Source organism: Stomoxys calcitrans, chromosome 1, assembly GCF_963082655.1.
Source record: "Stomoxys calcitrans chromosome 1, idStoCalc2.1, whole genome shotgun sequence".
NCBI classification, from domain to species: Eukaryota; Metazoa; Arthropoda; class Insecta; order Diptera; family Muscidae; genus Stomoxys; species Stomoxys calcitrans.
The window spans coordinates 145,537,397-145,609,485 of record NC_081552.1 but is presented as its reverse complement, the minus strand read 5'-3'; the positions used below and the strand labels follow the sequence as shown (position 1 = coordinate 145,609,485).

General features: G+C 31.5%; 2 protein-coding genes and 6 pseudogenes across 3 annotated transcripts; 7 read left to right on the top strand and 1 right to left on the bottom strand.

The window, feature by feature from the left end:
- The first annotated feature begins 12,709 nt into the window (after positions 1-12,709).
- On the top strand, positions 12,710-38,227 carry LOC131997110 (NADH-ubiquinone oxidoreductase chain 2-like; annotated as a pseudogene).
- On the top strand, positions 38,029-40,317 carry LOC131997109 (cytochrome c oxidase subunit 1-like; annotated as a pseudogene). Its single transcript, XR_009398056.1, has one exon. The product of XR_009398056.1 is annotated as a cytochrome c oxidase subunit 1-like (transcript).
- LOC131997107 (cytochrome c oxidase subunit 2-like) lies at positions 39,716-42,089 on the top strand (annotated as a pseudogene).
- A 380-nt stretch (positions 42,090-42,469) lies between these two features.
- LOC131997104 (cytochrome c oxidase subunit 2-like) lies at positions 42,470-48,601 on the top strand. The gene is given in 3 exon segments (XM_059367436.1): positions 42,470-42,484; positions 42,615-42,737; positions 47,198-48,601. Coding segments are annotated over 3 exon segments (546 nt in total). The 3' UTR covers positions 47,606-48,601.
- Positions 48,602-50,241: 1,640 nt separating this feature from the next.
- LOC131997103 (NADH-ubiquinone oxidoreductase chain 5-like) lies at positions 50,242-52,164 on the bottom strand. The gene is given in 2 exon segments (XM_059367425.1): positions 50,242-51,849; positions 52,113-52,164. Coding segments are annotated over 2 exon segments (1,095 nt in total). The 3' UTR covers positions 50,242-50,806.
- A 1,644-nt stretch (positions 52,165-53,808) lies between these two features.
- Positions 53,809-55,470, top strand: LOC131997101 (NADH-ubiquinone oxidoreductase chain 6-like; annotated as a pseudogene).
- On the top strand, positions 54,239-55,470 carry LOC131998546 (cytochrome b-like; annotated as a pseudogene).
- An 820-nt stretch (positions 55,471-56,290) lies between these two features.
- Positions 56,291-62,650, top strand: LOC131997100 (NADH-ubiquinone oxidoreductase chain 2-like; annotated as a pseudogene).
- Positions 62,651-72,089: the final 9,439 nt, after the last annotated feature.

The window sequence follows — 72,089 nt, the reverse complement described above, 5'->3', positions numbered from 1 at the left end:
TGCGCCCATTGGGGCTCACGAAGTAAAATAGAGAGAACGATTTATATGGGATCTGTATCGGGCTATAGACCGATTCAGACCATAATAAACACGTTTGTTGATGGTCATGAGAGGATCGAATAATATTTGCGACCTCTAAGGGTCAAGAAGTCAAGATCCCAGATCTGTTTATATGGCAGCTATATCAGGTTATGAACCGATTTGAACCTTATTTGACACAGTTGTTAAAAGTAAAAATAAAATACGTCATGCAAAATTTCAGCCAAATCGGATAGGAATTGCGCCCTCTAGTAGCTCAAGAAGTCAAATCCCCAGATCTGTTTATATGACAGCTATATCATGTTATGGACCGATTTCATCCATACTTGGCACAGTTGTTGGATATCATAACGAAATACTTCGTGCAAAAATTCATTCAAATCGGATAAGAATTGTGTCCTCTAGAGGCTCAAGAAGTCAAGACCCAAGATCGGTTTATATGGCAGCTATATCAGGTTATGGACCGATTTAAACCATACTTGGCACAGTTGTTGGGTATCATAACAAAACACGTCGTGCGAAATTCCATTCCAATCGGATAAGAATGGTGCCCTCTAGAGGCTCAAGAAGTCAAGACCCAAGATCGGTTTATATGGCACCTATATCAGGTTATGAACCGATTTGAACCATACTTGACACAGTTGTTGGATATCATAACAAAACACGTTGTGCAAAATTTCATTCTGATCGGATAAGAATTGCGCACGCTAGAGGCTCAAGAGGTCAAGACCCAAGATCGGTTTATATGGCAGCTATATCAGGTTATGGACCGATTTGAACTATACTTGGCACAGTTGTTGGATATCATAGCAAAACACGTCGTGCAAAATTTCATTCTGATCGGATAAGAATTGCGCACGCTAGAGGCTCAAGAGGTCAAGACCCAAGATCGGTTTATATGGCAGCTACATCAGGTTATGGACCGATTTGAACTATACTTGGCACAGTTGTTGGATATCATAGCAAAACACGTCGTGCAAAATTTCATTCCAATCGGAGAAGAATTGCGCACTCTAGAGGCTCAAGAAGTCAAGACCCAAGATCGGTTTATATGGCAGCTATATCAGGTTATGGACCGATATGGCCCATTTACAATACCAACCGACCTACACTAATTAGAAGTATTTGTGCAAAATTTCAAGCGGCTAGCTTTACTCCTTCGGAAGTTAGCGTGCTTTCGACAGACAGACGGACGGTCGCACGGACATGGCTAGATCGACATAAAATGTCGAGACGATCAAGAATATATATACTTTATGGGGTCTCAGACGAATATTTCGAGTAATTACAAACAGAATGACGAAATTAGTATACCCCCCATCTTATGGTGGAGGGTATAAAAACGTCTTGCGAAATTTCAGCCAAATCGGATAGGAATTGCGCCCTCTAGAAGCTCAAGAAGTCAAGTCCCCAGATCTGTTTATATGACAGCTATATCAGGTTATAAACCGATTTGAACAATATTTGGCACAGTTGTTGGATATCATAACAAAATACTACGTGCCAAAATTCATTCAAATTAGATAAGAATTGCGCCCTCCAGAGGCTCAAGAAGTCAAGACCCAAGATCGGTTTATATGACAGCTATATAAGGTTATGGACCGATTTTAACCATACCTGGCACAGTTGTTGGATGTCATAACAAAACACGTCGTGCAAAATTTCATTCCAATCGGATAAGAATTGCGCACTCTAGAGGCTCAAGAAGTCAAGACCCCAGATCGGTTTATATGACAGCTATATCAGGTTATAAACCGATTTGAATCATACTTGGCACAGTTGTTGGATATAATAACGAAACACGTCGTGCAAAATTTCATTCAAATCGGATAAGAATTGCGCACTCTAGGGGCTCAAGAATTCAAGACTCAAGATCGGTTTACATGCCAGCTATATCAAAACATGAACCGATATGGCCCATTTACAATACCAACCGACCTACACTAATAGGAAGTATTTGTGGAAAATTTCAAGCGGCTAGCTTTACTCCTTCGGAAGTTATCGTGCTTTCGACAGACAGACGGACGGACATGGCTAGATCGACATAAAATTTCACGACGATCAAGAATATATATACTTTATGGGGTCTCAGACGAATATTTCGAGTAGTTACAATCAGAATGACGAAATTAGTATACCCCCATCCTATGGTGGAGGGTATAAAAAGGATAGTTTAGAGATTAAAGAAAAAATTAAATCGGGACAGGACAAAATGAGTAACAAAAGAGGTAGAAGCAGAATATGGCATTGCATTGTAATAATAAAAGACGAGAATGGTGCGGATATAACCAATTTTGTTGCATGCAAATTTGTTAAAATGTATACAAATGCAATAATTTTATTCTACATACCAAACTTCTGCCAAACCAGCCAAAATTAAAGGTTCTAGGATACGAACAAGAATGATCGAGAGACCAGTTTACATGTTTACACTACATGCAAAATTTAACCAAATCGGGTAAAAATTGCGGCTTGTAAGGGCTCAAGAAATCAAATCGGGCGATAGGTTTATATGGAAGCTATATCAGGTTATAGACCGATTTTATCCGCCCCATACCACTATGGACATACACCTAAGCAATAGGCTTGTTGTGCGCTCTAAAAACTATAAAGTAACCTCTAAACAGAAAAGTTTAGGTTAGGAATTCAAAATCCTTAATTCTTTTCAATGCCACTCCTCTAAGATGGTTCATGTCTGATATTGTGTCTCCACCTAAGTACCGATATCTGTTGTACGCGAAAGCCGGGCATGCTATCACTTGCCGTACCGATTTTACATAAGTGAGCTCGTAGTCCTATGTGTCCCGCTATGATACCAATAGCTATACTGACCTCCTTCTTGCTTCCTTTCAGTAATAGCCTCGTCTTCTCTCGATTTGGATCCCCCATAGAATTTTCGCCGTCCTACCGACCGTTTTGCTGTTCCACAATGTTGCATGCGCATTCGTCACCCACTCCCTTAACTCGGACTGCGTCGACCCGAAATGCTTCGGGCTAACCAAGTTTATTGACGGCAGTCCTCTGGCCTTCACCGCAAAATCGTCTGCCCTTACTTCGTTATGGCCCGGCACCCAAACGATGCGGATTTTCCCATCCTCAGAGAAGCCATTAAACTCCTTCTTACACTGCAAGACTGTTCGTGACCTTACCGTCCTGGTTGCTATTGCCCTTATAGCAATTTTACTGTCGGTAAAGATGTTCACACTCGACGTCCTCGCGTTAGCACCACACCACTTCACGCATTCCGTGATCGCCCGGATCTCCGCCTGCAGGACCGTATTATGGTCAGGCAGTCTAAAACAGATCTCAGTCCCTGGGTTTTCAATGTAAATCCCCAGGCCCACTCTGTCCTCTAGCTTTGATCCATCCGTGTAACATGATCTTCCAGATGGCAATACTAGGGTTCTGTCAATCCAAGACTGTGCTGACCAAGATGGCAGCAGTGCCTCGCACTCGACTTCAAGGTTAATCTCAGGTATCCGATCGGAAACCTCTCCACTTCCTTCCAGGTTTCCTATCGTCGCCTCGTTTATACCGCAATGGTATGAGCTGCTCCCATCCTCAATCCATTCTCCCATCGCCTTAAGTCTCATAGCCGTAGTGGCTGCCTCACACTTAACCTGTATGTCAATGGGTCGGATATCTAGAATAGTCTGCAGTGCCCTAGTGGGGCGTAAGTAAGTATTGGTCTAATCACGCTCCTGAAGAGCCAGTGGACTATCCTAGGATTCAGGCCCCATTTCGAGCCTACGGCCCGTCTACATAGTGCCCAACATCTGTGAGCCTTCTCAGTACGCTCCTGAATGTGACACTTCTAATTCAGTTTCCTGTCCAAGATCACACCTAAATATTTAACCTTGTCAGATATCGAAATCGTCTTATTGAGAAAACGTGGTGCGTTAAATTGGCCCCACCTCGTGAACACGCATATTTCCGTCTTCTCTGGGTTAACATTGAGACCTCTGGATCTAGCCCAGTCATATGCCATATGCAAGACCCTTTCGGCCCTCCTGCATAGCTCGTTCAGATCCTTACCCATTAAAAGTATTATAGCATCGTCTGCATAGCAGACGGGTTCAAATCCCTCCTCAGTCAGCACCCGTTATAGGTCATTTATGGTGGTCACCCATAGTGGCCCCTGTGCCACTTTCTCCTTATATTTATGCCATTGGACACACAATTTATCCACTTATTCCTTAGCATATGCTAAGGAATATGTGGTCTCTAAGGACCGGGTCCACCCGGTACTTTTCTAAGTATTGGATCAGTGTGTCGCTCCGCACATTGTTAAAAGCTCCGTCGATGTCAATGCATACCGCCAGTGTGTACGTTTTGGCAATGAAGGATTCTTCTTCTTGACATAGGCAGGCTCTTTGTATTTGAGCAGTTAGCTGGATGTCATACTATTTATCATGGTGTCCACAATTCGTTCCATGGGTTTAAGTAGAAAGGACGTAAGGCTAATGGGTCTGTGAGCCTTTGGTGTCACATAACTTGCCTTGCCGGGCTTAGGTATAAACACCACCCATGCCTCCTGCCAGGCTTTCGGAGTATATGAAATACCTAGGCACGCTGTGAAAATTTTGGCCAGATGAGGGCCAGATAGTCTGCCTCTTTCTGTAGTAACGCCGGAAATATTCCATCAGGTCCGGGTGACTTAAATGGTTTGAAGCTCCTCAAGGATTCCTTCACCATAAATTCCGTTATTATAAACCTTCGATCAAGGTCATTATTCCAAGATTCCTGTGTCTCCGTGATTCGCGTCGTATCCTGTGGAAAATGGGTTTTCATCAAAAGCCTCAACATGCCCTCCGTTTTCTCTGCTCTCACACCCATGTCGTCTACTAAAGTTTCAGTTTGGACATGGGTTTTTGAGAGAAACTTTTTTTTATCTTGGCGGCGTCATTAATTCTGTGGACCTGTTCGCAGAAAAGTTCCAGGGGGCACGTTTTGCTTTTTAATTTTGTAATTTTATTGTATTCCTTGAGCCATGTGTAATACTGTAGTGTCACTCCAATTAAATGAATCGAATCAGTTCAAAGATAAATGCAGACTAACTTTATTTGTTAAAGAAGTGAATCACGCATGTAATATAAATAGATAGAGAGATAAGCTTATTGAACACATCTATTGGTACCAATGACAGTTGTGACAATTATGTTTAGAAAATACAGAGATGGCACTATACCTCCCTGTTTTTAGAAATCTTAACCTAAATATTTAAAGTTAAACAAGTAAAAAGGCGTTAAGTTCGGGCGGGCCGAACTTTGGATACCCACCACCTCGGGTATATATGTAAACCACCTTTCCTCAAAATTCGGTGAAAATTTCATACCTTATACTAATATACCTCATACCGATCTAAACTATATACGACACGGATGTCGAAAAGCCGAAGATAAGTCACTGTGTCAAATTTCAGTGAAATCGGATTATAAATGCGCCTTTTATGGGGCCAAGACTTTAAATCGAGATATCGGTCTGCATGGCAGCTATATCCAAATCTGGACCGATTTGGGCCAAGTTGCATAAACATGTCGAAGAGCCTAATACTAAGCACTGTCCCAAATTTCGGCGAAATCGGACAATAAATGCCTCTTTTATGGGCCCTAAACCTTAAATCCAGAGATCGGTCTATATGGCAGCTATATTCAAATCTGGACTGATCTGGGCAAAATTGAAGAAGAACGTCGAAGAGCCTAACCAAACTCACTGTCTCAAATTTCAGCGACTTCGGACAATAAATGCGTCTTTTATGGCCCCAAAACCTAAAACCTAGATATCGGTCTATATGGCAGCTATATCCAAATCTGGACCGATATGTGCGATATTGCAGAAGTATGTCAAGGGGCTTAACTAAACCCACTGTTCCAAATTTCGGGGACATCGGGCAATAAATAAGCATTTTATGGGCTCAAAACCATAAATCAAGAAATTGGTCTATATGGCAGCTATATCCAAATTTCAACCGATCTGGACCAAATTGCAGAAATATGTCAAAGGGCCTAACACATCTCACTCTCCCCCATTTCAGCAAAATCGGATAATGAATGTGGCTATTATGGGCCTTACACCATAAATCGGAGGATCGATCTATATGGCAGCTATATCCAAATCTGGACCGATCTGAGCCAAATTAACGAAGGATATCGATGGTCCTTAAGCAATTCACTGCCCCGAATTTCGTCAAAATCGGATAATAAATGTGGCTTTTGTGGGCATAAGACCCTAAACCGGACGATCGGTCTATATGGCAGCTATATCCAAATCTGAACCGATGTGGACCAAATGAAAGAAACGTGTCAAAGGGCCTAAGACAACTCACTGTCCCAAATTTCAGCGAAATCGGACCATAAATGTGGCTTTTATGGGCCTTAGACCCTAAACCGGAGGATCGGTCTATATGGCAGCTATATCCAACTCTGGACCGATCTGGGCCAAATTGACAAAGGATGTCGAAGGGCTTAACACAACTCACTGCCCCAAATTTCAACAAAATCGGATAATAAATGTGGCTTTTATGGGCCTAAGACCCTAAATCGGCGGATCGGTCTATATGGGGGCTATATCAAGATATAGTCCGATATAGCCCATCTTCGAACTTAACCTGCTTATGGACAAAAAAAAGAATCTGTGAAAAAGTTCAGCTCAATATCTCTATTTTTAAAGACTGTAGCGTGATTTCAACAGACAGACGGACAGACGGACGGACATGGCTAGATCGTCTTAGATTTTTACGCTGATCAAGAATATATATACTTTATAGGGTCGGAAATGGATATTTCGATGTGTTGCAAACGAAATGACAAAATGAATATACCCCCATCCTTCGGTGGTGGGTATAAAAAGTATGGACAATATAAAATAATACTATGAAAACCTCCCATTTAAAGGAAAAACAAGTAAAAGTGTGCTAAGTTCGGCCGGGCCGAATCTTATATACCCTCCACCATGGATCGCATTTGTCGAGTTCTTTTCCCGGCATCTCTTCTTAGGCAAAAAAAAGGATATAAGAAAAGATTTGTTCTGCTATTAGAGCGATATTAAGATATGGTCCGGTTTGGACCACAATTAAATAATATATATGTTGGAGACCTGTGTAAAATGTCAGCCAATTCGAATAAGAATTGCGCTCTTTGTGGGCTCAAGAAGTAAAATAGAGAGATCGATTTATATGGGAGCTGTATCGGGCTATAGACCGATTCAGACCATAATAAACACGTATGTTAATGGTCATGAGAGAATACGTCGTACAAAATTTCAGGCAAATCGGATAATAATTGCGAACTCTAGAGGCTCAAGAATTCAAGATCCCAGATCGGTTTATATGGCAGCTAAATCAGGTTATGAACCGACTTGTACTTTATTTGACATAGTTGTTGAAAGTAACAAAAAAAAAACGTCTTGCGAAATTTCAGCAAAATCGGATAGGAATTGCGCCCTCTAGAAGCTCAAGAAGTCAAGTCCCCAGATCTGTTTATATGACAGCTATATCAGGTTATGAACCGATTTGAACCATATTTGGCACAGTTGTTGGATATCATAACAAAATACTACGTGCCAAAATTCATTCAAATTGCGTAAGAATTGCGCCCTCTAGAGGCTCAAGAAGTCAAGACCCACGATCGGTTTATATGACAGCTACATCAGGTTATGGACCGATTTGAACCATACTTGGCACAGTTGTTGGATATCGTAACAAAACACGTGGTGCAAAATTTCATTCCAATCGGATAAGAATTGCGCACTCTAGAGGCTCAAGAAGTCAAGACCCAAGATCGGTTTATATGGCAGCTATATCAGGTTACGGACCGATTCGAACCATACTTGTCACAGTTGTTGCATATCATAACAAAACACGTCGTGCAAAATTTCATTACAATCGGATAAGAATTGCGCACTCTAGAGGCTCAAGAAGTCAAGACCCAAGATCGGTTTATATGGGAGCTATATCAGGTTATAAACCGATTTGAATCATACTTTGCACAGTTGTTGGATATCATAACAAAACACGTCGTGCAAAATTTCATTCCAATCGGATAAGAATTGCGCACTCTAGAGGCTCAAGAAGTCAAGACCCAAGATCGGTTTATAAGGCAGCTATATCAGGTTATGGACCGATATGGCCCATTTACAATACCAACTGACCTACACTAATAAGAAGTATTTGTGCAAAATTTCAAGCGGCTAGCTCTACTCCTTCGGAAGTTAGCGTGCTTTTGACAGACAGACGGACGGACGGACGGACAGACGGACGGACATGGCTAGATCGACATAAAATGTCGCGACGATCAAGAATATATATATTTTATGGGGTCTCAGACGAATATTTCGAGTAGTTACAAACAGAATGACGAAATTAGTATACCCCCCATCTTATGGTGGAGGGTATAAAAATAAAATACGTCATGCAAAATTTCAGCCAAATCGGATAGGAATATCGCCCTCTAGTAGCTCAAGAAGTCAAATCCCCAGATCTGTTTATATGACAGCTATATCATGTTATGAACCGATTTCAACCATACTTGGCACAGTTGTTGGATATCGTAACGAAATACTTCGTGCAAAAATTCATTCAAATCGGATAAGAATTGTGCCCTCTAGAGGCTCAAGAAGTCAAGACCCAAGATCGGTTTATATGGCAGCTATATCAGGTCATGAACCGAATTGAACCATACTTGGCACAGTTGTTGGATATAATAACAAAACACGTCGTTAAAAATTCATTTCAATCGGATAAGAATTGCGCACTCTAGAGGCTCAAGAAGTCAAGACCCAAGATCGGTTTATATGACAGCTATATAAGGTTATGGACCGATTTGAACCATACTTGGCACAGTTGTTGGATATAATAACGGAACACGTCGTGCAAAATTTCATTCTGATCGGATAAGAATTGCGCACGCTAGAGGCTCAAGAAGTCGAGACCCAAGATCGGTTTATATGGCAGCTATATCAGGTTATGGACCGATTTGAACTATACTTGGCACAGTTTATATGGCAGCTATATCAGGTTATGAACCGATTTAAACCATACTTGTCACAGTTGTTGGGTATCATAACAAAACACGTCGTACAAAAAATTCCATTCCAATCGAATAAGAATTGCGCCCTCTAGAGGCTCAAGAAGTCAAGACCCAAGATCGGTTTATATGACAGCTATATCAGGTTATGAACCGAATTGAACCATACTTGGCACAGTTGTTGGATATAATAACAAAACACGTCGTTCAAAATTTCATTTCAATCGGATAAGAATTGCGCACTCTAGAGGCTCAAGAAGTCAAGACCCAAGATCGGTTTATATGGCAGCTATATCAGGTTATGGGCCGATTTGAACCATACTTGGCACATTTGTTGGATATAATAACGAAACACGTCGTGCAAAATTTCATTCTGATCGGATAAGAATTGCGCACGCTAGAGGCTCAAGAAGTCGAAACCCAAGATCGGTTTATATGGCAGCTATATCAGGTTATGGACCGATTTGAACCATACTCGGCACAGTTGTTGGATATCATAGCAAAACCCGTCCTGCAAATTTTCATTCCATTCGGATAAGAATTGCGCACTCTAGAGGCTCAAGAAGTCAAGACTCAAGATCGGTTTATATGGCAGCTATATCAAAACATGGACCGATATGGCCCATTTACAATACCAACCGACCTACACTGATAAGAAGTATTTGTGCAAAATTTCAAGCGGCTAGCTTTACTCCTTCGGAAGTTAGCGTGCTTTCGACAGACAGACGGACAGACGGACGGACGGACGGACGGACAGACGGACGGACATGGCTAGATCGACATAAAATGTCGCGACGATCAAGAATATATATACTTTATGGGGTCTCAGACGAATATTTCGAGTAGTTACAAACAGAATGACGAAATTAGTATACCCCCCATCTTATGGTGGAGGGTATGGGCCATATCGGTTCATGTTTTGATATAGCTCCCATATAAACCGATCTTGGGTCTTGACTTCTTGAGCTTCTAGAGTGCGCAATTCTTATCCGATTGGAATGAAATTTTGCACCACGTGTTTTGTTACGATATCCAACAACTGTGCCAAGTATGGTTCAAATCGGTTCATAACCTGATATAGCTGTCATATAAACAGATCTGGGGACTTGACTTCTTGAGCTTCTAGAGGGCGCAATTCCTATCCGATTTGGCTGAAATTTCGAAATCTCCACCATAAGATGGGAGGTATATTAATTTCGTCATTGTGATTGTAACTACTCGAAATATTCGTCTGAGAACCCATAAAGTATATATATTCTTGATCGTCGTGAAATTTTATATCGATCTAGCCATGTCCGTCCGTCCGTCCGTCTGTCTGTCGAAAGCACGCTTACTTCCGAAGGAGTAAAGCTAGCCGCTTGAAATTTTGCACAAATACTTCTTATTAGTGTAGGTCGGTTGGTATTGTAAATGGGCCATATCGGTCCATGTTTTGATATAGCTGCCATATAAACCGATCTTGGGTCTTGACCTCTAGAGTGCGCAATTCTTATCCGATTGTAATGAAATTTTGCACGACGTGTTTTGTTATGATATCCAACAACTGTGCTAAGTATGGTTCAAATCGGTTTATAACCTGATATAGCTCCCATATAAACCGATCTTGGGTCTTGACTTCTTGAGCCTCTATAGTGCGCAATTCTTATCCGATTTGAATGAAATTTTGCACGACGTGTTTTGTTATGATATCCAACAACTGTGCCAAGTATGGTTAAAATCGGTACATAACCTGATATAGCTGTCATATAAACCGATCTTGGGTCTTGACTTCTTGAGCCTCTAGAGGGCGCAATTCTTACCCAATTTGATTGAATTTTGGCACGTAGTATTTTGTTATGATATCCAACAACTGTGCCAAGTATGGTACAAATCGGTTCATAACCTGATATAGCTGTCATATAAACAGATTTGGGGACTTGACTTCTTGAGCTTTTAGAGGGTGCAATTCCTATCCGATTTGGCTGAAATTTCGCAAGATGTTATCTATTGTTACTTTCAACAACTATGTCAAATAAAGTACAAGTCGGTTTATAACCTGATTTAGCTGCCATATAAACCGATCTGGGAACTTGACTTCTTGAGCCTCTAGAGGTCGCAATTATTATCCGATTTGCCTGAAATTTTGTACGACGTATTCTCTCATGACCATTAACATACGTGTTCATTATGGTCTGAATCGGTCTATAGCCCGATACAGCTCCCATATAAATCGATCTCTCTATTTTACATCTTGAGCCCACAAAGAGCGCAATTCTTATTCGAATTGGCTGACATTTTACACATGTCTCCAACATAAATATAATTTAATTGTGGTCCAAACCGGACCATATCTTAATATCGCTCTAATAGCAGAGCAAATCTTTTCTTATATCCTTTTTTTTTGCCTAAGAAGAGATGCTGGGAAAAGAATTCGACAAATGCGATCCATGGTGGAGGGTATATAAGATTCGGCCCGGCCGAACTTAGCACGCTTTTACTTGTTCTCTTTATTCACTCTCACTTAATTTCTTTGAACAAGTGAAAATTCGGCCGGGCCGAACTATATTCTATATTTAAATCTTTACCGATCTATGCCGTAATGCAGAAGTATGTCAAGGGGCTTAACTTAACTCACTGTCCCAAATTTCGGCGACATCGGACTATAAATGTGTCTTTTTTGGGCCTAAGACCCTAAATCGGAGGATCGGATTACATGACAACTATATCCAAATCTAGATCGATCTGAGCCAAATTGACAAAGGCTGTCGAAGGGAATAACACAACTCACTGTCCCAAATTTCAGCAAAATCAGATAATTAATGTTGCTTTTATGGGCCCAAGACCCTAAATCGGAGGATCGGTTTATATGACAGCTATATCCAAATCTGGACCTATCTGGGCCAAACTGACGAAGGATATCGAAGGGCCTAACACAACTCACTGTCCTAAATTTTAGCAAAATCGGATAATAAATGTGGCTTTTATTGGCCTAAGACCCTAAATCGGCGGATTGGTCTATATGGGGCTATATCAGTCCGATATAACCCATCTACGAACTTATTCTGCTTGTGGACAAAAACAGAATCTGTGCAAAGTTTCAGCTCAATATCTCTATTTTTGAAGACTGTAGCCTGATTTCAACAGACAGACGGACGGACATGTCTAGATCGTCTTAGATTTTTACGCTGTTCAAGAATATATATACTTTATAGGGTCGGAAATGGATATTTCGATGTGTTGCAAACGGAATGACAAAATGAATATACCCCCATCATTCGGTGGTGGGTTACAAAAATACCGATACTCGCTCGTAACAGAAACTGCGTTCTACTTATTGGTACGCACTGATTGTTGAAAAACTACCAAATGGGTGCATTAAGTTGTAACTGTGCACGTCTTTAAGTCGAAACTGCGCCACCGAGGTAGCGCTTAGGCTGAGGTGCGGCCACAGTTCCATTCTGGATGCGAAGGGTAGACTGAGGAGGATCTCCGACTACCTGCCTCCAGTACCGACTGGGACAAGGGCATTCTGGATTCGTTTTCCCGGGAGGGATGAATGGAGGGCGAATGCTGTGTTTTAGGAGGATGAGGACTCGATCTTCATTGATGGCTCTAAGATTGAGTCAGGGACTGGATTAAGGGTCTACTCCGACGCACCCAATATCGTTATGTCTCTGAGACTGCCGGACGAGTGCACGGTCTTCCAAGCAGAGGTCTGTGACATTATAGTAGCCGCAAGAGAAATTGTGGTAAGAGACTTCACGCCTCCAAAACTGAGGGTTTATGTGGACAGTATTGCGGCGGTCAAGGCTTTGAGTTCGAGGACGGTGACGTCGAGGTGTGCGCCCGATTGTTTGGAGTGAGGATGAGGGGCAGAGGAATGCGCCATGTTCCAAATTACCGGTAAATCGCTCAAAAACTTAATGGTGGTCTGCCATCAGACTCAGACATTTTACTCCAATGTGATTTTAGAATGGATAGGAGCAAGTCATACAATCGCGGAATAATCGAGGTGGCTCTTGGAAACCTGGATAGAATGGATTAGGTTTTGGATTGAAATGTTAGGCATAGTCTTGAATTGACGGAACTCTAGGATTACCGTCCGAAAGTCCCGACTACACGGATGAATCAAAGCTAGTCGACAGAGTGGGCGTGGGGCTCTATATTGAGAACCCAAGGACTGAAATCTAATTCCCACTGTCTGACCATAATTTGGTCCTGTAGGCGGAGATTCGGGCGATCACGGAATGCGTAAGGTGATATGGTGTAAACGCGGGTGCATCCAGTGTTAACATCATAACGGACAGTGAATTGTTCATCAGGACTGTTTCCACCAAGACGATAAGATCACGAATAGTCTTGGAGTGAAAGATGGAGATTAACACCGTCTCTGAGGAAACCATGATCCTCATTGTTTGGGTAGAATAATGAGGAATGAAAGAGCAGACAACATGGTCGTGAAGGCCAGAGAACTTCCATCAGAAAACTAAGTTAATCCGAAGCATTTTAGGGCAACGCAGTCCGTATTAAAGGCGTGGCCGACCAACACACATGTAGTGAAACGGTTTGTAGATCTGCGAAAATCGTATTGGGAGATCCGGATCGTGAGAACACCAGGCTTTTTCAGAAAGTAAGCAAGAAGGTGCACAGTATAGCTATCGTTGAGCCAGCCATATCGCTTTAAAAATCCTTTTAACTTGCGAATGTTCATATCCGCTTATTTCTACAAGAACTCAAAGAAACAATAACTTAAATGAAACTTCTTCTTCACATACGTTTCATTAAATATTTTATTGAAAAGATCAAACAATCTCGTTTGATAAATGAAGATTCCGCTTGAGATTTAATAGTTTCTTGCAAAAGAAAGAAAAGAAAAACAAAACCTTTTCTAAAGTTAAGCAAAATGTGCTGTTGTATTTTACTAATAGCTCCTGAATATTCCTTCAAATGGTGGCTAATAATTTAAGTGCACGTGTACACAATACTCCCGTGGCAAAGGTTCAGTGCTACCGCGAGAACATCAAAAACGTTTTACAGTGGTGGTTATTCCTCATTAATGCTGGTGACGTTTGTAAGATATTCAGCAATATAAAGCTTCGTTTTGCAAAACACCGTTTGCTCCCAGCTAAAAAAAAATTAGATCCCTCATCATTGAGCTGAAACCTAAACAGGACAAAACTCTTTGGTATGAGAGAAGTATCCCGCTGTTCCTTAATTTGCACATTTTGCCATGAGAAAAAAAATGGACAGTAAAAGTTTTGGTCAAACTAGGTGTCCCTATTTTTAGATGACTAGAATTTTCATTGAACCAATTCTGAACAATGAATTCGTTGCGTACATGCCTTTGTCGACCGTACAAACCTGCATAATAATTTTAATGTCCTAATATTTTGCAGTTGCGACGCGTTTACTTTATAGAAGGAGTTTTAGAACACAACAACTTACATTTTACTGAATTTCTGTTTTGCTGTGGGTTTTAATGTAATTATTCAAAGTTCCAAAGTAAAACTAAACTATCCCTACAAAAGGTCGCAAAGGCCGTAATAAAATGAAATTTTTCTATTTGTGCACATAATTACATTATAACGGAGAAAAGTGAAAACAAGTAAAAGCGTGCCAAGTTCGGCCGAACCTGAATACCCTCCACCATGGATCGCATTTGTCGAGTTCTTTTCCCGGCATCTCTTCTTAGGCAAAAAAGGAAATAAGAAACGATTTGCTCTGCTATTAGAGCGATAACAAGTTGTGGTCCGGTTTGGACCACAATTAAATTATATGTTGGAGACATGTGTAAAATGTCAGCCAATTCAAATAAGAATTGCGCTCTTTGTGGGCTCAAGAAGTAAAATAGAGAGATCGATTTATATGGAAGCTGTATCGGGCTATTGACCGATTCAGACCATAATAAACACGTATGTTAATGGTCATGAGAGAATCCTTCGTACAAAATTTCAGGCAAATCGGATAATAATTACGACCTCTAGAGGCTCAAGAAGTCAAGATCCCAGATCGGTTTATATGGCAGCTATATCAGGTTATGAACCGATTTGAACATTATTTGACACAGTTGTTGAAAGTAAGAACAAGTAAAAGCGTGCTAAGTTCGGCCGGGCCGAATCTTATATACCCTCCACCATGGATCGCATTTGTCGAATTCTTTTCCCGGCATCTCTTCTTAGGCAAAAAAAGGATATAAGAAAAGATTTGCTCTGCTATTAGAGCGATATTAAGATATGGTCCGGTTTGGACCACAATTAAATTATATTTATGTTGGAGACCTGTGTAAAATGTCAGCCAATTCGAATAAGAATTGCGCCCTTTGTGGGCTCAAGAAGTAAAATAGAGAGATCGATTTATATGGGAGCTGTATCGGGCTATAGACCGATTCAGACCATAATAAACACGTATGTTAATGGTCATGAGAGAATACGTCGTACAAAATTTCAGGCAAATCGGATAATAATTGCGACCTCTAAAGGCTCAAGAAGTCAAGATCCCACATCGGTTTATATGGCAGCTAAATCAGGTTATGAACCGACTTGTACTTTATTTGACATAGTTGTTAAAAGTAACAATAGATAACGTCTTGCAAAATTTCAGCCAAATCGGATAGGAATTGCGCCCTCTAAAAGCTCAAGAAGTCAAGTCCCCAGATCTGTTTATATGACAGCTATATCAGGTTATGAACCGATTTGAACCATATTTGGCACAGTTGTTGGATATCATAACAAAATACTACGTGCCAAAATTCATTCAAATTGGGTAAGAATTGCTAGAGGCTCAAGAAGTCAAGACCCAAGACAGCCATATAAGGTTATGGACCGATTTTAACCATACTTGGCACAGTTGTTGGATATCATAACAAAACACGTCGTGCAAAATTTCATTCCAATCGGATAAGACTTGCGCACTCTAGAGGCTCAAGAAGTCAAAACCCCAGATCGGTTTATATGGCAGCTATATCAGGTTATGGACCGATTTGAACCATACTTGGCACAGTTGTTGGATGTCATAACAAAACACGTGCAAAATTTCATTCCAATCGGATAAGAATTGCGCACTCTAGAGGCTCAAGAAGTCAAGACCTAAGATCGGTTTATATGGGAGCTATATCAAAACATGGATCGATATGGCCCATTTACAATACCAACCGACCTACACTAATAAGAAGTATTTGTGCAAAAATTATTTGTGCAAAATATGGGGCTAATTGAAAGTAAGAATAAAACACGTCGTGCAAAATTTCATTCCAATCGGATAAGAATTGCGCACTCTAGAGGCTCAAGAAGTCAAGACCCAAGATCGGTTTATATGGCAGCTATATCAGGTTATGGACCGATTTGAACCATACCTGGCACAGTTGTTGGATATCATAACAAAACACGTCGTGCAAAATTTCATTCTAATCGGATAAGAATTGCACACTCTAGAGGTTCAAGAATTCAAGACCCAAGATCGGTTTATATGGCAGCTATATCAAAACATTGACCGATATGGCCCATTTACAATACCAACCGACCTACACTAATAAAAAGTATTTGTGCAACATTTCAAGCGGCTAGCTTTACTCCTTCGGAAGTTAGCGTGCTTTCGACAGACAGACGGACGGACGGACGGACATGGCTAGATCGACATAAAATGTCGCGACGATCAAGAATATATATACTTTATGGGGTCTCAGACGAATATTTCGAGTAGTTACATACAGAATGACGAAATTAGTATACCCCCCATCCTATGGTAAAAGGTATAAAAATTATTTTGTGTTTGGTTGTAGGTTTGTTTGTTTGTATATTTGTGTGTTCCTTATAGACTCAGAAACGGCTAAACCGATTTTCTTGAAATTTTCACAGATGGGGCAAAATGACCCCGTGGTGAAAATAGGGTAATAAATTTTTTGATATCTGACGGTAGGGCGGACCCTCCCCCTTACCCTAATTTTAAGAAACGCCAGATTCCGGAGATGGGTGTTGCGATTTAAGCGAAATTTTGTGTGCTCTCATATAGTACCCTAAAAATAAAAATTTGCTGTCCAAATTTCGGATGGGGTACCTAGGGGGGCTGCCCCACCCTAAAACCTACCAAACATATATTTAGACCAATTACGACAATATGGGACTCAAATGAAAAGTATTTAGGATAAGAATACGTATCTGATATACAATTGTCGGACCAAGTGCTAGGGGGACCACCACAAGCCCCAATGGCAATATGGGACTCAAATGAAAGGTATTTGCGAGTATAATACGAATCTGATATCCAAATATGGGACCACGTTTCTGGGGGTCCACCCCTTTCCCAAAACACCCCCAAAATAGGACTTATTTACTGACCATCGGAATATGGGGCTTAAATAAAAGGTATTTGAATGTAGAATACGAATCAGATATCCAAATATGGAACCAAGTGTTTGGGGGGCCGCCTCTCACCAAAAAACATCCCCCAAAGTGGACAAATTTACGACCATAACAATATGGGGCTCAAATGAAAGGTCTTTGGGAGTAAAGCACGAATTTGATATCAACATTCGGGAAAAGTGTATACGCGGCCACGCCACCCCCACAACACCACCCAAATAGTAAGTATTTTCTGACTATTGCAATATGAGGCTCAAATAAGAGGGTTTTTAAGGTGGAACACGAATCCGATATATATTTTCAAGGCCAACTCACTGGGTAGCCGCCCATCCCCCAAATCACCCCCAAGCCCGTCATGTTTGCCGACTATGGAAATATGGGGCTCAAATTAAAGGTATTTGGGAGAAGACCACGAATCTGATAAAAACATTAGGGGCTAACTGTCTAGCGGACGTCCCACCACCATTACAACCCCAAAATAGGACGTATTTGCTCACCAAGACAATTTAGGTCTTAAAGAGAGGGGAACTAAATATTCACAGTTTTTAGGGCCAATACCCCAAACCGGACATATTTGCCGACTTTTGCAATAAGGAGTTTAAATGAGATTAGAAAAAGAATTTGATATCCAATTTTGAGGGCAATGGCAATATGGGGTTCAAATAAATCATATATAGATATATGAGAATAGAGCACGTTGCTGATATATTTTCCGGGCTTAGTGTTTGGGGGACCACCCCAATCCCCAAAACACCCCTAAATCGGACATATTTACCGACCATGTCAATGTGGAGCTTAAATGAAAGGTTTTGGAGGGTACAGCAAGAATTTGATAAAATATTTTGGAGCCATGTGTTTGGGGGACGCCTCATCCTGTAAACTCCTCTTAAGCCAATGGCAATATGGGGTTTAAAAATATATGGTATTTAAGAGAAGAGCACGATGCTGATATTTTTTCAGGGCCAAGTATCTGGGGGACCACCTCTCAACCGAAAACACCACTAAATCAGACATCATGAAAATATCGGGCTGAAATGAAGTATTTTAAGAATGGAGTACACCTTATATCCAAACTTGAATTCGTAGACCAATAAAGGTCATATGGGATTCAGATAAAGGCACTTATAATGTTAAACTGTTAGCCAAGTTGGCATGGTATTTCACTAAAAGATCTTTAATTGTCGAAAATAAATATTCCTAGGAAACTTTTGTACCATATAAAGTAAAAGAAGACCCAGCGGAGCGGGCCCGGGTCAGCTAGTACTATATACAAACGAAATTGCTGCGCTTTGTTTGTTTGTCAGTTTGTTTGTTTATTCCATATAGACTCAGAAACTGCTGAACCGATTTTCTTGAAATTTTCACAAATGGTAGGGTTTGAGCCCCCGGTGGAAATGGGGTACTAACTTCTTTGATATCCGAAGGAGGGGCGGACCCTCACCCTTACCACCACTTTCAAAAACGCTAGATCTCGGAAATGGGTACACCGATTTAAGCGAAATTTCGCAAGACAACTTATGGTACCCCAAAAACACGAAATTGATTCAAAATCCACCCGAACGGACTTGTTTACCGACTGGGACAATATGGGTATCAAATGAAAGTTATTTAAGAGTAGAGTGCGAACTTGGCATCCAAATGTCACATTAAGTGTCGAGGGGGTTCCCCATCCCCAAAAAACCTACCAACAGGACACTTTTACCGCTTTGGGTAATGTGGGTATCAAATGAAAGATATTTAAAAGAAGTGTACAAATCTGACATTAAAATGTATTCCTTGGTGTTTGAGGGTCCTCCCCACCCACCAAAACTCCCCAGCAGGACCAGTTTACCGATTGGGACAATATGGATGTCAAATGAAAGATATTTCAAGAAGAGTACAATGCTGATATACAAATTTATTCCTTGGTATCTGAGGCAACCACCCCACACCACTTCACCCCCCAAAACCCATCAACAGGACATATTTACAGATTGGGACAATATGGGTATTAAATGAAAGTTCAGTACCGAATCCCTCCTCCCAGCAAAAACAACGCCAAACTGTCATGTAGGATCACCGAGAGTATCGTACTCAAATGAAAGAATGTGCCAGAGGGCAGTCCCCCCTACCCTTATCCGACCCAAAAAAAAAGGAATTAAAAACAAGTAAAAAGGCGTTAAGTTCGGCTGGGCCGATCTTTGGATACCCACCACCTCGGGTATATATGTAAATCACCTTTCATCAAAACCCGGTGGAAATTGCTTACCTTATGTCCCATAGCAGTTATTCGGAATATGTTACGATTTGGATCAAATACAAATAAGTACAAGTCATTGTTCAACTGTCTATAACAAAATATTGGTCTTTTTTGTAGCTATATATAAAAATAAACCGATCGGAACCATAAACAACATAGATGTCGCAAAGCCCAACATAAGTCACTGTTTAAAATTTCGGATTATAAATGCGCTTTTTATGGGGCCAAGACATTAAATCGAGATATCGGTCTATATGGCAGCTATATGCGAATCTTGATCGATCTAGACCAAATAGCAGAAATATGTGGAGGGGCTTAACTTGACCCTCTGTCCCAAATTTCGGCAACATCGGACAATAAATGCGCCTTTTATGGGCCCAAAACATCACATCGCGAGATCGGTCTATATGGCAGCTATATCCAAATCTGGACCGCTCTGAGTGAAATTGAAGAAGGTGTCCAAGAGGCTAACCCAACTCACTATCCCAAATTTCGGCGACATCGGACAATAAATGCGCCTTTTTGTGGGCCCAAAAACTTAAATCGAGGGATCGGTCTATATGGCAGATATATCCAAACCTGGTCCGATTAAGGCCAAATTGAAGAAAGATGTTGAAGGTCCTTAGACAACTCACTGTCCCGAATTATAGCAAAATCGAATATTAAATATGGCTTTTATGGGCCTAAGACCCTAAATCGGAGGATCGGTCTATATGGCAGCTATAACCAAATCTGGACCGATCCGGTCCACATTAACGAAGGATGTCGAAGGGCCTAACACAACTCACCGTCGCAAATTTCAGCAAATCGGAGTATCGGTCTATATGGCAGCTATATCCAAATCTAGACCGATCCGGGCCAAATTAACGAAGGATGTCGAAGGGCCTAATACAACTGACTGTCCCAAATTTCAGCAAAATCGAATAATGAATGTGGCTTTTATTGGCCTAAGACCCTAAATCGGCGGATCGGTCTATGTGGGGGCTATATCGAGATATAGTCCGATATAGTCCATCTTCGAACTTAACCTGCTTGTGGACAAAAAAAGAATCTGTGCAAAATTTCAGCTCAATATCTCTATTTTTGGAGACTGTAGCGTGATTTCAACAGACAGACGGACGGACATGTCTAGATCGTCTTAGATTTTTACGCTGATCAAGAATATATATACTTTATAATGTCGGAAATGGATATTTCGATGTGTTGCAAATAGAATGACAAAATGAATATACCCCCATTCTTCGGTGGCTGGTATAATAATATATGAAGGCCGATTAGGATAAAATAGGACAGAGAGAAATGGTTTTTGGTAGTAGAGCACACTTTTTACCTTCGCATTGATATACACACGGGAGAAGCTGCGGATCTTTAAAAATGTGGTATCCCAAGTGGTAGCTTTGAAATATGATTTTAAATGTAAACAAGTAAAAGCGTGCTAAGTTCGGCCGGGCCGAATCTTATATACCCTCCACCATGGATCGCATCTGTCGAGTTCTTTTCCCGGCATCTCTTCTTAGGCAAAAAAGGATATGAGAAAAGATTTCCTCTGTTATTAGAGCGATATCAAGATATGGTATTGTGGTCCAACAATTAAATTACATGTTGGAGAACTGTGTAAAATGTCAGCCAATTCGAATAAGAATTGCACCCTTTGGGGGCTCAAGAAAATAGAGAGATCGATTTATATGGGAGCTGTATTGGGCTATAGACCGATTCATATCATAATAAACACGTATGTTGATGGTCATGAGAGGATCCGTAGTACAAAATTTCAGGCAAATCGGATAATAATTGCGACCACTAGAGGCTCAAGAAATCAAGATCCCAGATCGGTTTATATGGCAGGTATATCAGGTTATGAACCGATTTAAACCTTATTTGACACAATTGTTGAAAGTAAGAATAAAATACTTCATGAAAAGTTTCTGCCACATCGGATAGGAATTGCGCCCTCTAGAAGTCAAGTCCCCAGATCTGTTTATATGACAGCTTCATCAGGTTATGAACCGATTTGAACCACACTTGGCACAGTTGTTTGATATCATAACAAAACACTTCGTGCAAAAATGCATTCAAATCGGAAAAGAATTGCGCCCTCTAGAGGCTCAAGATGTCAAGACCCATGATCGGTTTATATAGCAGCTATATCAGGTTATAAACCGATTTGAACCATACTTGGCACAGTTATTGGATATCATAACAAAACACGTCGTGCAAAATTTCATTCCAATCGGATAAGAATTGCGCACTCTAGAGGCTCAAGAAGTCAAGACCCAAGATCGGTTTATATGGCAGCTATATCAGGTTATGGACCGATTTGAACCATACTTGGCACAGTTGTTGGATATCATAACAAAACACGTCATGCAAAATTTTATTCCAATCGGATAAGAACTGCGCACTCTAGAGGCTCAAGAATTCAAGACCTAAGATCGGTTTATATGGTAACTATATCAAAACATGAACTGATATGGCCCATTTACAATACCAACCGACCTACACTAATAAGAAGTATTGTGCTTTACTCCTTCGGAAGTTAGCGTGCTTTCGACAGACAGCCGGAAGGACGGACGGACGGACAGACGGACGGACATGGCTAGATCGACATAGAATGTCGCGACGATCAAGAATATATATACTTTATGGGGTCTCAGACGAATATTTCGAGTAGTTACAAACAGAATGACGAAATTAGTATACCCCCCATCTTATGGTGGAGGGTATAAAAAAGGATATAAGAAAAGATTTGCTCTGCGATTAGAGCGATATTAAGATATGGTCCGGTTTGGACCACAATTAAATTATATTTATGTTGGAGACCTGTGGAAAATGTCAGCCAATTCGAATAAGAATTGCGCTCTTTGTGGGCTCAAGAAGTAAAATAGAGAGATCGATTTATATGGAAGCTGTATCGGGCTATTGACCGATTCAGACCATAATAAACACGTATGTTAATGGTCATGAGAGAATCCTTCGTACAAAATTTCAGGCAAATCGGAGGCTGGAGGCTCAAGAAGTCATAATCCCAGATAGGTTTATATGGCAGCTATATCAGGTTATGGACCGATTTGAACCATATTTGGCCCAGTTGTTGCATATCATAACAAAACACGTCGTGCAAAATTTCATTCAAATCGGATAAAAATTGCGCACTCTAGAGGCTTAAGAAGTCAAGACCCAAGATCGGTTTATATGGCAGCTATATCAGGTTATGGACCGATTTCAACCATACTTGGCACAGTTGTTGGATATCATAGCAAAACACGTCATGCAAAATTTCATTCCAATCGGATAAGACTTGCGCACTCTACAGGCTCAAGAAGTCAAGACCCAAGATCGGTTTATATGGCAGCTATATCAAAACATGGACCGATACGGGCCATTTACAGTACCAACCGACCTACACTAATAAGAAGTATTTGTGCAAAATTTCAAGCGGCTAGCTTTACTCCTTCGGAAGTTAGCGTGCTTTCGACAGATAGACGGACGGACGGACATGGCTAGATCGACATAAAATTTCACGACGATCAAGAATATATATACTTTATGGGGTCTAAGACGAATATTTCGAGTAGTTACAATCAGAATGACGAAATTAGTATACCCCCCTCCTTATGGTGGAGGGTATAAAAATAATTAGTGTGGATCTGAACGAGATCCCAAAATGCTTCACATCATGAGGCTAAAACAAATTTATAATATATAACATCCAAACTTTACCCTTTTTTCAAAACGCCAGATCTCGCCAGTTGATTATAATGTGTCAAAAACAGAAATTTGGTATACATAATTAATGAGGGATATATAAAGGGTGATTTTTTTGAGGTTAGGATTTTCATGCATTAGTATTTGACAGATCACGTGGGATTTCAGACATGGTGTCAAAGAGAAAGATGCTCAGTATGCTTTGACATTTCATCATGAATAGACTTACTAACGAGCAACGCTTGCAAATCATTTTCAGTGAATGGGCCCTAGAAAAGTTGGCAGAAAATCCGCTTTTTTATCGACAAATTTTGTTCAGCGATGAGGCTCATTTCTGGTTGAATGGCTACGTAAATAAGCAAAATTGCCGCATTTGGAGTGAAGAGCAACCAGAAGCCGTTCAAGAACTGCCCATGCATCCCGAAAAATGCACTGTTTGGTGTGGTTTGTACGCTGGTGGAATCATTGGACCGTATTTTTTCAAAGATGCTGTTGGACGCAACGTTACGGTGAATGAACACATTTCGAACCGAACACTGATTTTGGTAATAAAATTCAATGATTTGCAAGCGTTGCTCGTTAGTAAGTCTATTCATGATGAAATGTCAAAGCATACTGAGCATCTTTCTCTTTGACACCATGTCTGAAATCCCACGTGATCTGTCAAATACTAATGCATGAAAATCCTAACCTCAAAAAAATCACCCTTTAGGACCGGCACCTCCAAAGCTCGCCAAATGAAAATTTAAACCAATAATGACAATATTAGGCTCAAATGAAAGGTATTTGAGACTAGAGAAGGAATGTGATAAATGGGAGGCCATCTCACCCCCATACCGAACATCTTCAACGGTCATAGCAATATAACGGTCAAATGAAAAAAATTTGGGAGTAGAGCACCAATATGATATCCACATTGGTGCGAAATCTCTAAAAGACCGTACCAGCACCCCTAAACAGCACTTTTTTCCTGACAGTGCCAGTATGGGGCTCAGATAAAATAAGAGAGTGAAAGAAAGCGCTGCGGAGCGGGCCCTGTCCAGCTTGTAAATTATATAAAATACTAGCTGACCCGGGCCCGCTCCGCTGTGCCATCTTTTACTTCATATGGAACAAAAGTTTCCTTGGAATATTTATATTCGACAATAAAAGAGCTTTTAATGAAATACCATGCTACGGTAATAGTATATCGCTTGACTAACAGTTTAACAATATAAGTGCCTTTATCTGAACCCCATATGATCTTATCTATAATTCAGCCCGATTATCTCAAGATATCTGATTTAGGGGTGTTTTCGGGGGTGAGGTGGTCACCCAGACACTTGGCCCTGAAAAAATATCAGCATCGTGCTCTTCTTTCAAATACCATTTATTTAAACCCCATATTGCCATTGGTTTAGGGGAGTTTACACGATGAGGCGTCCCCCAAACACACGGCCCCAAAAAATGTAGTACCCTATTTTCACCACGGGATCATTATGCACCATCTGTGAAAAATTCAAGAAAATCGGTTCAGCCGTTTCTGAGTTTATAAAGAACGCACAAACCTACAAACAAACACAAATTTATTTTTATACCCTCCACCATGGGATGGGGTATACTAATTTCGCCATTCTGTTTGCAACAGCTCGAAATATGCGTCTGAGACCCCATAGAATATATATATTCTTGATCATCAAGTCTTTTTAAGTCGATCTAGCCATGACCGTCCGTCTGTCTGTCGAAAGCACGCTAACTTTCGAAGGAGTAAAGCTAGGCGCTTGAAATTCTGCACAAATACTTTTTATTAGTGTAGGTCGGTTGGGATTTTAAATGGGCCAAATCGGTCCATGTTTTGATATAGCTGCCATATAAACCGATCTTGGGTCTTGATTTCTTGAGCCTCTAGAGTGCGCAATTCTCATCCGATTTGACTGAAATACTGCACGTGGTGTTTTGGTACCACCACAACTGCGCTAAGTATGGTTCAAACGGGTCTATGATTTGATATAGCTGCCATATATACCGATCTTGGGTCTTGACTTCTTGAGCTTTTAGAAGGCGCAATTCTCGTCCGATTTCACTGAAATTTTGCACGTGAAGTTTTTGTTTCACTTCCAACAACTGGTGGGGGTGGGGGGCCCCCTGACACTTAAGGTAGCATTTTAATGAAAAGTTCGTACTCTACTCTTAAATACCTTTCATTTGATACCCATATTGTCCCAATCGGTGCACATATCCGTTCGGGTGGGTTTTAGGATGGGGCGTCCCCCTAGAATATTTGACCCCAAAATGTTTTTACCAATTTCGTGTTTTTGGGGTACCATAAGGTGGCATACAAAATTTAAAATTAAATCGGTGCCCTCATCTCCGAGATCTGGCGTTTTTGAAAATTCAGGTATATGGGAGGGTCCGTCCCCCCTTCGGATATCAAAAAATTTAGTACCCTATTTTCATCGGGAGCCTAAACTCTACCATCTGTGAAAATTTCGCGAAAATCGGTTCAGCCGTTTTTGGGTCTATATGGAACAGACAAACAAACAAATAAACAAACAAAGCGCAACAATTTCATTTTTATATAATAGAAGTCATAACAAAACGCCTTGACGGTCTTGTAAAGAAGAATCACCGGTATTCACAAAACGTAATGAAATAGGTTTATTTGACAGATTTCCTTAATAGAATTGTCAGATAAACTTTTTCTAAGGCTTTGTAAAGTTTTGTGAATAATGCCGAAAAAGCTCACGAATATACAAAGACAAACAAGACAAAAAAAATCGTTAGTGAAAATTTATGAAAAAAGTCGTAACAAAACATGCTGACTGTTTTGTAAATATGTAAATGTTTTAAAAGTGCATTTACATATTTTAAGGATCAAGTATACAATATTTCATTCCACACTAACTAATTGTATATTAAACTTGCTTTTACAACGTTGTGGACTTCATACTGACATGTCCTCAAAATATATGACAACAAGTTTCAGTGAAAGTTTTTCCATACGAAAGTTCTTTTGATATGTCCCAGCCTACAATAAGGTATATTATTTTTCTTTCCCGTAGCATTTATAGGCCTATCGTCATGATTCTATTTGCAAAAGATAGAGTTCGTGAAATCATACCAAAAAACTGCCTACATGTCTGGAATATCTATGGCTGTTTCATGAGATATTAAAATTAAAAAAAAAAAAAAAACAAATAAAAGCGTGCTAAGTTTGGCCGGGCCGAATCTTATATACCCTCCACCATGGATCGCATTTGTCGAGTTCTTTTCCCGTCATCTCTTCTTAGGCAAAAAAGGATATAAGAAAAGATTTGATATGCTATTAGAGCGATATCAAGATATGGTCCGGTTTGGACCACAATTAAATTATATATTGGAGACCTGTGTAAAATGTCAGCCAATTCAAATAAGATAAAAGATAGACATGGACGCTATATCTAAATTTTAACCGATTTTAATGAAATTTTGCAGTCGTATTGAAATTTCAAAGAAAACACTTCGTGCAAGATCGGACCAAAATTGTGGCTGCTATAGCCATAAAATTTCATATCGGAGGAATGTTATATATGGGAGCTATATCTAAATCAGCACCGATTTCTATGAAATTTTGCACACAAATGAGTTCGTTGAATAAAACACCCCATGCCAAATTTGAACCGATTTCGTTCAAAATCAAAAGCGTTTGTCCTTGGGCCAAAAAAGAGACTTGTGCAAAATTTCATGACAGTTGGACAAGAAAGGCGACCTGTAAGTTGATCACAAGAATACATGGACAGACAGATGGACCGACGGACAGACGGACATAGCTAAATCGAATCAGGAAGTGATTCTAAGCCGATCGGTATACATATCAATGGGTCTAGCTTTTCTCCTTCTTAGCACAAAACTTATAATACTCGGTACCACAATGGTGGTGTAGGGTATAAAACAAAAGCTCTTAAATAATGATAACTATTCCTAGAGAACACTCTGCAAATACATATTTGCCCACGAACATTACATTAAGGAACAGGGGACAAACTTCGCAAATATCGTGGGCTGTCCGATTCAAGTTAATGCTCAATGATGGAGACCTCCGTTTTATAGCCCAGTCCGAACGGCCGTTCTGAGTTTATGTTTACATATAGGGTGATTTTTTTGAGGTTAGGATTTTCATGCATTAGTATTTGACAGATCACGTGGGATTTCAGACATGGTGTCAAAGAGAAAGATGCTCAGTATGCTTTGACATTTCATCATGAATAGACTTACTAACGAGCAACGCTTGCAAATCATTGAATTTTATTACCAAAATCAGTGTTCGGTTCGAAATGTGTTCATTCACCGTAACGTTGCGTCCAACAGCATCTTTGAAAAAATACGGTCCAATGATTCCACCAGCGTACAAACCACACCAAACAGTGCATTTTTCGGGATGCATGGGCAGTTCTTGAACGGCTTCTGGTTGCTCTTCACTCCAAATGCGGCAATTTTGCTTATTTACGTAGCCATTCAACCAGAAATGAGCTTCATCGCTGAACAAAATTTGAACACATTTCGAACCGAACACTGAATTTGGTAATAAAATTCAATGATTTGCAAGCGTTGCTCGTTAGTAAGTCTATTCATGATGAAATGTCAAAGCATACTGAGCATCTTTCTCTTTGACACCATGTCTGAAATCCCACGTGATCTGTCAAATACTAATGCATGAAAATCCTAACCTCAAAAAAATCACCCTTTACAAATGGTGTCGGCGTTAGGACCGGATAACCACAGCTGAAAAACTTTCTGACGCTCTCAATAGGATCCAAATCCAGGCGTTCAGCATCGTCGGCGGACGTGCTAACCTTTACGTCTCGGTGGCTTCATAGCCAGCGAACCTATGGGCCGGGCTTTCTTGTTAATAAATCTTCGAAAAATCTGCTAGTTGCACCGTTGGCCATTTCCTATAGCTTATCCGCTGCCGACCCTATTGCACGGACCCATCGCGTTCGTATTTGTATCGGGGCACCCATTAATTGTGCTAACTTTTTGGTTCGTCTCGCATATTTTATTTTTGCGGTACCCGTTATATCTGATGAGGTTTCCCCTATCCACCACGTGGCGAGGCGTCCAATGGGAGAAGAAGCAGACATTCGCGAACGTATCACTAAGGCTATAAAAGTCAGACTCTTCAACAGTAGAATGAAATCTATTTTATTATAAGGCTGTACAACTTGTAGCTTGACACAAGTGATAATCTGCAAAATTCTAGTTTTTAGAAGTCGCTGCCTACGACAAATACTTCGAAGTTTTTGTCCAAGATGCATTTCAAATGAAGAATTGAAAATGAAAACAAGTAAAAAGTCGTTAAGTTCGGCCGGGCTGAACTTTGGATACCCAACACCTCGGGTATATATGTAAACTACCTTCCATCAAAATCCGGTGAAAATTGTATACCTGATGTCACATAGCATGTCGAAATATGATCCGATTTGGACCAAATACTAATAAGTACAAGTCACTGTTCAATTGTGTATAACAAAATATTGGTCTTTTTAGTAGCTATATCTCAAAATAAACCGATCTGAACCATAAACGACACGGATGTCGTAAAGCCTAACATAAGTCACTGTGTCAAATTTCAGTGAAATCGAATTATAAATGCGCCTTTTCTGGGGCAAAAACTTTAAATCGAGATATCGGTCTATATGGCAGCAATATACAAATCTTGACCGATCTAGACCAAATTGCAGAAATATGTGGAGGGGCTAAACTTGACACTCTGTCCCAAATTTCTGCAACATCGTAAAATAAATGCGCCTTTTATGGGCCCAAAACTTTAAATAGAGAGATCTGAGTGAAATTGAAGAAGGATGTTGAAGGGCCTAACAAAACTCGCCCAAATAGCGGCGATATCGGACAATAAATGCGCTTTTTATGGCCCCAAAACCTAAAACCGAGAGATCGGTCTATATGGCAGCTATATCCAAATCTGGACCGATCTGTGCCATAATGCAGAAGTATGGACAAAAAAAGAATCTGTGCAAAGTTTCAGCTCAATATCTCTATTTTTGAGGTCGGTAGGTTGATTTCAACAGACAGACGTACGGGCATGTCAAGATCGTTTTAGATTTTTATACTGATCAAGAATATATATACTTTAAAGGGTCGGAAATGGATATTTCGATGTGTTGCAAACGGAATGACAAAATGAATCCACCCCCATCCTTCAGTGGTGGGTATAACAAAAACTTCCCCTGTCGACGTAGAAATCAGGAAGAGAAAATGAATTTGGTTGGGTTATATCCTACACCGACGTCGCGATGATATAGCGAGAAATGTCCTACACTGGAACCCGCAAGGACAGAGAAAGATGGGACTTCCGAAAAATACATGAATTCGCTGTACAAAAAGAGAGTTTGAATCAACCCATATATCGTGGAATCAAGCCAAGACTTTGGCCAACGGTAGCGCTAGACAGAGAGAGAGCTTGTTGATACACTGAACATTTTACTATTGGGCATATTTTATTGTAATATATTTAATACTAGCTGACCCGGGCCCGCTCCGCTGAGCCTTCTTTACTTTATATGGAATAAAAGTTTCCTTGGAATATTTATTTTTAACAATTAAAGAGCTTTTAGTGAAATACCATCCTACGAAAATAGTACATCGCTTGACAAACAGTTTAACAATATAAGTGCCTTTATCGGAATCCCATATGATCTTTATAGATCTACGAATTTAAGTTTGGATGTAAGGTGTACCCCATTCTTAAAATACTTTATTTCAGCCCGATATTCTCATGATGTCTGATTTAGGGGTGTTTCCGGGGGTGAGGTGGTCGCCCAAAAACTTGGACCTGAAAAAATATCAGCATCGTGCTCTTCTTTCAAATACTATTTATTTAAATCCCATATCGCCACTGGTTTACGGGAGTTTGCACGATGAGTCGTTCTCCAAACACAAATTTGTTTTCTAATCTCAAATACCTTTCATTTGAGACACATATTGCCATGGTCGACAAATGTTTACCCTTTTGGTTGTTGTTTTGCAAAAGGGGGTGATGCCCTAAATACATGGTCCTACATTTGGATGTCAAATTCGTACTCTACTTCCAAATACCTTTTTTTGAAACCCCATATTGCGATGGTCAGTAAAAAATTGCTGTTTGTGGGTTATTTTGGGAAAGGGGTAGACCCCCAGAAAATTGGTCCCGAAAATGGGTATCAATTCTTACTCTACCCCCCAATACCTTTCATTTAAGCTCCACATTGACGTTGTCGCTAAATATGCCCGATTTTGGGGTGTTTTGGAGAATAGGGTGTTCCCCCACTAATCGCGGAAAATATATCTATCAGCAGCGTGCTCTATTCTCATATATCTATTTATCATTTATGTGAAACCCATATTGCCATTGGCCTCAAAAATGGATATCAAATTCGTTTTTTAATCTCATTTAAACTCCTTATTGCAAAAGTCAGCAAATTTATCCGGTTTGGGGTATTGGCCCTAAAATCAATAAATATTAGTTTCCACTCTCTTTAAGGCCCAAATTGTCTTGGTGAGCAAATACGTCCTATTTGGGGGTTGTTATGGTGGTGGGACGTCCCCTAGACTGTTGGCCCCTAATGTTGATATCAGGTACGTGGTCTACTCCCAAATTGATCCCCATATTTCCATAGTCGGCAAACATGACATGATCATGGGCCATATCGGATTCGTGTTCTACTCTAAAAACCGTCTTATTTGAGCCTCATATTGCAATAGTCAGCAAATACTTCCTATTAGGGTGGTTTCGTGACACTTTTCACGAATATTGATATCAGATTCGTGCTTTACTCCCAAAAAACTTACATTTGAGCCCTATATTGCTATGTTCGTAAATTTGTCTCCTTTGGTGGATGTTTTTGGGGAGAAGCGGCCCCCAAATACTAGGTCCCATATTTGGATATCAGATTCGAATTCTACACACAAATGCCTTTTATTTTAGCCTCATATTCCCATGGTCAGTAAATAAGTACTGTTTGGTGGGTGTCTTGGGGAAGGGTTTGGACTCACAAAAACGTGGTCCCACATTTGGATATTAGATTCGTGTTCTACTCGCAAATACCTTTCATGTGAGTCCCATATTGCCATGGTCGGTAAATATGTCTGATTTAGGGGTGTTTTGGGGGTTGGGGTTGTCCCACTAACACTTAGTCCGACAATTCGATATCAGAAACGTTTTCTTATACTAAATACCTCTCATTTGAGTCCAATATTGTCGTGATTGGCCAAAATATATGTTTGGTAGATTTTAGGGTGGGGCGGCCCCCTAGGTACCCTATCCAAAATGTTGATACCAAATTTTTATTGTAGGGTACTATATGAGAGAACCCATCTCCGAGATCTGGCGTTTCCGAAAATTAGGGTAAGGGGGAGGGTCCGCCCCCCCTTCAGCTATCAAAAAATTTAGTACCCTATATTCACCATGGGATAATTGTGCACCATCTGTGAAAATTTCAAGAAAATCGGTTCAGTCGTTTCTGAGTCTATAAGGAACACACAAACAAACAAATCTCATGAATAAGTGCTTTAATGTTGTCTTCCAATTTGTCAATTTGAAGCGGGCTTTTCTAGACATAATCGTGTATAGACATTAAATTTAACATAGCGCCACAAAAAATAGTCTAAAGGCATTAAATCGCACGATCTAGGCGGCTTATTGACCGATCCCGAACGTGAAATAAAATGTTCACCGAACTCGCCTCTCAATAAGTCCATTGTTACGCGTGCTGTGTGGCGTGCAGAATAGACCATGCCACGTCTTTTTGAAACCACATGCCATGCAAGTCAAGCTCTTGCATTTTGGCCAAAAAAATGTTGGATATCGTCCCACAGTTACGGCACGATTTGCATCATCTTTGAAGAAGTACGGCCCAATGATGCCACCAGCCCGTAAACCGCCCAAACTGTGGCTTTTTCTGGATGCATTGGTAGCTCTTGCAACGCTTCTGGCTTATCTTCACTCCAAAATCGACAATTCTGTTTATAAACGTACCCTTAAGACAAAAATTAGCTTTTTCGATGGAATGGATGAAGCGAGCGATAAACTCTCTTAACAGACCACGCATTTTAATAAGGTTAGGTTAGGTTGAAAAGAGGGTGCAGAAATTAATCTGCCCCATTCGACTATGGACATATACCTAACCAGTAATCGGCTTGTTGTGCGCTCTAAAAACTATAAAGTAACCTCTAAAAAGAAAATTTTAAGTTAGGAATTCGTTGCTACTTACAAAATTCTTAATTGTTTTCAATGCCACTCCTCCAAGTTGGTTCATAACTGATATTGTGTCTCCACCTTAGTACCGGTGTATGTTGGACGCGAAAGCCGAGCATCCGTTATAGGTCATTTATGATTGTCACCATTTGGAGTTGCGATAAAATGACCCCCTGTGGCGTGGCCTGTGCGACTTTCTCCCTTATATTTATGCCATTATCCACCTGTTCTTTCGCATATGGTTTATCCAGTCTCTAAGGACAGGGTCCGCCCCGGTACTGGTAGAAGAATTGGATCAGTGTGTCGCTCCGCACATTGTTTAAAGCTCCCTCGATTTCAATACCGACCTTCCCTTGATATAGGCATGCTGTATTATATTTGAGCAGTTCGCTGGATGTCATACTCTTTATCATGGTGTCCACAATACGTTTCAAAGTTTTGAGTAGAAATGACTTAAGGCTTATGGGTCTGTAGGCCTTTTGTGTCGCATAACTTGCCTTGCCGGGTTAAGGTATAAACACCACCCTTGCCTCCTGCCTGGCTTTCGGAGTATATGAAAGTCCTAGGCACGCTGTGAAAATTTTGGGCAGACGAGGCGCCAGATAGTCTGCCTCTTTCTGTATTATTAATCTTTATAATTTTACTATCAAATCCACCTTCATTAAATATTTCAAATTTAAATTCATATAAATAAATTTATTGTAACCCATTTCTACTTAAATATAAGCTACACCTTGATCTGATATATTTTCTTTTTAAAAATTATGAAAATTAACATTCTTATAAAATATTCTAATAACGACGGTATATAAACTAAACAAATTTAAGTAAGGTCCATCGTGGATTATCGATTACAGAACAGGTTCCTCTGAATAGACTAAAATACCGCCAAATTTTTTAAGTTTGAAGAACATAACTATTACTACCTAAGTATTAATATTTACATTTTTAATAATAGGGTATCTAATCCTAGTTTTTAATTAAAATTTTTAAGCTTCAATTAAAATTATATATAATAATTAATAAATTAAAAATTTCACTTAATAAATTATTTTTTATTATAAATTAAACAATTTAACTTATACTAATAAAATTTATTTGCATTATTCGTATAACCGCGGCTGCTGGCACAAATTTAGCCAATACTATTTAATATTACTATTTCTAAATTTCTTTAATTAATAAAACTAATTACTGCGAATATAAAGATTATATTTATTATTAAAATAAATACTAACTCTTACAAAAATTTACATATAAATTAAACTAATAATAAATTAATAAGCCAAAATAAAACTTTTAAAAATAAAAAATTCTAAATAATATTTATATAAGTTCTAATTAATAAATTATATAAATAAACTTAATTAGTAAAATGGATATGAAAACTTTACAGTTAATGAATTGCCTGATAAAAGGACTACTTTGATAGAGTAGATCATGTAATTATATTACATTCATTATATTTAATAAAATTAAACTATTTATAAAAATAAATATAAATTTTTAATTAACTTATATATATATATATATAATTAAAATTTATATATTATATTAATAACAAAAATTAGTATTTCCTCACATATATACACATATTCATAAATATATATATATATATATATAATTAATTAAATTAAATTTATTCCCCTTCATAAATTTATTAAATTAATATATATACATATATAAATGGATATGAAAACTTTACAGTTAATGAATTTTTTTTATTTTTATAATTTTTTAAAAAAATGGATATGAAAACTTTACAGTTAATTTTAATACAAATTAAATAATTATAATTAGGAATAAAAAAAAATTTACAACAATAAAAAAAAAATCCAGGATTTTTTTTTTTTTTTTTTTAAAAAAAAATTTAAATTAATTTTAGTAATTATTTTATATTAAAAATATATAGAATTTTATAAAAATTAGGGGTATCTCAAAAATATATTGAAGGTTCAATTTTACGAATTTAAATAGATATACCAATATAGGATTAATAGATAGATATATATATATAAATATTTAATTAATCAATATTTATCTATTAATCCAGAGCAAAAAAAAATTTACAACAATTATGTTAAGGTTATTAGTCCGGAGAATTCTTTAATGTCCCTCTATCTTTCTATTTAAGAATATCTTAATATTTATATATTTATCTATTAATATATAAATTATTTATAAATTAATATTTATATATTATCTATATATTTATAAATATATATATATATATATATAAATATATAAATATTTAGATTATATATAAAAATTGTATATAGAAATTTCTATATATATATAAATGCAAAAATTAATTATTTAATAATAATTTATTAAAATTTAAAAATTTTTCAATTTTTTAAGAATTTTTTTTTTTATTAAAAATTAAATATTTTAAAAATTTTTTAATTAATTTTAGTAATTATTTTATATTAAAAATATATAGAATTTTATAAAAATTAGGGGTATCTCAAAAATATATTGAAGGTTCAATTTTACGAATTTAAATAGATATACCAATATAGGATTAATAGATAGATATATATATATAAATATTTAATTAATCAATATTTATCTATTAATCCAGAGCAAAAAAAAATTTACAACAATTATGTTAAGGTTATTAGTCCGGAGAATTCTTTAATGTCCCTCTATCTTTCTATTTAAGAATATCTTAATATTTATATATTTATCTATTAATATATAAATTATTTATAAATTAATATTTATATATTATCTATATATTTAAAAATATATATATATATATATAAATATATAAATATTTAGATTATATATAAAAATTGTATATAGAAATTTCTATATATATATAAATGCAAAAATTAATTATTTAATAATAATTTATTAAAATTTAAAAATTTTTCAATTTTTTAAGAATTTTTTTTTATTAAAAATTAAATATTTTAAAAATTTTTTAATTAATTTTAGTAATTATTTTATATTAAAAATATATAGAATTTTATAAAAATTAGGGGTATCTCAAAAATATATTGAAGGTTCAATTTTACGAATTTAAATAGATATACCAATATAGGATTAATAGATAGATATATATATATAAATATTTAATTAATCAATATTTATCTATTAATCCAGAGCAAAAAAAAATTTACAACAATTATGTTAAGGTTATTAGTCCGGAGAATTCTTTAATGTCCCTCTATCTTTCTATTTAAGAATATCTTAATATTTATATATTTATCTATTAATATATAAATTATTTATAAATTAATATTTATATATTATCTATATATTTATAAATATATATATATATATATATAAATATATAAATATTTAGATTATATATAAAAATTGTATATAGAAATTTCTATATATATATAAATGCAAAAATTAATTATTTAATAATAATTTATTAAAATTTAAAAATTTTTCAATTTTTTAAGAATTTTTTTTTATTAAAAATTAAATATTTTAAAAATTTTTTAATTAATTTTAGTAATTATTTTATATTAAAAATATATAGAATTTTATAAAAATTAGGGGTATCTCAAAAATATATTGAAGGTTCAATTTTACGAACTTAAATAGATATACCAATATAGGATTAATAGATAAATATATATATATAAATATTTAATTAATCAATATTTATCTATTAATCCAGAGCAAAAAAAAATTTACAACAATTATGTTAAGGTTATTAGTCCGGAGAATTCTTTAATGTCCCTCTATCTTTCTATTTAAGAATATCTTAATATTTATATATTTATCTATTAATATATAAATTATTTATAAATTAATATTTATATATTATCTATATATTTATAAATATATATATATATATATATATAAATATATAAATATTTAGATTATATATAAAAATTATATATAGAAATTTCTATATATATATAAATGCAAAAATTAATTATTTAATAATAATTTATTAAAATTTAAAAATTTTTCAATTTTTACAAAAATAATACTAAATTTTATTATTAATTTAAACTATTTATAATATTTTTTTTTAAAAAAAAATCCTCAAAAAATTTATAAATATATAAAAAAAAAAAAAAAAATGGATATGAAAACTTTACAGTTAATGAATTGCCTGATAAAAGGACTACTTTGATAGAGTAGATCATGTAATTATATTACATTCATTATATTTAATAGAATTAAACTATTTCTAAAAGTATCAAAAACTTTTGTGCATCGTACACCAAAATATACTTAAAAAGATAAGCTAATTAAGCTACTGGGCTCATACCCCATTTATAAAGGTTTTAATCCTTTTCTTTTTAATTTTTAATAATTCGTCAAAAATTATATTTTTAATTATTTTAATAATAGGAACATTAATTTCAATTTCTGCTAATTCTTGACTAGGAGCTTGAATAGGTTTAGAAATTAATTTGTTAGCTTTTATCCCCCTAATAAGAGATAATAAATTAATATCTACTGAAGCATCATTAAAATACTTTTTAACTCAAGCTTTAGCATCTTCTGTATTTTTATTTGCAGTAATTTTATTTCTATTAAATTCAAAAAGAATTAATTCAAATTATTTAATAGAAATAATTATTTTTTCCTCTCTTTTGTTAAAAAGAGGATCAGCTCCCTTTCATTTTTGATTCCCTAATGTAATAGAAGGATTATCATGAGTTAATGCTTTAATTTTGATAACTTGACAAAAAATTGCTCCTTTAATGTTAATTTCTTATATTATCTTTAAACCATTAATTATCATTAGAATTATTTTATCAAGTTTAATTGGTGCATTAGGAGGTTTAAACCAAACTTCATTGCGTAAATTAATAGCTTATTCTTCAATTAATCATTTAGGTTGAATATTAGCTGCTATATTTAACAGAAATTTATGATTAATTTATTTTTTATTTTACACTTTTTTGACTTTTTCTATAGTATTTATATTTAATATATTTAAAATTTCTTATATTAATCAATTATTTTCATTATTTTTTTTTGATAAAAATATTAAATTTTTTTTATTTTTTAATTTATTATCTTTAGGAGGACTTCCTCCTTTTTTAGGATTTTTACCAAAATTTTTAGTAATTCAATCTTTAACATTAAATAATCAATTATTTATTTTAACATTTATAGTATTAATAACTTTAATTACTTTATATTTTTATATACGATTATGTTATAGTGCATTTATATTAAATTATAATGAAAATAATTGATTAATACATTCATTTTATAAATTTTCTTATATGAAAACTTTACTAAGATATTCATATATTTCAACTTTTGGTTTATTTTTAACTTTATCCTTATATTATTTATTTTAAGGTTTTAAGTTAAATAAACTAATAGCCTTCAAAGCTATAAATATAAGAATAATCTTTTAAGCCTTAGTAAAATTTTACTCCTTTAGAATTGCAGTCTAATGTCATTATTGACTATAAAGCCATTGATTAAAGAGAACGATTCTCATAAATAAATTTACAATCTATTGCCTAAACTTCAGCCATTTAATCGCAACAATGGTTATTTTCTACTAATCATAAAGATATTGGTACTTTATACTTTATTTTCGGAGCATGATCAGGTATAGTCGGAACTTCTTTAAGAATTTTAATTCGAGCAGAATTAGGACATCCTGGAGCATTAATTGGTGATGATCAGATTTATAATGTAATTGTTACTGCACATGCATTTATTATAATTTTCTTTATAGTTATACCAATTATAATTGGAGGATTTGGAAATTGATTAGTTCCATTAATACTTGGAGCTCCTGACATAGCCTTCCCTCGAATAAATAATATAAGTTTTTGACTACTTCCTCCTGCTCTTACCCTTTTATTAGTTAGAAGAATAGTAGAAAAGGGAGCTGGAACTGGTTGAACCGTATATCCACCTTTATCTTCAAATATTGCACATGGTGGGGCTTCTGTTGATTTAGCTATTTTTTCTTTACATTTGGCAGGAATTTCATCAATTCTAGGAGCTGTAAATTTTATTACTACTGTAATTAATATACGAGCTACAGGAATTACATTTGATCGAATACCATTATTTGTTTGATCAGTTGTAATTACTGCTTTATTACTTTTATTATCTCTTCCTGTTTTAGCTGGTGCTATTACTATATTATTAACAGATCGAAATTTAAACACTTCTTTCTTTGATCCAGCAGGAGGTGGAGATCCAATTTTATACCAACATTTATTTTGGTTTTTTGGTCATCCAGAAGTTTATATTTTAATTTTACCTGGATTTGGAATAATTTCTCATATTATTAGTCAAGAATCAGGTAAAAAGGAAACTTTTGGGTCATTAGGAATAATTTATGCAATATTAGCAATTGGTTTATTAGGGTTTATTGTTTGAGCTCACCATATATTTACAGTTGGAATAGATGTTGATACTCGAGCTTATTTTACTTCAGCAACTATAATTATTGCTGTACCTACTGGAATCAAAATTTTCAGATGACTTGCAACACTTTATGGTGCTCAATTAACTTATTCACCAGCTATTTTATGAGCTTTAGGGTTTGTATTTTTATTCACAGTTGGAGGATTAACTGGTGTAGTTTTAGCTAACTCTTCAGTAGATATTATTTTACATGATACATATTATGTAGTTGCTCATTTTCATTATGTTTTATCAATAGGAGCTGTATTTGCTATTATAGCAGGATTTGTTCATTGATATCCTTTATTTACTGGATTAACAATAAATAATAAACTTTTAAAAAGTCAATTTGTAATTATATTTATTGGAGTAAATTTAACTTTTTTCCCTCAACATTTTTTAGGACTTGCTGGAATACCTCGACGATATTCAGACTATCCAGATGCTTATACTGCATGAAATGTTATTTCTACAATTGGTTCAACTATTTCATTATTAGGAATTTTATATTTATTTTATATTATTTGAGAAAGTTTAATTTCTCAACGTCAAGTAATCTTTCCAATTCAACTAAATTCTTCAATTGAATGATTACAAAATACACCACCTGCTGAACATAGTTATAATGAATTGCCTTTATTAGTAAATTTCTAATATGGCAGATTAGTGCAATGGATTTAAGCTCCATATATAAAGTATTTTACTTTTATTAGAAACTAATGTCAACATGAGCAAATTTAGGTTTACAAGATAGTTCTTCTCCTTTAATAGAACAATTAATTTTTTTTCATGACCATGCACTTTTAATTTTAGTAATAATTACAGTACTAGTTGGATACTTAATATTTACCTTATTTTTTAACAATTATGTAAATCGATTTTTACTTCATGGTCAAACAATTGAAATTATTTGAACAATTCTTCCTGCAATTATTTTATTATTTATTGCTTTTCCTTCTCTTCGACTTTTATATTTACTAGATGAAATTAATGAACCTTCAATTACATTAAAGGCAATTGGTCATCAATGATATTGAAGCTATGAATATTCAGATTTTAATAATATTGAATTTGATTCTTATATAATTCCAACAAATGAATTAAATTTAGAAAATTTTCGATTATTAGATGTAGATAATCGAGTAATTTTACCTATAAATTCACAAATTCGAATTTTAGTAACTGCTGCAGATGTAATTCATTCATGAACAGTTCCCGCTCTTGGGGTAAAAGTTGATGGAACTCCAGGTCGATTAAATCAAACTAATTTTTTAATTAATCGCCCTGGATTATTTTATGGTCAATGTTCAGAAATTTGTGGAGCAAATCATAGTTTTATACCAATTGTAATTGAAAGAATTCCAGTAAATTATTTTATTAAATGAATTTCAAATAATAATTCTTCATTAGATGACTGAAAGCAAGTACTGGTCTCTTAAACCATTTTATAGTAAATTAGCACTTACTTCTAATGAATTTAAAAAATTAGTTAAAATATAACATTAGTTTGTCAAACTAAAATTATTAATTTATTAATATTTTTTAATTCCTCAAATAGCCCCTATTGGTTGATTAAGCCTATTTATTATTTTCTCAATCACTTTCATGATTTTTAATATAATAAACTATTATTCATATATTCCTTCTATACCTAAATCTAATTTAATTAACAAAACATACTCTACAAATTCATTAAATTGAAAATGATAACAAATTTATTTTCTGTATTTGACCCTTCATCTAGTATTTTTAATCTTTCATTAAATTGATTAAGAACATTTTTAGGAATTTTAATAATTCCTTCTATATATTGATTAATGCCTTCTCGATATCATATTTTCTGAAATAATATTCTTTTAACTCTTCACAAAGAATTTAAAAATTTATTAGGACCTTTAGGAGCTAATGGTTCTACTTTTATTTTTGTTTCTTTATTTTCAATAATTCTTTTTAATAATTTTATAGGTTTATTTCCTTACATTTTCACTAGTACTAGTCATTTAACTTTAACTTTAACATTAGCTTTACCTTTATGATTATGTTTTATATTATTTGGATGAATTAATAATACTCAACATATATTTGCTCATTTAGTTCCTCAAGGAACTCCTGCAATTCTTATACCATTTATAGTATGTATTGAAACTATTAGAAATATTATTCGACCAGGAACTTTAGCAGTTCGATTAACTGCTAATATAATTGCTGGACATTTATTACTTACATTACTAGGAAATACTGGTCCTTCATTGTCATCTATTTTACTAGGATTCTTATTAATTACCCAAATTGCATTATTAGTTCTAGAATCAGCTGTAGCTATAATTCAATCTTATGTATTTGCTGTTTTAAGAACATTATATTCTAGTGAAGTAAACTAATGTCAACTCATTCAAATCACCCATTTCATTTAGTAGATTATAGCCCATGACCTTTAACTGCTTCAATTGGTGCAATAACTACAGTTGCAGGATTAGTAAAATGATTTCATCAATATGATAATTCATTATTTTTATTAGGAAATATTATTACAATTTTAACAGTTTATCAATGATGACGAGATGTATCACGTGAAAGTACATTTCAAGGACTTCATACTTTAGCTGTTACTACAGGATTACGATGAGGAATAATTTTATTTATTTTATCTGAAGTTTTATTTTTTGTTTCTTTTTTTTGAGCTTTTTTTCATAGAAGTTTATCCCCTTCAATTGAACTTGGAGCAATATGACCTCCTATAGGAATTACTCCTTTTAATCCTTTTCAAATTCCTTTATTAAATACAGTAATTTTATTAACTTCAGGAATTACAGTAACATGAGCTCATCATAGTTTAATAGAAAATAATCATTCACAAACTACTCAAGGATTATTTTTTACAGTATTATTAGGGGTATATTTTACAATACTTCAAGCATATGAATATATTGAAGCTCCTTTTACTATTGCTGATTCTGTTTATGGGTCTACATTTTTTATAGCAACAGGATTTCATGGACTTCATGTATTAATTGGAACAACTTTTTTATTAGTATGTTTAATTCGTCACTTAAATAATCACTTTTCAATAAATCATCACTTTGGATTCGAAGCAGCTGCTTGATATTGACATTTTGTTGATATTGTTTGATTATTCCTTTATGTATCAATTTATTGATGAGGAGGTTAATTTATTATCTATATAATATAAAAAGTATATTTGACTTCCAATCATATAGTCTATCATAGATAGTATAGATAATTTTTTCTATTTTATCAATTAGTTTAATTATTATAATCATTTCAATAATTGTAATATTATTAGCATCAATTTTATCAAAAAAAACAATTGTAGATCGAGAAAAAGCATCTCCATTTGAATGTGGATTTGATCCTAAATCCTCCTCTCGAATTCCATTTTCATTACGATTTTTTTTAATTACAATTATTTTTTTAATTTTTGATGTTGAAATTGCTTTAATTCTCCCTATTATTTTAATTATCAAATTTTCAAATTTATTAACTTGAACAATTACTTCTATTATTTTTATTTTAATTTTACTTTTAGGTTTATATCATGAATGAAATCAAGGTATATTAAACTGATCAAATTAGGGTTGTAGTTAATTATAACATTTGATTTGCATTCAAAAAGTATTGACTTATTCAATCTACCTTGAATATGAAGCGATTTATTGCAATTAGTTTCGACCTAATTTTAGGTTTTTAGATTTTTAGGGTTTAGATTTTTACTTCATGGTCAAACAATTGAAATTATTTGAACAATTCTTCCTGCAATTATTTTATTATTTATTGCTTTTCCTTCTCTTCGACTTTTATATTTGATTGATTTGATTTATTTATTGACATTACTAGTACAACAAGATGAAATATCTTATAATTGACTGTACTAGAATTAAAAGTGAACACACAAAAAATGCAAACGATACTTAAAGAATAATTATAGAGTAATTATGGTAAGAATTAACATTATATAGGTTGAATATGAAAAACGATTATATAAATCAAGCATAAAATTTAAAAAGTTCAGTTTTAAAGGCGGAAGCATTGCTTAACAATTGAATATTATTGGGGAGCGAGTTCCAAAGACGTGGTGTGCCTATGTAGAATTGTCGTTCTGAAGAAAGTTTTCTAAATCTGGGTAGAATTAGTTTTTTTCCTCTATTGGATCTTGCGAACTGTAAACGATTGTACAGATAAGGAGGTACTTGTGTATAAATTATTTTATGCAGTTGTAATAGACATTTGATTTTAAGATAGTTGTCAAATTGGACATTAAAAATTTGGTATGAAAACTCCGAAATTCTTTCCCTTCTTCCTTTGTTAAAGACATATCTTGCAATATTATTATAGGCAACATTAAGTGTCCTTGTGTCATTATAACCGCAGCATGCAAAAACTTCACATCCATAGAGAAGCGTTGGGATTAAATACGTTTTAGCAAGCAATAAGCGAATATCTTGAGGAGTCGATGTACGTAATTTCCATAGGTTTCTCAACATGCCATGAATTTTGCCGGAAGCTCGATTTATGTGGTTAGTCCAATTCAACTTGGTGTTAAAAGTCAAACCCAAATTGCTAGATGACTCCACTCGCTGAATAGTTGAGTCTGAAATTCTTAAGTTAATATCGGGTTGAGAGGCTGGAGTCTTGCCAATAATTAATAGTTTAGATTTCGATGGATTTATGTTTAAACAATTTGTACATGCCCATTCGCTGATTGCTTGCAAGTCTTTATTGAATTTTGAGATACAGCTATTGATATCTTCGACTTTTGTACTAGCATATAGTTGTACGTCATCCGCATACATTTGTATACTGCATGTCTCAGGGACGTCAGGAAGGTCATTTATATATAGGGTAAACAATAAAGGACCAAGAATAGAGCCCTGAGGCACACCTCGCGATATATCCAATACGTTCGACTTTTGTTCATTTAGGACAACACACTGGGAACGATTTGACAAATAAGACGCAATAAGATTGCAGGCGGTATCGGAGAAATAAAACAGCTTATTGAGTTTTGAACACAAGATATCATGATTTACTGTGTCAAACGCCTTACTATGGTCCAACAGGACGAGCATGGATATCATATTTTTATCCTGTTTTTTACGAAGGTCTTCGACGACACCAATAAGAGTTGTTGTGCAGCTTCTTTTTTTCCTGAACCCAGACTGGTGCTCAGTCAACAGTTTCTCATTTTCAAGAAACGCTGTTATCTGGGAACTTAACAAATTTTCCAAAACTTTTGATAGAAAAGGTAAAATTGCTATTGGTCTAAATTCGTTGTTTGCTTTCAGTATTGGTATTATTTTAGCTTGTTTCCACTTCTGGGGAAACGTGGATTTTGTAATTATGCTGTTAATTAGATACGTAATGTACGGTAATAGCTGAGGCATCAAAAGTTTAATAAAAATTGGGCTAACGTCATCAGTACCCACAGCGTTGGACTTAATTGAAGTGATACTTTTCATGACATCAGTACTATTGACGCATTGAAATGAAAAATCATGTTCAATGGGAACCGTCTGGAGACATGAATAAAAATCGTTAGAGGTGCTAGAATTACCCACTTTTGTAAATAGCTCATTTAATTGATTTAAATTAACGTTAGTTGTATTGCATTGCATAGTGCCAATACCGATATCGCGAATAGTTTTCCATTTTGATTTGCTGTCCACAGCACATTTAAACTTCCTGCTGTAATACTCGTATTTAGCCGCATTAATGCTTCTTACAACTGCACGCCGGGCATGCTTAAAAATATCATGTAGATACGATGTTTTAAAACGTTGCCATCTTTGATAAGCCAGGTCTCTCTGTTTGATTAAAATTTTAATATTATTATTAAACCAGGGTTGCTGATTGTGATTCACCACCTTGGTTTTAACAGGAACACAGTAGTTATATAGAAAAAGAAGGTTGTTTTGCAGAAACGTTAGTTGGTCATCGACACTACTCAGTGCATAAATGAAATTCCAATTGATTTTATCAAGGCAACTGTTTACCAGATTGAGATCGATGTTTTTAAAATCCCGGTAGGTGTAACTTGTAGGCGTGGTATTAACATGCACATCATAGATAAAAAATAAAAGATCGTGTTTCGAAAAACCAGGAGCACACAGCTGATCGTACAAAAGTATTTTAGAATAGTTGTTAACGAATACTAAATCCAATAAGCTTGCATTTGTGTTGGTAAAATGAGTAGGAACACTTGTGTTAAAGGAGAATAATCCAAGTGTTTGCATGATGTTAGAAATGTTGTTGTCCAGTAGCAAGTTGCTGTTAAAGTCGCCTGCGATGATTATATCATTGTAGCAGAGTGATAAGTTTTCAATAACATTTCTAACGGGTTCGATATCGACGTGGTTGTTCGGCCTATAAACACAACCTAGCAAAATTGTTTCCTTATTTTGCATGCTAACTTCAATAAAAAGATACTCCATATTAGAGTCATTATTGGACCGAAGCTTAAGGGTAAAACGTAATCCAAGTTTTATATATATAGCTACTCCGCCAGCATTCGACTGTCTATCAGCTCTTAAGAGTTTGTATCCATTGACATTGTAGATACTGTCGCATATTGTGGGCTGAAACCAAGTCTCAGATACACAAATAATGTCCACTCCAGAGTTGCAGAAAACATATCTGAACTCATCAATTTTGTTATTTAGACTTTGCGCGTTGATGTGTACCACACGTAAACCAGGTTTTTGTTTTGCCATTATTTTAATCATACAGTTAAGGCTGGCTTTGGAACTATAAGCGTTGTTACTCATCAAGAATTTCAGGTGTTAGCAATGCTTCTGAAGTTTGTAGATTGATGAAATAGATTAGAAAGCTTGAGACTATTATGTAGATAATTGAGCATGAATAAATTATAATAAAAAATTTTAGTAAAAAATAAATTGATAACATTAAAAATATATAAGTGTATTTTAGGTGAATAATTGCAAAAAATAAAGAAACAGTGCTATGGATCTGTGACGATTGAAGAAATGTTGGAAGTTTGTTCAGGTATTTCATCGGATTGACGAAAAAATTTATTTAACTGCTCGATGTCATCAATTTGTTGCGGGGGATCAGATCTCATTTTTTTAACATAAATTAGTCCACGAAAAGAGTATGCAGAATCCACATATTTCTGCCTTTTAAGTTTAAGTGCGCTCTGTAATATTTTGTAGTTCGCTGCTGTCAAATTTTCATTGATGTGAACGACATAATTTGAATCGAACCCAATATGGTTTAATAGGAGAGGGGTTTTATTCGTGCGTTTGAAAAAAGCCATCGATTTCAAGATATTATTTTTATCATAAGATGACATTAAGTCCACAATAATTGTTGCATCATTGTTTTGACGTATTTTATTTTTTAAACGGTATATTGATTTTACTGTGGGTGTAGGAATATTAAAACAATTGCAAATATTACTGAATAATATGTTTAAGTTTTCGCCGTTGTACGAAGGAATACCGTTTATTCTTAATTCAGAAGCTACATGAAAGTTTTCTTGCTTTGCTAGCTGTGCTTTAAGGATTTTAATTTCATTTTCAAGCTCACTATTTTGTGGATATACCATCTTTTGCGATTTAAGTTCAAAAATATCTTTTTCAATCACATTTATTTTGTCTGCGACTGTTTCCATATTGACAATACGTTCTTTAAGAGATGTAATTTCACTTTGAAAGTCACTGATTCTCTTATCAAGTTCATGTAACAAACGGGTTTCACTCTCTTTTATTAGTGTTTGGATAAGTTCGTTTTGTTTTTCAAACCGTTTATCGATGAGCATAACAAGTCGCTGAGGTGATTCGTAGTTAGAGAGTCTAGGTGTTTTGCAAGTGCTTTCTATATATGATGCTTGCATTATTTCTCTCATTCGTTTTGGCGCCTGCGGTGGTGCAACACTCTCACTGATGTTATTTTGCGAGAAATCAAAACTAGTGTCTGTCATTGTTTTAGATTGGCGCGGCTGAAACTGTGAGCGAAATGGTATGGTGCTTGTTCTTAATGCTTATTGCTTTTCTGTTTTCTTATTGACTTTTTGTGTTTAAGTTTATGTTCTAACACAATGCTGCCACTGTCGGGCCTATTATTTTAGTTTATTTTTGCGATTGTAAGTGCTTGTTTTAACAGTGCAAATATATGGCCGAATGCGACGTTGTGATGCGATTAAAATAGTACACTTTTAAAAACACATTTCCTTTAGGAATATTTTTTTGAATTATTTCAATACAGAGCCACAAAAAACACGACTGCTCTCTTGGAGGTTTTTTCTTTCTTAGATGAAATTAATGAACCTTCAATTACATTAAAGGCAATTGGTCATCAATGATATTGAAGCTATGAATATTCAGATTTTAATAATATTGAATTTGATTCTTATATAATTCCAACAAATGAATTAAATTTAGAAAATTTTCGATTATTAGATGTAGATAATCGAGTAATTTTACCTATAAATTCACAAATTCGAATTTTAGTAACTGCTGCAGATGTAATTCATTCATGAACAGTTCCCGCTCTTGGGGTAAAAGTTGATGGAACTCCAGGTCGATTAAATCAAACTAATTTTTTAATTAATCGCCCTGGATTATTTTATGGTCAATGTTCAGAAATTTGTGGAGCAAATCATAGTTTTATACCAATTGTAATTGAAAGAATTCCAGTAAATTATTTTATTAAATGAATTTCAAATAATAATTCTTCATTAGATGACTGAAAGCAAGTACTGGTCTCTTAAACCATTTTATAGTAAATTAGCACTTACTTCTAATGAATTTAAAAAATTAGTTAAAATATAACATTAGTTTGTCAAACTAAAATTATTAATTTATTAATATTTTTTAATTCCTCAAATAGCCCCTATTGGTTGATTAAGCCTATTTATTATTTTCTCAATCACTTTCATGATTTTTAATATAATAAACTATTATTCATATATTCCTTCTATACCTAAATCTAATTTAATTAACAAAACATACTCTACAAATTCATTAAATTGAAAATGATAACAAATTTATTTTCTGTATTTGACCCTTCATCTAGTATTTTTAATCTTTCATTAAATTGATTAAGAACATTTTTAGGAATTTTAATAATTCCTTCTATATATTGATTAATGCCTTCTCGATATCATATTTTCTGAAATAATATTCTTTTAACTCTTCACAAAGAATTTAAAAATTTATTAGGACCTTTAGGAGCTAATGGTTCTACTTTTATTTTTGTTTCTTTATTTTCAATAATTCTTTTTAATAATTTTATAGGTTTATTTCCTTACATTTTCACTAGTACTAGTCATTTAACTTTAACTTTAACATTAGCTTTACCTTTATGATTATGTTTTATATTATTTGGATGAATTAATAATACTCAACATATATTTGCTCATTTAGTTCCTCAAGGAACTCCTGCAATTCTTATACCATTTATAGTATGTATTGAAACTATTAGAAATATTATTCGACCAGGAACTTTAGCAGTTCGATTAACTGCTAATATAATTGCTGGACATTTATTACTTACATTACTAGGAAATACTGGTCCTTCATTGTCATCTATTTTACTAGGATTCTTATTAATTACCCAAATTGCATTATTAGTTCTAGAATCAGCTGTAGCTATAATTCAATCTTATGTATTTGCTGTTTTAAGAACATTATATTCTAGTGAAGTAAACTAATGTCAACTCATTCAAATCACCCATTTCATTTAGTAGATTATAGCCCATGACCTTTAACTGCTTCAATTGGTGCAATAACTACAGTTGCAGGATTAGTAAAATGATTTCATCAATATGATAATTCATTATTTTTATTAGGAAATATTATTACAATTTTAACAGTTTATCAATGATGACGAGATGTATCACGTGAAAGTACATTTCAAGGACTTCATACTTTAGCTGTTACTACAGGATTACGATGAGGAATAATTTTATTTATTTTATCTGAAGTTTTATTTTTTGTTTCTTTTTTTTGAGCTTTTTTTCATAGAAGTTTATCCCCTTCAATTGAACTTGGAGCAATATGACCTCCTATAGGAATTACTCCTTTTAATCCTTTTCAAATTCCTTTATTAAATACAGTAATTTTATTAACTTCAGGAATTACAGTAACATGAGCTCATCATAGTTTAATAGAAAATAATCATTCACAAACTACTCAAGGATTATTTTTTACAGTATTATTAGGGGTATATTTTACAATACTTCAAGCATATGAATATATTGAAGCTCCTTTTACTATTGCTGATTCTGTTTATGGGTCTACATTTTTTATAGCAACAGGATTTCATGGACTTCATGTATTAATTGGAACAACTTTTTTATTAGTATGTTTAATTCGTCACTTAAATAATCACTTTTCAATAAATCATCACTTTGGATTCGAAGCAGCTGCTTGATATTGACATTTTGTTGATATTGTTTGATTATTCCTTTATGTATCAATTTATTGATGAGGAGGTTAATTTATTATCTATATAATATAAAAAGTATATTTGACTTCCAATCATATAGTCTATCATAGATAGTATAGATAATTTTTTCTATTTTATCAATTAGTTTAATTATTATAATCATTTCAATAATTGTAATATTATTAGCATCAATTTTATCAAAAAAAACAATTGTAGATCGAGAAAAAGCATCTCCATTTGAATGTGGATTTGATCCTAAATCCTCCTCTCGAATTCCATTTTCATTACGATTTTTTTTAATTACAATTATTTTTTTAATTTTTGATGTTGAAATTGCTTTAATTCTCCCTATTATTTTAATTATCAAATTTTCAAATTTATTAACTTGAACAATTACTTCTATTATTTTTATTTTAATTTTACTTTTAGGTTTATATCATGAATGAAATCAAGGTATATTAAACTGATCAAATTAGGGTTGTAGTTAATTATAACATTTGATTTGCATTCAAAAAGTATTGACTTATTCAATCTACCTTGAATATGAAGCGATTTATTGCAATTAGTTTCGACCTAATTTTAGGTATTATATACCCTTATTCTATCCTGGATTTTTTTTAATTGAAGCCAAAAAGCGGCTTATCACTGTTAATGATAGAATTGAGATTTATCCTCCAATTAAAGAAGTATGATGTTCAAGTAAAAGCTGCTAACTTTTTTCTTTTAATGGTTAAATTCCATTTATACTTCTATTTATATAGTTTAAAAATAAAACATTACATTTTCATTGTAAAATTAAATAATTTTATTTTATAAATTACTAAAAAATATTCACAATATTCAAAGATTAAATTAATCTCCATAACATCTTCAGTGTCATACTCTAAATATAAGCTATTTGAATAAAAATAAATTATATACATATATAAAATAATTACTCAGAAAATAAAACTCAATAAATAAATTTTTAAATTATTATTTTGTAATATTTGATTTAACTGAGAATTTTTTACTAAATTATAATAAAGTTGTTGTCCTCCAAAATATTCAGATCAACCTTGATCAAAAGATTTAACTCTTAATTTACCTACAATTAAAGGATAATTAATAATTCCATAAGTTGAAATATAAGGTATAAATCATATTGAACCTAAAAAATAAGAAGACTTATAATTATTTAATGCCTTATTTATAAAAAATAATGACACATTAGAAATTAAATATCCTACTATTCCTCCAATAATACAAACAAATAATGTTAATAACTTTAAAGTTTTAGGTAAAATAATTACTATAGGACTTGGAAAAATTAATCATCTTAATATACTCCCCCCAAAAATTCTTAAAATTAATAAACCTATTATACTTTTTAATATAACTCAACCTTCATCATTTAATATATTTAAAGAAGAAAAATTTGAATCTCCAGTTATTGTATAAAATACTAATCGAAAAGAATAACATACTGTTAATCCAGTAGAAAAAAAAAATAAGAAAAAAGATTAATATAAGAAAAAGATACTATTTCTAAAATTAAATCTTTTGAATAAAATCCAGCTAAAAAAGGTATTCCACATAAAGCTAAATTAGCTACATTAAAACAAGAAGATGTTAAAGGTATTATTATTGATAAACTTCCTATTAAACGAATATCTTGAGTATTATTCATGTTATGAATAATTGCTCCCGCACATATGAATAATAAAGCTTTAAATAAAGCATGAGTTAATAAATGAAAAAATGCTAATTTATAAAAACCTATAGATAAAATTCTCATTATTAAACCTAATTGTCTTAAAGTTGATAAAGCAATAATTTTCTTTAAATCAAATTCATAATTAGCTCCTAATCCAGCTATAAATATTGTTAAACCTGATAACAATAATAATAAATTTCCTATTCAAGTATTTCTTAATAAAATATTAAACCGAATCAATAAATATACTCCTGCTGTAACTAAAGTAGAAGAATGAACCAAAGCTGAAACAGGAGTTGGAGCAGCTATAGCAGCTGGCAATCAAGAAGAAAATGGAATTTGAGCTCTTTTAGTTATAGCAGCTAATATTACTAAACTTATAATAATTATTATATCAAAATTAGATTTTATTACTTCTAAATAAAAAATATAATTTCAACTCCCATAATTTAATATTCATGCAATTGCTAATAATAAAGCTACATCACCAATTCGATTTGATAAAGCAGTCAACATCCCAGCATTATATGATTTTACATTTTGAAAATAAATTACTAAACAATAAGATACTAATCCTAACCCATCTCACCCTAATAAAATTCTAATTAAATTTGGACTAATAATTAATAATATTATAGAAGTAACAAATATTAATACTAATATAATAAATCGATTAATTTTATAATCACTTTCTATATATTCTTTTCTATAAAAAATTACTAAAGAAGAAATTATTAAAACAAAAGATATAAAAATTAATCTTATTCAATCTAATAAAATAGTTATTACAATTATTATAGAATTTAAAGATACAACTTCTCATTCAATAAAAATTGAATAATCATTTATAATAAAAATTATTCCTATTGTAAATGATAATAATCTACAAAAAAATAATGAAAAAAATCTAATTGTACAAATTGATAAATATTTCACGATTTAAAAAGACATAATCTTATCATTGACACCACAAATCAATATTTTTTTTAAACTATTTAAACATAATCATAATATACATATATCTCTCTTTAAAATTAATAGATTTAAAGGAAATCAATGTAAAAATAAAAGTAAATACTCTCGAACTTTTCCTCCTCTAAAAGAGTAAACTCCAGAAAAAACCTTTCCATGTTGTCTATAAGCATATAAATACAAAGTATAAGCAGCTCTAAAAAAAGATAAAAGAGATAATATTAATATAGTTAATCATGATCATCTAACAATTCTATTAATTAAAGAAATTTCTCCTAATAAATTTAATGTAGGAGGAGCAGCTATATTTGCTGAACTTAATAAAAATCATCATAATCTTATTGAAGGTATAAAATTTAATAAACCCTTATTGATTAATAAACTTCGACTTCCTATTCGTTCGTATGTAATATTAGCTAAACAAAATAATCCAGAAGAACATAACCCATGAGCAATCATTAAAGTATAAGAACCACAAATTCCTATATATGTTAAAGTTATTAATCCTGCTAAAACAATTCCTATATGAGCAACTGATGAATAAGCAATCAAAGCCTTTAAATCAGTCTGACATAAACAAGTTAAACTTACTAATACTCCTCCTACTAATCTAATTCTAATTCAAATATAATTAAATTTTAAACCTAATATTTGTAAAAAAGGAAATACACGTAATAAACCATAACCTCCTAATTTTAATATAATCCCCGCTAAAATTATTGAACCAGATACTGGAGCTTCAACATGAGCTTTTGGTAATCATAAATGTACTAAAAATATTGGTATTTTTACTAAAAATGCTATAACTAAAGAAAAATATAAAATTTCATAATTAAATATGAAATTATTTAATAAATAAAAATTTATTGTATTTGCTATTTTGTACAAATAAAAAATTCCAATTAATATTGGTAAAGAAACTAATAAAGTGTAAAATAGTAAATATACACCTGCTTGTAAACGTTCAGGTTGATATCCTCAACCTAAAATTAAAAATAATGTAGGAATTAATCTTCTTTCAAAAAATAAATAAAATATAAATAAATTTATTCTTCTAAAAGTTAATACTAATAAAACTAATAATAAAATCAAATTAAATATAAATAAATTAATATAATTATTATATTTAAAAACTAATTCTCTTGCTATTATTATTAATGCTACAATTCATAATCTTAACAAAATTAATCCATATGAAATTATATCTATTCCAAATAAATAAGAAATAGATATGAAATAATTTCTATATATATTTATTAAAATTAATAAAAAACTAATTAAAAATATAAAACTTTGAACCATTCAATATAAATTTTTTATAAAACATAATGGAAATAAAAAAATAATTATGAAAATAACTTTTAACATTGTAAAATATTAAATCTTTGAAAATAATCATTTCCATGAGTTCGAATTATTGAAACTAAAATTGAAAGACCTAAAGCACCTTCACATACTCTAAAAGTTAAAAATATTATTCTAAAAAAATTTTCAAATATATATATATTTAAATAAATAAATAATAAAAAAAATAATCTTAAAACAATATATTCTAATCTTAATAATATTGATAATAAATGCTTTCGATTTGATACAAAAGTAAATACTCCTATAATAAATAAAATTCTAGGTAAACTTCAATTTAAAATTATTAACATTTGTTTTAATAGTTTAATAAAAACATTGGTCTTGTAAACCAAAAATAAGAATTTTTCTTTTAAAACTTCAAGAAAAAAGAAACTCTTTATCATTAATCTCCAAAATTAATATTTTATAATTAAACTATTTCTTGTCTTGATATTATACAATGAATTTTAATAACTATTATATTTATTTTCAATTTAATTTTTATAAATATTAAACATCCACTTGCTATAGGATTAATTTTATTAATTCAAACTACTTTAGTTTCATTATCTTCTGGATTAATATCTAAAAGATTTTGATTTTCATATATTTTATTCTTAGTATTTTTAGGAGGAATATTAGTTTTATTTATTTATGTAACCTCTTTAGCTTCAAATGAAATATTTTCTTTTTCAATTAAATTAATATTAACTTCAATAATAATTTTTTTTATTATAATATGTATTTTATATCTCTCTGACAAAAATATTCTAATACAATATTTTAATATAGAAGTTAACTCAATTACAAATTTAAACTCCTTTATTATAGAAAATTCTTTATCCCTTAATAAATTATATAATTATCCAACTAATTTATTAACAATTTTATTAATAAATTATTTATTAATTACATTAATCGCAATTGTAAAAATTACTAATTTATTTAAGGGACCTTTACGACCAATATTTAATTAAACTAATGAATAAACCTTTACGACTTAAACACCCAATTTTAAGAATTGCAAATAATGCTTTAGTAGACCTTCCAGCTCCTAGAAATATCTCTTCATGATGAAATTTTGGATCTCTTTTAGGATTATGTTTAATTATTCAAATCCTTACAGGATTATTTTTAGCCATACATTATACTGCAGATATTAATTTAGCTTTTAATAGAGTTAATCATATTTGTCGAGACGTAAATTATGGATGATTATTACGAACTTTACATGCTAATGGTGCAAGTTTTTTCTTTATTTGTATTTATTTACATGTAGGACGAGGAATATATTATGGATCTTATTTATTTACTCCAACATGATTAGTAGGAGTAGTAATTCTATTTTTAGTAATAGGAACAGCATTTATAGGATATGTTTTACCTTGAGGACAAATATCTTTTTGAGGAGCTACAGTAATTACTAATTTATTATCAGCAATTCCTTATTTAGGAATTGATTTAGTACAATGAGTATGAGGAGGATTTGCTGTTGATAATGCAACATTAACTCGATTTTTTACATTTCACTTTATTTTACCATTTATTGTATTAGCAATAACAATAATTCATCTTTTATTTTTGCATGAAACTGGATCAAATAACCCTATAGGATTAAATTCTAATATTGATAAAATTCCTTTTCATCCTTATTTCACATATAAGGATATTGTTGGATTTATTATTATAACAATAATTTTAATCTTATTAGTTTTAATTAATCCTTATTTATTAGGAGATCCAGATAATTTTATTCCTGCTAACCCTTTAGTTACCCCAGTTCATATTCAACCAGAATGATATTTTTTATTTGCTTATGCAATCTTACGATCAATTCCTAATAAATTAGGAGGAGTAATTGCTTTAGTTTTATCAATTGCAATTTTAGCTATTCTGCCATTTTATCATTTAAGAAAATTCCGAGGAATTCAATTTTACCCAATTAATAAAATTATATTTTGAATTATAGTAGTTACAGTAATTTTATTAACATGAATTGGAGCACGACCTGTTGAAACTCCATATGTATTAGTAGGACAAATTCTTACTATTATTTATTTTTTATATTTTATAATTAATCCTTTAATTACTAAATGATGAGATAATCTATTAAATTAGTTAATGAGCTTGAACTAAGCATATGTTTTGAAAACATAAGATAGAAATTAAATTTTCTATTAACTTTACTAAAAAAATTTCACTATAATAAATAGATTAAAAAAATTTTAAATCCTACAAAAAATAACAAAAAATTTAACGAAAAAGGTAAAAAACTCTTTCAAGCTAAATATATTAATTTATCATACCGAAAACGCGGTAAAGTCCCCCGTACTCAAATAAATATAAAAGAAACAAAAGTTAATTTTAAATAAAAAATAAATGAAAATACATCTCTCCCTAAAAATATTACACAAAATAATATTCTTATAAATAAAATTCTTGCATATTCAGCTAAAAAAATTAAAGCAAATCCTCCACTTCTATATTCTACATTAAACCCAGAAACTAATTCTGATTCTCCTTCTGCAAAATCAAAAGGAGTACGATTAGTTTCAGCTAAAGAAATTCTAAATCATACTAAAGCTATTGGAAATATAAAAAACAAAAATCAAATAAATAATTGATATTTATAAAATATTAATATATTATATCCTCCAATTAAAAAAATAAAACTTAATAAAACTAATGCTAAACTAACTTCATAAGAAATAGTCTGAGCAACTGCTCGCAATCCCCCTAATAAAGCATAATTTGAATTTGATGATCAACCAGCAATTATAACTGTATAAACACCTAATCTAGTACAACACAAAAAAAATAATAAACCTAAATTAAAAGAAAATAATTTAATAAATATTGGTATACATATCCAGACTAATAAAGATAAAAATAAAGAAAAAATTGGAGAAAAATAGTAAGAAATATAATTTGATAATAATGGATAAGTTTGTTCCTTTGTAAATAATTTAATTGCATCACAAAAAGGTTGAGGAATTCCTATAATACCAACTTTATTTGGTCCTTTACGAATTTGAATATAACCTAAAACTTTTCGTTCCAAAAGTGTCAAAAAAGCTACTCTCACTAAAACAAAAATAATTAATAATAATCTTCCAACAATAAATAACAAATTTTCTAAATAAAACATGTACTATTTGTAATATAAATTACATAAATAAATTCTAAATTTATTGCACTAATCTGCCAAAATAGTATATACATATTAATAATATTCAATTTATTAAATAATTATTTATCAAATATTAGGTCCTTTCGTACTGAAATATTTTAATTTTTTAAAGATAGAAACCAACCTGGCTTACGCCGGTTTGAACTCAGATCATGTAAGAATTTAAAAGTCGAACAGACTTATTATTTAAGCGGCTACACCTAAACATATTTCTTAATCCAACATCGAGGTCGCAATCTTTTTTATCGATATGAACTCTCCAAAAAAATTACGCTGTTATCCCTAAAGTAACTTAAATTTTTAATCGTTATTAACGGATCAATTATTCATAAATTAATGATTTAATAAAATTAAAAGTTTATTAAATTTTAATATCACCCCAATAAAATATTATTAATTATTATATTAAAATTTATCTAAAAAAATATAATAATCTAAATATAAAGATTTATAGGGTCTTCTCGTCTTTTAAATATATTTTAACTTTTTGATTAAAAAATAAAATTCTATTATAAATTTATATGAAACAGTTAATATCTCGTCCAACCATTCATACCAGCCTTCAATTAAAAGACTAATGATTATGCTACCTTTGCACAGTTAGGATACTGCGGCCATTTAAATAATTCAGTGGGCAGGCTAGACTTTAAATTTAATTCAAAAAGACATGTTTTTGTTAAACAGGCGAACATTACAATTTTGCCGAGTTCTTTATATAAAATTTTCATATTTATTTATTATTACAATAATATATACTAATTTTACCATTATTTTTTAATTTTTAAAATTAAAATTAATACTTTAATAAAAATTTAAAATTTAAATAAATAATTTATTTTATAAAATAAATTATAACACTTTTATTAATAATAACTATTTCTAAATCTATATTTATTATTTTATTTAAATATTTTTAAAAATTTATAATACAGCTTATCCCATATTATATTAAAATTAAATATTTATTTAATTAATTTATTTAATTAAATAATATAAAATTTCTAAATTAAATTTATTTCTTAAAGAACTAGATACCTTTAAAAACGAATAACATTTCATTTCTAATATTTTATTTAAAATAATTTTACCACATTAACTTTTATAAAATATTAACTCTTTTAAAATCGAGAAAATTAACTATTTAATTTTTATTTAATAAACCCTGATACACAAGGTACAATAAATTAAATTTTCTTTTACAATAATAATTTTTCAAATTATTTCAATTTTCTTTTACAATACTAATAAACTATCATTTAAATTATTTTTTCTTTATAAAATACTAAAAATTTACATTTTATAATTATTTTTAATATAATAATTTTTAAAAAAAAAGAATTAATAAATAAAATTTAATCAATTTATATTGATTTGCACAAAAATCTTTTCAATGTAAATGAAATACTTTACTAATTAAGCTTTAAATTGCATTCTAGATACACTTTCCAGTACATCTACTATGTTACGACTTATCTTATCTTAATAATAAGAGTGACGGGCGATGTGTACATATTTTAGAGCTAAAATCAAATTATTAATCTTTATAATTTTACTATCAAATCCACCTTCATTAAATATTTCAAATTTAAATTCATATAAATAAATTTATTGTAACCCATTTCTACTTAAATATAAGCTACACCTTGATCTGATATATTTTCTTTTTAAAAATTATGAAAATTAACATTCTTATAAAATATTCTAATAACGACGGTATATAAACTAAACAAATTTAAGTAAGGTCCATCGTGGATTATCGATTACAGAACAGGTTCCTCTGAATAGACTAAAATACCGCCAAATTTTTTAAGTTTGAAGAACATAACTATTACTACCTAAGTATTAATATTTACATTTTTAATAATAGGGTATCTAATCCTAGTTTTTAATTAAAATTTTTAAGCTTCAATTAAAATTATATATAATAATTAATAAATTAAAAATTTCACTTAATAAATTATTTTTTATTATAAATTAAACAATTTAACTTATACTAATAAAATTTATTTGCATTATTCGTATAACCGCGGCTGCTGGCACAAATTTAGCCAATACTATTTAATATTACTATTTCTAAATTTCTTTAATTAATAAAACTAATTACTGCGAATATAAAGATTATATTTATTATTAAAATAAATACTAACTCTTACAAAAATTTACATATAAATTAAACTAATAATAAATTAATAAGCCAAAATAAAACTTTTAAAAATAAAAAATTCTAAATAATATTTATATAAGTTCTAATTAATAAATTATATAAATAAACTTAATTAGTAAAATGGATATGAAAACTTTACAGTTAATGAATTGCCTGATAAAAGGACTACTTTGATAGAGTAGATCATGTAATTATATTACATTCATTATATTTAATAAAATTAAACTATTTATAAAAATAAATATAAATTTTTAATTAACTTATATATATATATATATAATTAAAATTTATATATTATATTAATAACAAAAATTAGTATTTCCTCACATATATACACATATTCATAAATATATATATATATATATATAATTAATTAAATTAAATTTATTCCCCTTCATAAATTTATTAAATTAATATATATACATATATAAATGGATATGAAAACTTTACAGTTAATGAATTTTTTTTATTTTTATAATTTTTTAAAAAAAATGGATATGAAAACTTTACAGTTAATTTTAATACAAATTAAATAATTATAATTAGGAATAAAAAAAAATTTACAACAATAAAAAAAAAATCCAGGATTTTTTTTTTTTTTTTTTTTAAAAAAAAATTTAAATTAATTTTAGTAATTATTTTATATTAAAAATATATAGAATTTTATAAAAATTAGGGGTATCTCAAAAATATATTGAAGGTTCAATTTTACGAATTTAAATAGATATACCAATATAGGATTAATAGATAGATATATATATATAAATATTTAATTAATCAATATTTATCTATTAATCCAGAGCAAAAAAAAATTTACAACAATTATGTTAAGGTTATTAGTCCGGAGAATTCTTTAATGTCCCTCTATCTTTCTATTTAAGAATATCTTAATATTTATATATTTATCTATTAATATATAAATTATTTATAAATTAATATTTATATATTATCTATATATTTATAAATATATATATATATATATAAATATATAAATATTTAGATTATATATAAAAATTGTATATAGAAATTTCTATATATATATAAATGCAAAAATTAATTATTTAATAATAATTTATTAAAATTTAAAAATTTTTCAATTTTTTAAGAATTTTTTTTTTTATTAAAAATTAAATATTTTAAAAATTTTTTAATTAATTTTAGTAATTATTTTATATTAAAAATATATAGAATTTTATAAAAATTAGGGGTATCTCAAAAATATATTGAAGGTTCAATTTTACGAATTTAAATAGATATACCAATATAGGATTAATAGATAGATATATATATATAAATATTTAATTAATCAATATTTATCTATTAATCCAGAGCAAAAAAAAATTTACAACAATTATGTTAAGGTTATTAGTCCGGAGAATTCTTTAATGTCCCTCTATCTTTCTATTTAAGAATATCTTAATATTTATATATTTATCTATTAATATATAAATTATTTATAAATTAATATTTATATATTATCTATATATTTATAAATATATATATATATATATATAAATATATAAATATTTAGATTATATATAAAAATTGTATATAGAAATTTCTATATATATATAAATGCAAAAATTAATTATTTAATAATAATTTATTAAAATTTAAAAATTTTTCAATTTTTTAAGAATTTTTTTTTATTAAAAATTAAATATTTTAAAAATTTTTTAATTAATTTTAGTAATTATTTTATATTAAAAATATATAGAATTTTATAAAAATTAGGGGTATCTCAAAAATATATTGAAGGTTCAATTTTACGAATTTAAATAGATATACCAATATAGGATTAATAGATAGATATATATATATAAATATTTAATTAATCAATATTTATCTATTAATCCAGAGCAAAAAAAAATTTACAACAATTATGTTAAGGTTATTAGTCCGGAGAATTCTTTAATGTCCCTCTATCTTTCTATTTAAGAATATCTTAATATTTATATATTTATCTATTAATATATAAATTATTTATAAATTAATATTTATATATTATCTATATATTTATAAATATATATATATATATATAAATATATAAATATTTAGATTATATATAAAAATTGTATATAGAAATTTCTATATATATATAAATGCAAAAATTAATTATTTAATAATAATTTATTAAAATTTAAAAATTTTTCAATTTTTTAAGAATTTTTTTTTATTAAAAATTAAATATTTTAAAAATTTTTTAATTAATTTTAGTAATTATTTTATATTAAAAATATATAGAATTTTATAAAAATTAGGGGTATCTCAAAAATATATTGAAGGTTCAATTTTACGAACTTAAATAGATATACCAATATAGGATTAATAGATAAATATATATATATAAATATTTAATTAATCAATATTTATCTATTAATCCAGAGCAAAAAAAATTTACAACAATTATGTTAAGGTTATTAGTCCGGAGAATTCTTTAATGTCCCTCTATCTTTCTATTTAAGAATATCTTAATATTTATATATTTATCTATTAATATATAAATTATTTATAAATTAATATTTATATATTATCTATATATTTATAAATATATATATATATATATAAATATATAAATATTTAGATTATATATAAAAATTATATATAGAAATTTCTATATATATATAAATGCAAAAATTAATTATTTAATAATAATTTATTAAAATTTAAAAATTTTTCAATTTTTACAAAAATAATACTAAATTTTATTATTAATTTAAACTATTTATAATATTTTTTTTTAAAAAAAAATCCTCAAAAAATTTATAAATATATAAAAAAAAAAAAAAAAAAAAAATGGATATGAAAACTTTACAGTTAATGAATTGCCTGATAAAAGGACTACTTTGATAGAGTAGATCATGTAATTATATTACATTCATTATATTTAATAGAATTAAACTATTTCTAAAAGTATCAAAAACTTTTGTGCATCGTACACCAAAATATACTTAAAAAGATAAGCTAATTAAGCTACTGGGCTCATACCCCATTTATAAAGGTTTTAATCCTTTTCTTTTTAATTTTTAATAATTCGTCAAAAATTATATTTTTAATTATTTTAATAATAGGAACATTAATTTCAATTTCTGCTAATTCTTGACTAGGAGCTTGAATAGGTTTAGAAATTAATTTGTTAGCTTTTATCCCCCTAATAAGAGATAATAAATTAATATCTACTGAAGCATCATTAAAATACTTTTTAACTCAAGCTTTAGCATCTTCTGTATTTTTATTTGCAGTAATTTTATTTCTATTAAATTCAAAAAGAATTAATTCAAATTATTTAATAGAAATAATTATTTTTTCCTCTCTTTTGTTAAAAAGAGGATCAGCTCCCTTTCATTTTTGATTCCCTAATGTAATAGAAGGATTATCATGAGTTAATGCTTTAATTTTGATAACTTGACAAAAAATTGCTCCTTTAATGTTAATTTCTTATATTATCTTTAAACCATTAATTATCATTAGAATTATTTTATCAAGTTTAATTGGTGCATTAGGAGGTTTAAACCAAACTTCATTGCGTAAATTAATAGCTTATTCTTCAATTAATCATTTAGGTTGAATATTAGCTGCTATATTTAACAGAAATTTATGATTAATTTATTTTTTATTTTACACTTTTTTGACTTTTTCTATAGTATTTATATTTAATATATTTAAAATTTCTTATATTAATCAATTATTTTCATTATTTTTTTTTGATAAAAATATTAAATTTTTTTTATTTTTTAATTTATTAACTTTAGGAGGACTTCCTCCTTTTTTAGGATTTTTACCAAAATTTTTAGTAATTCAATCTTTAACATTAAATAATCAATTATTTATTTTAACATTTATAGTATTAATAACTTTAATTACTTTATATTTTTATATACGATTATGTTATAGTGCATTTATATTAAATTATAATGAAAATAATTGATTAATACATTCATTTTATAAATTTTTAGTATTAATGAGTAATTTTTGCATTTATATATATATAGAAATTTCTATATACAATTTTTATATATAATCTAAATATTTATATATTTATATATATATATATATATTTATAAATATATAGATAATATATAAATATTAATTTATAAATAATTTATATATTAATAGATAAATATATAAATATTAAGATATTCTTAAATAGAAAGATAGAGGGACATTAAAGAATTCTCCGGACTAATAACCTTAACATAATTGTTGTAAATTTTTTTTTGCTCTGGATTAATAGATAAATATTGATTAATTAAATATTTATATATATATATCTATCTATTAATCCTATATTGGTATATCTATTTAAATTCGTAAAATTGAACCTTCAATATATTTTTGAGATACCCCTAATTTTTATAAAATTCTATATATTTTTAATATAAAATAATTACTAAAATTAATTAAAAAATTTTTAAAATATTTAATTTTTAATAAAAAAAAAAATTCTTAAAAAATTGAAAAATTTTTAAATTTTAATAAATTATTATTAAATAATTAATTTTTGCATTTATATATATATAGAAATTTCTATATACAATTTTTATATATAATCTAAATATTTATATATTTATATATATATATATATATTTATAAATATATAGATAATATATAAATATTAATTTATAAATAATTTATATATTAATAGATAAATATATAAATATTAAGATATTCTTAAATAGAAAGATAGAGGGACATTAAAGAATTCTCCGGACTAATAACCTTAACATAATTGTTGTAAATTTTTTTTTGCTCTGGATTAATAGATAAATATTGATTAATTAAATATTTATATATATATATCTATCTATTAATCCTATATTGGTATATCTATTTAAATTCGTAAAATTGAACCTTCAATATATTTTTGAGATACCCCTAATTTTTATAAAATTCTATATATTTTTAATATAAAATAATTACTAAAATTAATTTAAATTTTTTTTTTAAAAAAAAAAAAAAAAAAATCCTGGATTTTTTTTTTATTGTTGTAAATTTTTTTTTATTCCTAATTATAATTATTTAATTTGTATTAAAATTAACTGTAAAGTTTTCATATCCATTTTTTTAAAAAATTATAAAAATAAAAAAAATTCATTAACTGTAAAGTTTTCATATCCATTTATATATGTATATATATTAATTTAATAAATTTATGAAGGGGAATAAATTTAATTTAATTAATTATATATATATATATATATATTTATGAATATGTGTATATATGTGAGGAAATACTAATTTTTGTTATTAATATAATATATAAATTTTAATTATATATATATATATATAAGTTAATTAAAAATTTATATTTATTTTTATAAATAGTTTAATTTTATTAAATATAATGAATGTAATATAATTACATGATCTACTCTATCAAAGTAGTCCTTTTATCAGGCAATTCATTAACTGTAAAGTTTTCATATCCATTTTACTAATTAAGTTTATTTATATAATTTATTAATTAGAACTTATATAAATATTATTTAGAATTTTTTATTTTTAAAAGTTTTATTTTGGCTTATTAATTTATTATTAGTTTAATTTATATGTAAATTTTTGTAAGAGTTAGTATTTATTTTAATAATAAATATAATCTTTATATTCGCAGTAATTAGTTTTATTAATTAAAGAAATTTAGAAATAGTAATATTAAATAGTATTGGCTAAATTTGTGCCAGCAGCCGCGGTTATACGAATAATGCAAATAAATTTTATTAGTATAAGTTAAATTGTTTAATTTATAATAAAAAATAATTTATTAAGTGAAATTTTTAATTTATTAATTATTATATATAATTTTAATTGAAGCTTAAAAATTTTAATTAAAAACTAGGATTAGATACCCTATTATTAAAAATGTAAATATTAATACTTAGGTAGTAATAGTTATGTTCTTCAAACTTAAAAAATTTGGCGGTATTTTAGTCTATTCAGAGGAACCTGTTCTGTAATCGATAATCCACGATGGACCTTACTTAAATTTGTTTAGTTTATATACCGTCGTTATTAGAATATTTTATAAGAATGTTAATTTTCATAATTTTTAAAAAGAAAATATATCAGATCAAGGTGTAGCTTATATTTAAGTAGAAATGGGTTACAATAAATTTATTTATATGAATTTAAATTTGAAATATTTAATGAAGGTGGATTTGATAGTAAAATTATAAAGATTAATAATTTGATTTTAGCTCTAAAATATGTACACATCGCCCGTCATTCTTATTATTAAGATAAGATAAGTCGTAACATAGTAGATGTACTGGAAAGTGTATCTAGAATGCAATTTAAAGCTTAATTAGTAAAGTATTTCATTTACATTGAAAAGATTTTTGTGCAAATCAATATAAATTGATTAAATTTTATTTATTAATTCTTTTTTTTTAAAAATTATTATATTAAAAATAATTATAAAATGTAAATTTTTAGTATTTTATAAAGAAAAAATAATTTAAATGATAGTTTATTAGTATTGTAAAAGAAAATTGAAATAATTTGAAAAATTATTATTGTAAAAGAAAATTTAATTTATTGTACCTTGTGTATCAGGGTTTATTAAATAAAAATTAAATAGTTAATTTTCTCGATTTTAAAAGAGTTAATATTTTATAAAAGTTAATGTGGTAAAATTATTTTAAATAAAATATTAGAAATGAAATGTTATTCGTTTTTAAAGGTATCTAGTTCTTTAAGAAATAAATTTAATTTAGAAATTTTATATTATTTAATTAAATAAATTAATTAAATAAATATTTAATTTTAATATAATATGGGATAAGCTGTATTATAAATTTTTAAAAATATTTAAATAAAATAATAAATATAGATTTAGAAATAGTTATTATTAATAAAAGTGTTATAATTTATTTTATAAAATAAATTATTTATTTAAATTTTAAATTTTTATTAAAGTATTAATTTTAATTTTAAAAATTAAAAAATAATGGTAAAATTAGTATATATTATTGTAATAATAAATAAATATGAAAATTTTATATAAAGAACTCGGCAAAATTGTAATGTTCGCCTGTTTAACAAAAACATGTCTTTTTGAATTAAATTTAAAGTCTAGCCTGCCCACTGAATTATTTAAATGGCCGCAGTATCCTAACTGTGCAAAGGTAGCATAATCATTAGTCTTTTAATTGAAGGCTGGTATGAATGGTTGGACGAGATATTAACTGTTTCATATAAATTTATAATAGAATTTTATTTTTTAATCAAAAAGTTAAAATATATTTAAAAGACGAGAAGACCCTATAAATCTTTATATTTAGATTATTATATTTTTTTAGATAAATTTTAATATAATAATTAATAATATTTTATTGGGGTGATATTAAAATTTAATAAACTTTTAATTTTATTAAATCATTAATTTATGAATAATTGATCCGTTAATAACGATTAAAAATTTAAGTTACTTTAGGGATAACAGCGTAATTTTTTTGGAGAGTTCATATCGATAAAAAAGATTGCGACCTCGATGTTGGATTAAGAAATATGTTTAGGTGTAGCCGCTTAAATAATAAGTCTGTTCGACTTTTAAATTCTTACATGATCTGAGTTCAAACCGGCGTAAGCCAGGTTGGTTTCTATCTTTAAAAAATTAAAATATTTCAGTACGAAAGGACCTAATATTTGATAAATAATTATTTAATAAATTGAATATTATTAATATGTATATACTATTTTGGCAGATTAGTGCAATAAATTTAGAATTTATTTATGTAATTTATATTACAAATAGTACATGTTTTATTTAGAAAATTTGTTATTTATTGTTGGAAGATTATTATTAATTATTTTTGTTTTAGTGAGAGTAGCTTTTTTGACACTTTTGGAACGAAAAGTTTTAGGTTATATTCAAATTCGTAAAGGACCAAATAAAGTTGGTATTATAGGAATTCCTCAACCTTTTTGTGATGCAATTAAATTATTTACAAAGGAACAAACTTATCCATTATTATCAAATTATATTTCTTACTATTTTTCTCCAATTTTTTCTTTATTTTTATCTTTATTAGTCTGGATATGTATACCAATATTTATTAAATTATTTTCTTTTAATTTAGGTTTATTTATATTTTTTATCAGGTCCGGGTGACTTAAATGGTTTGAAGCTCCTCAAGGATTCCTTCACCATAAATTCCGTAATTATAAACCTTCGATCAACGTCATTATTCCAAGATTCCGGTGTCTCCGTGAGTCTCTTCGTATCCTGCAGAAAATGGGTTTTCATCAAAAGCCTTAGCAGGTCCTCCGTTGTCTCTGCTCTCACTCCCATGTCGTCTACTAAAGTTTCAGTTTGGACATGGGTTTTTGAGAGAAACTTTTTTATCTTGGCGGCATCATTTACGCCATCGACCAGTTCGCAAAAAAGCTTACAGGAGGCACGTTTTGCCTCTCTGGTAATCTTATTGTAGTCCTTGAGCAGTGTATAATACACATCCCAATAAACTTCCGCTTTTTTCCGACGTGCTCTATTAAAAATTCTGCGGACCTCTTTCCCAACATTGCGAATCTCCCCGGTCATTCAGGGGTTTTCTTGGGCTGATTTCCTTTCCCGAAGAGGACAACTATGTTCGAAAGACCCCACCAGTGCAGTCGTAATCCTGTTGTCTGAGTAGCCTTCCGAGTTTTGTCCAGTTGGTTTTCAACTTATTCCGGAAGCTTATCGGATTCGGCGCTGGCCGTGCTTATCTAAACCTAATGTAGCGATGGTCAGAGAAAGAGTGTTCCATGGAGACCCTCCAATCTTGTACCTCACCGATTAGATTTTCCGAACATATCGTCACATCTAATACCTCCTCCCTAATCCTATTAACAAAGGTAGCGGTGTTACCAATATTAAGTGTTATTAGGTCGTTAGTAGTCAAGAACACTGCCAGGGTTTGGCCCCGCTTATTAGTGTTGGTGCTACCCCACGAAATGTGGTGAGAGTTCGCATCGTACCCTATTAGCACCTCGTTTCCTCTCTGTTTTGCTTTCCTCACCAGCCGTTGCAGCTCCGACGTGGATGACGGTGTCGGAGATTCGAAATGCAGATAAAGTGATGCCAAGTATGCTCCACCGTCTCCCTGTCTCACCACTGTTGCATCCGACGTTGACAACTCTAGGGAAAAAATATATTATTCAAATTTATATGACAAATAAAGCAGGTCCTCGGCCGAGTATCAGTGATAGCATATGGTTTAGTCCAAAGATTTTGTTCCGGGTCGTCCATGGCTCCTGAATTAAGGCAATATGAATCTTGCTCTTGCTGATTTTCTCCATCAGAGCGTGTGTAGCAGTCTCGCTCCAATGGAGGTTTATCTGGATTACCTCAATCATTGGTCCTCCAGTAAATGGGCATCTTGGGAGTAGGTGATGATCTCATCGTCTGCTCCCTGTTCTTTTGACTGCATTGACTTTCCTATCACTGCACTGCCTGATGTCATCGTTTTAGGCTCATTGCCTAGTCTAATGATAAAATTCAATAATTTGCAAGCGTTGTTCATTTGTAGGACGATTCATGGTTAATTTATAGACCAAACTCAAGATGTTTGACAGTGAAACAAAACACGGAACGTGCGTGAGCTGTTTAAACCAGTGTTGCCAAAAAGATAATATCTAAAAAATCATCCTTTATATGATCACATAATATGTAAATTTAACGAGAAAATTAAATAATATTTTATACCCACCATCATATGATAGGGGGTATATTCAGTTATTTCGTTTGCAACACATCGAAACCCTACAAATTGTATATATTTTGGATCGTCGTAAAATTCTAAGACGATTTCATGATGTTAGTGTGTCTGTCCTTCTGTTGTAATCACTCTACATCCTTCAAAAATTGAGATATTGAGTTGAATTTTGGCACAGACACGTCTTTTTGATGTATGCTGGTTAAGTTCATGCACGGGCCAAACCGACCATATTTGGATATAGCCGCTATATAGACCGATCTGCCGATTAAGGGTCTGAAGCCTATAAAAGCTTTATTATACCCTCCACCATAAGATGGGGGTATACTAATTTCGTCATTCTGTTTGTAACTTCTCGAAATATTCGTCTGAGACCCCATAAAGTATATATATTCTTGATCGTCGCGACATTTTATGTCGATCTAGCCATGTCCGTCCGTCTGTCCGTCCGTCCGTCTGTCTGTCGAAAGCACGCTAACTTCCGAAGGAGTAAAGCTAGCCGCTTGAAATTTTGCACAAATACTTCTTATTAGTGTAGGTCGGTTGGCATTGTAAATGGCCCATATCGGTCCATGTTTTGATATAGCTGCCATATAAACCGATCTTGGGTCTTGACTTCTTGAGCCTCTAGAGTGCGCAATTCTTATCCGATTGGAATGAAATTTTGCACGACGTGTTTTGTTATGATATGCAACAACTTTTCCAAGTATGGTTTAAATCGGTTCATAACCTGATATAGCTGCAATATAAACCGATCTTGGGTCTTGACTTCTTGAGCCTCAAGAGTGCGCAATTCTTATCCGATTGTAATGAAATTTTGCACGACGTGTTTTGTTATGATATGCAACAACAGTGACAAGTATGGTTCGAATCGGTCCATAACCTGATATAGCTGCCATATAAACCGATCTTGGGTCTTGACTTCTTGAGCCTCTAGAGTGCGCAATTCTTATCCGATTGGAATGAAATTTTGCACCACGTGTTTTGTTATGATATCCAATAAATGTGCCAAGTATGGTTCAAATTGGTCCATAACCTGATATAGCTGCCATATAAACCGATCTTGGGTCTTGACTTCTTGAGCCTCTAGAGTGCAATTCCTATCCGATTGGAATGAAATTTTGCACGACGTGTTTTGTTATGATATCCACCAACTGTGATAAGCATGGTTCAAATCGGTCCATAACCTGATATAGCTGCCATATAAACCGATCTGGGATCTTGACTTCTTGAGCCTCTAGAGGTCGCAATTATTATCCGATTTGCCTGAAATTATGTACTACGGATCCTCTCATGATCATCAACATACCTGTTTATTATTATCTGAATCGGTCTATAGCCCGATACAGCTCCCATATGAATCGATCTCTCTATTTTACTTCTTGAGCCCCCAAAGGGCGCAATTCTTATTCGAATTGGCTGACATTTTACACAGGTCTCCTACATGTAATAATATAACAATAGCAGAGCAAATCTTTTCTTATATCCTTTTTTGCCTAAGAAGAGATGCCGGGAGAAGAACTCGGCAAATGCGATCCATTGTGGAGGGTATGTAAGATTCGGCCCGGCCGAACTTAGCACGCTTTTATTTGTTTTTTATCTGATTTCGCTGAAATTTGAAACAGTGAGTTGTTTTAAGCCTCCCGACATCCGCCCCAAATATGTTTCAGATCGAACTATATTTAGATATAACTGTCAAATAGACCGATGTTGCTTGTATATGAGTTTTTGGGACCTGAATAAAATATGATCGATACCAGCCCCTATTAAGATATAACTACGGATATAGTAGTGGAGTCATAATAAAATAGGATGATGATTATATTCTTGTTAAAATTGGTCCAGATTGATCCAGATTTTGTTATAGGTGCCATAAAGAACGATCTCTCGATTTAAAATCTAGGCCCTATAGAAAGCGCATGTGTCATCCGATTTCGTTGAAATTTGACGCAGTGACTTGTGTTAGGCTTTTCGACATCCGTGTCCTATATGATTCAGATCGGTTTAAATTTGGATATAGCTGCCAAAAAATCCAATACTTTGTTCTACAAAATTAAACATTGACTTATATTTATTAGGCCACTCAATTTCCATGCCGTATTTGCGAGCATAAGTTATCCAATTTTTACAGGATTATTTTTGGCATCTAAAATTATGGATAACTCATTATCCTTAGATTTACTAGCTGCTCAAATATAACGAGTTATCAACAAGAATGACATCTGTGTTACCGAAAGTACACATGTCATTATATGCAACATTCGATGAAGCTCAAGAATAAGCACTCATTTGTAATAATATAAAACAAGTACAAAGCCGTTAAGTTCGGCCGGGCCGAACTTTGGATACCCTCCACCTCGGGTATATATGTTAATCACCTTTCATCAAAACCCGGTGAAAATTGCATACCTTATGTCCCATTGCAGTTATAACGAAATATGTTACGATTTAGACCAAATGCAAATAAGTACAAGTCATTGTTCAACAGTGTATAACAAAGTATTGGTCTTTTTAGTAGCTATATATAAAAATAAACCGATCTGAACCATATACAACATAGATGTCGAAAAGCCTAACATAAGTCATTGTTTCAAATTTCAGTGATATCGGATTATAAATGCGCTTTTTATGCGGCCAAGACCTTAAATCGAGATATCGGTCTATATGGCAGCTATATGCAAATCTTGATCGATCTAGACCAAATTGCAGAAAAATGTGGAGGGGTTTGACTTAACTCTCTGTCCCAAACTTCGGCAACATCGGACAATAAATGCGCCTTTTATGGCCTAAGACATTACATCGAGATATCGGTCTATATGGCAGCTATGTCCAAATCTGGACCGATCTGTACCATATTGCAGAAGTGTGTCAAAGGGCATAACCTAACTCACTGTCTCAATCTTCGGCAACATCGGACAATAAATGCGCCTTTAATGGGCCCATTACATTACATCGATATATCGGTCTATATGGCAGCTATATCCAAATCTGGACCGCTCTGAGTGAAATTAAAGAAGGTGTCGAAGGGCCTAAAACAATTCACTGTCCCAAATTGCGGCGACATCGGGCAATAAATGCGCCTTTTATGGCCCCAAAACCTAAAACCGAGAGATCGGTCTTTATGGCAGCTATATCCAAATCTGGACCGATCTGTGCCATATTGCAGAAGTATGTCAAGGGTCTTAACTTAATTCACTGTCCCAAATTTCGGCGACATCGGACAATAAATTTTTTATATTAAATGCGGCTTTTATGGGCTTAAGACCTAAATCGGAGGATCGGTATATATGGCAGCTATAACCAAATCTGGACCAATCTGGGCCACATGAACGAAGGATGTAGAAGGGCCTAACACAACTGACCGTCCCGAATTTCAGCAAAATCGGATAATAAATGTGGCTTTTATGGGCCTAAAACGCTAAATCAGCGTATCGGTCTACATGGCAGCTATTTCCAATCTAGACCGATCCTGGCCAAATTAACGAAGGATGTCGAAGGGCCTAAAACAACTCACTGTCCCAAATTTCAGCAAATGTGGCTTTTATTGGCCTTAGACCCTAAATCGGCGGATCGGTCTATATGGGGGCTATATCAAGATATAGTCCAATATAGCCCATCTTTGAGCTTAACCTGCTTATGGACAAAAAAAAAGAATCTGTGCAAAGTTTCAGCTCAATATCTCTCTTT